The 72,089-nt window shown below is 50.0% G+C and overlaps 1 non-coding gene and 2 pseudogenes across 1 annotated transcript; 1 reads left to right on the top strand and 2 right to left on the bottom strand.

Moving 5' to 3' along the window:
- Positions 1 to 579: 579 nt before the first annotated feature.
- On the bottom strand, positions 580 to 758 carry LOC144674192 (U2 spliceosomal RNA; annotated as a pseudogene).
- Positions 759 to 6,097: 5,339 nt separating this feature from the next.
- LOC144674191 (U2 spliceosomal RNA) lies at positions 6,098 to 6,278 on the bottom strand (annotated as a pseudogene).
- A 25,647-nt stretch (positions 6,279 to 31,925) lies between these two features.
- LOC144674189 (U1 spliceosomal RNA) lies at positions 31,926 to 32,088 on the top strand. The gene has a single exon (XR_013574485.1). It is a non-coding gene; the product is annotated as a U1 spliceosomal RNA (small nuclear RNA).
- The last annotated feature ends 40,001 nt before the right edge of the window (positions 32,089 to 72,089 follow it).

The following is a 72,089-nucleotide window of genomic DNA, read 5'->3' on the forward strand; positions in this document are numbered from 1 at the left end:
GCCTGATAGCGTGGCGGAGGCAGGTTCAATTGAAGAGGGAATGAGATGATTATTTGAAAAGAAAGCATGTGCTGGGTTACGTGGAGAAGGCAGGAGAATGGCACGAAGTGAAATGTTCATTGGGAGAGCTGGTGCAGTCACGACGGGCGGAATGGGCTCCTTGTGCAGTGTAAGGATTGTGTGAACGTGGATGTAGACGTTTCCGAGTAGCTGTGTAAAGTGTGTGAGCTTTGAGGTGTGAGTTTTGACTGTTGCTGTATCAGCAGCAGCAGCAGCAGCGGGCGGGAGCGGCAGCAGAGAGCTGGTTGAAAGTGTTGTGAGGCGAAAGGTGCAGCTGAGAGAGTGTTTGAGAGGTGTATTTGCAAGTGAAAGATGTTTTTGTATGAGTGAGGTAGAGTGTTTGTGAGATGAGAGTGGTGTCTGTGAGCGTTGGGTGAGCGTGCGTGTTTTTTGTGTGTAGATGGTGCGGGTGAGTGAGAAAGAAAGAAAGTTGTGTTTTGAAAGATGTGCATGTTGAAAAGTAAAGAAAGCAGATGTTTGTAAGAAAACTATTTTTAGCATTGAAAATCCCCTGGAAAGGGGTGGTGCACCATTCCCAGAGATACTGCAATACCGGGTCGATGCGTGGAGTGGACGGAGCAAGCCCCTATTCCATCTCCCTGTTCCAAAAATCAATTTAATATATGGTCCCCAGATAAGGGACGTATCAGATATTAAACTGATAAGAACAGATTTTTTTTTTTTTTTTGTAAAAATATACTTTATTCATAAAATATCTTCAATCACATTCCAAACCATTTCAAAAACATTACAAGGGTACAATCCAGGTTAAACTTTTACAAAATGTATCACCAGGTGCATCAGTACAAACAATATTACAATCATTTACAGCCTTTCATTTTGAGCTGTACAGCCCGAGGGGCTCTAAACAGTTCCCAGTCTCTCGGTGCGCTGTGGTAGAAAGGTCTTAGACAGCGACCCTTCCCCATTGCGCCTTTGCGGCAGCTGCCCCAAGCTTTAGTGCGTCCCTCAGCACGTAGTCCTGGACTTTGGATTGTGCCAGTCCGCAACAATCGGTCGGGGACAACTCTTTGTGCTGGAAGACCAACAAGTTTCGGGCAGACCAAAGCGCCTCTTTCACCGAGTTGATGATCCTCCAGCTGCAGTCGATGTTTGTCTCGGTGTGTGTCCCTGGGAACAGCCCGTAGAGCACAGAGTCCTGTGTCACAGAACTGCTCGGGATGAACCTCGACAGCAACCACTGCATCTCTCTCCAGACTTTCTTTGCAAAGGCACAATCCACAAGGAGGTGAACAACGGTCTCTTCCCCACCACAGCCACCTCGAGGGCAACGTGCAGAGGGGGTGAGCCTCCTGGCGTGTAGGAAGGATCTGACGGGGAGGGCCTTTCTCACCACCAGCCAAGCTACGTCTTGGTGCTTGTTGGAAAGTTCTGGCGATGAGGCATTCTGCCAAATGACTTTGACAGTCTGCTCGGGGAACCATCCCACAGGGTCCACCCTCTCCTTATCCCTCAGGGCCTCTAGGACGTTACGTGCTGACCACTGCCTGATGGACTTGTGGTCAAAGGTGTTTTTCTGCATCAATTTTTCCACCAGGGACAGGTGGTACGGCACGGTCCAACTACTTGGAGCGTTCCGCGGCAGCGTGGCCAGACCCATCCTTCGCAACACCGGGGACAGGTAGAACCTCAGCACGTAGTGACACTTGGTGTTTGCGTACTGAGGGTCTACGCACCGCTTGATGCAGCCGCACACAAAGGTGGCCATCAGTATGAGGGCGATGTTGGGCACGTTTTTTCCCCCTTTATCTAGAGGCTTGTACATCGCGTCCCTGCGGACTCGATCCATTTTCGACCTCCAGATAAAGCGGAAGATGGCTCGAGTGATCGCCGTCGCGCAGGAGTCTGGAATGGGCCAGACCTGCGCCACGTACAGCAACAGCGAGAGTACCTCGCACCTGATGACCAGGTTCTTACCCGCAATGGAGAGGGAGCGTCGCTCCCACATGCCCAGTTTCCTTTTCACCATAGCCACTCGCTCCTTCCAGTTTCTAACGCATGCCCCGGTCCCTCCGAACCATATCCCCAGCACCTTCAGGCCGTCAGCCCTGACAGTGAAGGGGACAAAGGATCGGTCAGCCCAGTTCCCAAAGAACATGGCCTCGCTCTTCCCACGATTTACCTTGGCTCCCGAGGCCAGTTCGAACTGGTCGCAGATGTGCATCAGTCTGCGCACCGACAGCGGATCCGAGCAGAAGACGGCGACGTCGTCCATGTACAGGGAGGCTTTTACCTGAGTGCCTCCACTGCCTGGGATCGTCACTCCTCTTATGCCCGGATCCTTCCTGATGGACTCGGCAAAGGGTTCTATGCAGCACACGAAAAGGACAGGCGAGAGAGGACAGCCCTGCCTGACTCCAGATTTAATCGGAAAGCTATCTGTTTCCCACCCATTGATTGAGACTGCGCTACTGATGTTAGTGTAGAGCAGTTGGATCCAATTTCGAATTCCCCCCCAAAGCCCATTTTGGAGAGCAAATCCCCCATGTAGGTGTGCGATATTCTGTCAAAGGCCTTCTCCTGATCCAAGCTGATGAGGCAGGTATCCACACCCCTGTCCTGTACATAGGCAATCGTATCCCTGAGCAGCGCCAGGCTGTCAGAGATCTTCCTGCCTGGCACAGAGCAGGTCTGGTCAGGGTGAATCACCAATTCCAGAGCGGATTTGACCCGATTGGCGATGACCTTGGACAGAATCTTATAGTCCATATTCAACAGTGAAATGGGTCGCCAATTTCTAATTTCCTCCCTTTCCCCCTTGTGCTTGTAGATGAGGGTGATGATGCCTTTCCTCATGGATTCTGACATGCTGCCGGCCAGGAGCATACTCTCGTACACCCCTAGCAGGTCTGGGCCGATCAAGTCCCACAGAGCCGAATACAACTCCGCCGGCAAGCCGTCGCTTCCGGGGGTTTTATTCTTCTCGAAGGACTCGAGGGCCTTAGTCAGTTCGTCAGGAGTTAGCGGTTTGTCCAGGCTCTCCCGCGTACTGTGGTCTAAGACCTCCGTGATAGAGGACAGGAAGGACTGGGAGGCCGTGCTGTCCGTGGGCTTCACGTCAAACAATCCGGCATAAAAGGATTTGCTGATCCTCAGAATGTCGGACCGTGATGACTTTACTGAGCCGTCTTCTTCCTTCAGGCTGCTGATCACAGAGCGCTCTCTGTGTACCTTTTGGAAGAAGAAACGTGAGCACGTCTCATCCTGCTCCACGGAGCGGACCCTGGAACGGAAGATGATCTAGGAGGCCTCCGAGGCAAAGTGCGAGGCTTGCTGGCCCTTCACCTCTTGGAGCTCCTCCTTGACATCGACCCCCATCGACTGCAGCCGGAGCAGATTCTGCATCTTTTTCTGGAGTCGGGACATTTCCCTCTGTTCCTTTCTAGCTTTCTGGGTGCCTTTGCGGATGAAAAACCTCTTGATGCTTCCCTTGATCACTTCCCACCAGTCTGTCAGGGACTCAAAGAGGGGTTTCACGGTTCTCCAACCTTTGTAATCCCTCTTGAGCTCCTCAATGTTCTCTGGGGTCAGCAGTTGCACATTTAGCTTCCATGCCCCCCTGCCCACCCTCAGGTCCTTCTCCAAGTGGCAGTCCGCCAGTAGGAGGCAGTGGTCAGAGAAGAACACCGGCTTGACCTCGGTGGATCTGACTGTGAATGCACGGGACACAAACAGGAAGTCTATCCTGGAACGAATGGACCCGTCTGGCCGTGACCAGGTGTATCTACGCTGCGCTCCGTCTGCAGGGTTGCTGAAGACGTCGTGCAGCTTGGCATCCTTAACTGTTTCCATCAGGGATCTGGACGTAGCGTCCAATCTGCTTCCGGCCCTGCCGGATCGTCCAGCCGCATCGATGATGCAGTTGAAGTCCCCGCCCAGAATGACCGGCCTGGAGGTCGCCAGCAGCAGTGGGAGCTGCTGAAAAACCTCCAGCCGCTCAGCCCCTTGTGCCGGGCCATACACGTTAATTAACCGGAGTGGAGCGTTCTTGTACATTACGTCTGCTACCAGGAGTCGCCCGCCCACCACCTCCTTGACCTCGGAGACGGTGAAGTTGCCTCCCCGCAGCAGAATACCCAGGCCGGAGGAACGAGAGTCGTTTCCGCCCGACCAGATCGATGGCCCGTGGGACCACCATCGTGACCATTGCCTGTAGGAGCTGAGGTGCGGTATCGCACACTCCTGCAGAAACAACAGGTCAGCTTTGACCTTGGCTAGGTAGTCCAAGGTCGCAACACATCGCGTAGTAGATTTAATGCTACGCACATTTATGGATACAATCTTTAAACCCATTTTAAAGCATTTATTCTCCTACCAAACCCACTGTCTCTGAGAGTCCCAGACCTTTAGTCTGCTCCTTCATACCCGTAGTGAGCTCAAATTCCTTCACTTTGGATGGGCTGAGGTAGATCTCCTTGGCCGTGTTCTGCTCCGGTGGCATCTGGAGGTTCACGTAGAGAGCGGGTTTTGAGATGACCTTTGCTGGAGAAGCTTCTCCAAAACTCACCCCCTCTGGGGTGTTGCTGTTCCCGGCTTCCTGGAGCTGGGGTGCGATGATTGCCTCACTGCTCCCAGATTCCAGGGGCTGTGGTGCACTGGCCTCCTCAGGTTGCAGGCAAAGTTGGGGTGCGCTGGTCTCCTTGTTGTCTCCAATTTTCTGGAGCTCGGGTGTCTCGTCCTCCAACGCCCTGGAGCTTTGCCGCCTCTTCTGTCGGTGCCGCTCTGGCACTTCATCATCCGAAGAGCTGCTGCCCTTGTCATCCGTGTCGGATGGGAGACGCCTCTTGCCGCTTCTCTGGGAAACGCCTTTGCTTCTTCTTCGCTCCCTCTTACTTTTCTTGTTCTTCACCGTCCGCCACTCCCCCTGCTGCTTTTCCACTGCTGCCTCCTCCTCCAATGATTCGCTGTCCTGAGGACTGGGAGGTTCAGGGGGTAGTGCTGTTGATTGGCTCTCTGTTGCCTCCATCTCTTTCTCCACCTTGTCTCTCTCTGTGTCCTCCTTTGTCCCGTTGAGCTCCCTGGGGGCCTTGGTGGTTGGAGTGACACGAAACATTTCTTCTGCTTCCCCCTGGTCGGCTTTGGCTGCCTGTGCGTAAGTACGGCAGCGTTTGGGGCAGGTCCTGTAGAGGTGACTTGCCTCGCCACACAGGTTGCAGCACTTGGCCTGTTTGCAGTCTTTTGTCTGGTGCCCTTCCTGTTTGCAGATCTTGCAGAGGGAGGCGCTGCAGTTGGCCGCCACATGACCAGCCTTGCCGCATGAGCGACAATGCTTGGGTTGCCCAGCGTAGACCAGGTAGCCCCGGTTTCCCCCGATAGCGAAACTGGAGGGAGGGTGGAAAATGGCTCCCTTACCGTCGGTCTTTAGCGTGACCTTAAACAGGCGTTTGCCTGTCCAGATCCCCAAGTCGTCTCGAATCTCGGTGCCGCTCCCCACCTTATCGAAGTACCTGGTGAGGAAGGTGACCACGTCGGCGACAGGGACGAAGGGGTTGTACACATGCACCATCACCTCACGTTCCCGTTGCAACGGCAGAGAAAAGTGCGGCTCCGCCGTCAGGATCTTCATCTCCGGCAGGTCTCTCTTCTCCTCGAACACCCTCAGGAGCCGGACGCAGTCTGCCACCCGCTTGAACGTCACGTCAAAATAACCACCTTTGCGGGAGTCGTGCAGGGTGAAGATCTCCGTAGCTTGGAAGCCGCACGCCTTCAACAGGATCCTCCTGGTGAAGAAGCCCCGATCCATAGGTGATCCTCCTTCGCTGTGGTTCACCGTGACTCGGACGGTGATAGGTAACCCACGGTATGGATTTGGATTGCGATTGGTTATCGCCCTTCCATCCCGACCTTGCCTTGGCAGGACCATGGTGTCGCCCCTGCAACTCTTGATGTTAGCCAAAAGGCCGAGAAGCGATGAGAGAGAAAGAAAGTTGTGTTTTGAAAGATGTGCATGTTGAAAAGTAAAGAAAGCAGATGTTTGTAAGAAAACTATTTTTAGCATTGAAAATCCCCTGGAAAGGGGTGGTGCACCATTCCCAGAGATACTGCAATACCGGGTCGATGCGTGGAGTGGACGGAGCAAGCCCCTATTCCATCTCCCTGCTCCAAAAATCAATTTAATATATGGTCCCCAGATAAGGGACGTATCAGATATTAAACTGATAAGAACAGATTTTTTTTATTTTTTTTTGTAAAAATATACTTTATTCATAAAATATCTTCAATCACATTCAAAACCATTTCAAAAACAACATTACAAGGGTACAATCCAGGTTAAACTTTTACAAAATGTATCACCAGGTGCATCAGTACAAACAATATTACAATCATTTACAGCCTTTCATTTTGATCTGTACAGCCCGAGGGGCTCTAAACAGTTCCCAGTCTCTCGGTGCGCTGTGGTAGAAAGGTCTTAGACAGCGACCCTTCCCCATTGCGCCTTTGCGCCAGCTGCCCCAAGCTTTAGTGCGTCCCTCAGCACGTAGTCCTGGACTTTGGATTGTGCCTGTCCGCAACAATCGGTCGGGGACAACTCTTTGTGCTGGAAGACCAACAAGTTTCGGGAAGACCAAAGCGCCTCTTTCACCGAGTTGATGATCCTCCAGCTGCAGTCGATGTTTGTCTCGGTGTGTGTCCCTGGGAACAGCCCGTAGAGCACAGAGTCCTGTGTCACAGAACTGCTCGGGATGAACCTCGACAGCAACCACTGCATCTCTCTCCAGACTTTCTTTGCAAAGGCACAATCCACAAGGAGGTGGACAACGGTCTCTTCCCCACCACAGCCACCTCGAGGGCAACGTGCGGAGGGGGTGAGCTTCCTGGCGTGTAGGAAGGATCTGACGGGGAGGGCCTTTCTCACCACCAGCCAAGCTACGTCTTGGTGCTTGTTGGAAAGTTCTGGCGATGAGGCATTCTGCCAAATGACTTTGACAGTCTGCTCGGGGAACCATCCCACAGGGTCCACCCTCTCCTTATCCCTCAGGGCCTCTAGGACGTTACGTGCTGACCACTGCCTGATGGACTTGTGGTCAAAGGTGTTTCTCTGCATAAATTTTTCCACCAGGGACAGGTGGTACGGCACGGTCCAACTACTTGGAGCGTTCCGCGGCAGCGTGGCCAGACCCATCCTTCGCAACACCGGGGACAGGTAGAACCTCAGCACATAGTGACACTTGGTGTTTGCGTACTGAGGGTCTACGCACCGCTTGATGCAGCCACACACAAAGGTGGCCATCAGTATGAGGGCGATGTTGGGCATGTTTTATTCCCCCTTATCTAGAGGCTTGTACATCGCGTCCCTGCGGATACGATCGCTTTTTGACCTCCAGATAAAGCGGAAGATGGCTCGAGTGATCGCCATCGCGCAGGAGTCTGGAATGGGCCAGACCTGCGCCACGTACAGCAACAGCGAGAGTGCCTCACACCTGATGACCAGGTTCTTACCCGCAATGGAGAGGGAGCGTCGCTCCCAAATGCCCAGTTTCCTTTTCACCATAGCCACTCGCTCCTTCCAGTTTCTAACGCATGCCCTGCTCCCTCCGAACCATATCCCCAGCACCTTCAGGCCGTCAGCCCTGACAGTGAAGGGGACAAAGGATCGGTCAGCTCAGTTCCCAGAGAACATGGCCTCGCTCTTCCCACGATTTACCTTGGCTCCCGAGGCCAGTTCAAACTGGTCGCAGATGTGGATCAGTCTGCGCACCGACAGCGGATCCGAGCAGAAGACGGTGACATCGTCCATGTACAGGGAGGCTTTGGCCTGAGTGCCTCCACTGCCTGGGATTGTCACTCCTCTTATGCCTGAACCCTTCCTGATGGACTCAGTAAAGGGTTCTATGCAACAGACAAACAGGACAGGAGAGAGAGGGCAGCCCTGCCTGACTCCAGATTTAATCGGAAAGCTATCTGATTCCCACCCATTGATTGAGACTGCGCTACTGATGTTAGTGTAGAGCAGTTGGATCCAATTTCGAATTCCCTCCCCAAACCCCATTTTGGAGAGCACTTCCACCATGTAGGTGTGCGGTATTCTGTCAAAGGCCTTCTCCTGATCCAAGCTGATGAGGCAGGTGTCCACACCCGTCATGCACATGATGGGGAGGGCCTTTGTCACTATCAGCCAAGCTACATCCTAATGCTAATTTGAAAGTTTTGGTGATGAGGCATTCTTCCAAATTACTTTGACAGTCAGCTCAGGAAACCACCCGACAGCATTCACTATCTCCTTTTCCCGCAGGACCACATTACAATATGTGCAGCCCACTGCCTGATGGACTTGTGGTCAACAGGTTTTTCTGCATAAACTGTTCCACAAGGGATAGGTGATACAGCAGGTTCCAACTGAATGGAGCGTTCTCTGGTAACATAGCCATATCCATTCTTCCCAACACCGGGAAGAGGTAGAATCTCAGCACGGAGTGACACTTGGGCCTGGATTCTTGGGCCTGAGCATTGGGGCGTCTTAGGTCACTGTGCTAATGACATCATTGCTGCATCACTACCCAGCAGCCAAACTCAATGTACATTGCTCAACATGGGCTGCTGTGTTTAACCGACTTCAGTTTCAGGAAAATGTAACAGGAGCACATTTCACTCTGTGCTATTGGACAGTGGTTTAATAGTTGGAAAAGATCAGTGGTGCTCACCAGGGTTCACACCTGAAGAATTGTCAACCTTTGTGTTGCTGCACAGCACAATCAGATAAAGCATTTCTTACCTTCCGTCACTTCCTGTTCCTTCAGCTGTAGCCTAACCAGTGTATCATAACGGTTTGGCATAACTTCCTTCCCTTTGGACTCCACGCCTCAATTTATAAAGCCGAGGATCCTTATTTGTGTTTACATGAATTCTTGCTGCAACAAACGGAGCTTTGGCGAGATCATACCCAGAGTATTGTGTACCATTGTTTTGGTCTCCTCACCAAATGAAGGATATATTTTCCATAGTAGGGATGCAACAATGGTTCAGTAAAGATTGAATGGAGTGGCCAATATTTTCTGGAGTTTAGAAGAATGAGCCGTGGTCTTGGGTTCGCTAAGGCTGTGCTGAGGAAAGTGGAGGGAAGGAGAGTACAGCACAAAGGATAGGAAGGCTGGCACAGGCAAAAGAAACTGCAGCCAACAGGGTGAAGCGGGGTACAGGTGCTGTCACCCTATTTTCTAACGTGGACAACTGCCTTAGTGTGGTTGTGCCTGCAGTTGCACAGAAATCCAACAGGGGGCAGTGTCTGGCCTAGCTGCACAGGAGAAAAATTGCAAGGCCCTGAGCTGAACTTCAGCGCAAATACCCACATGTAAATGGCACATTGAAGGTGAGAAAAGCAACTCTTAATGAGGAGCAGTTTCAGAAGAAATGTAAAGCATGGTCAGGCAGCTGTAAAAACATTGTTCTGTTGACTGTTACATCTGCTCATCGTAAACAGGGGAGTTGCACCATTCTGCTATACCCTGCAAGACCAGGTTAAAGCATGTAGTGGACATCGGCATGTTTTAAAAGTTTTTGTCGCATCAGAATTGTTTAATTTAATAAGAAACTTACTGATGTGTCCCAATGAAACAATTAAGTGGTTCAGTATAATTTTTTTTCTGCCATTTTAAATCAGCTTACTCAGGGACAACTGGTCACCCAGATTACAAATTCTCATTTTATTACAATAAACCAGTTTCAGATATATCACTGAAACATTATCTGTCACCTACCATTCAAATGCATCAAGGAATACAGAGAAAATAAAGTTACTTTTTATTATTCTGCCTTGTTGCGTTGGTTCAGGGAGATTTTGCATTCATGATTTTCCAAATGAATTGGTGGCCAGAAGCCTAACCTAACCTGCACAATTTCAAGTGTTCTTCCCGTGCAATTTCCCGATTGTACCCAAAGTGAAATTATCTCAGCTCGTTTCTGTGATGTAAACTGCTGCATTGTTGAGTGAGATGGAAACAATGGAAAGAAGCATTGAAGAAATTAAAGACATTAGCAAAACAAAGAACATGTGGATAGGTCAGACATGCAAGGAAGTGAGAAGTGAGACACATTGAAAACAAAGACACCCTGCAGATCAGGTCTGACATTCAAACGGAAAATTGCAGACAACTCATGATTTGATCAGAGAGTAAATGCAAAATACTGCTGATGGATGCTGGATGCAGATAGAAATCTGAAACAAGAACAAAAAATGCTGGAAAAGCTCAGCAGGTCCAGCAGCATCTGTGGAGAGAGAAACACAGCTAACATTTCGAGTCCCTTTGACCCTTTGTTTGGAGAGTACTGTGTTCTGACAAAGAGCCTCATCCCAACAGCTACACAGCTCCCCACACCCCAATAAAAAGCCTGTTTCCAGATTGTGTGTGAAAAGCTTGTGGAGCTGGGCTGCCCACTGCTCATAGATTTAAAGAGATAGTCCATTAAAATAACCAAAAGTAATTTGACTTCCATTAGTAGACCTCTAAACTGCTGTTTTTCTGTGGGAAGAGGGTTGTGTGAGATCTAGTATCACCCCAGAGAATTGAGCAGATATTCCAGCTAACATCATAACTGGATGCAAAATATTCCATGGCACTATTCAAGAAAGAGTGGCCGAATTCTCCCTGGTCTCCTGGCCAATATTTCTCCTTCAACCAACATTACTGAAAACATTATTTGTCATGATGTCATTTCTGTATGTGGGACTTTGCTGTGAGTAAATTAACTGACACATTTCCAGCATCACAACAGATATCAGCACTTCAAAAATATTTAATTGATTGAAGTATTTTGCACCATCCAGTAGCGAGCAGGAATAGAAATGATTGCCTCTTGGTTGAGAAACACAGCAGAAACTGAACCATTAGAATGAAAAACATAAAAGTTCCCACAAGGAAAACCAATCAGATAATGTCACAGAATCACAGAATTGTTAGGGTTCAGAAGGAGACCATTTGGCCCATCATATTTACACCAGCTCTCCGAATGAGCATTATGACTTAGCACCATTCTCCTCCCTTTTCCCCTTACCCTTGCACATTGTTTCTATTCAAATAATCATCTAGTGATAATCCTCTTGAATGCCTCGATTGAACCTGCCTCCACCACACTTCCAGGCAGTGCATTCCATACTCGAACCACTCGCTGTGTGAAAAAGATTTTTCTCACATCACGTTTGCTTCTTTTGTAAATCACTTTAAACCTGTGCTCTCTCGGTCTCGATCCTTTTCAGAGCGGGAACAGATTCTTCCTATCTACTCTATCCAGCCCCCTCATGATTTTGAACACCTCTATCAAATCTCCTCTTAGCCTTCTCTTCTCCAAGGAGAACAGTCCCAACGTTTCCAATCTATCTTCGTAACTGAAGTTTCTTACCCCGGAGACATATTTGTAAACCTCTTCTGCACTCTCTCCAATGTGTTCACATCCGTTCTATAGTGTGGTGCCCAGAGCTGGACACAATACTCCAGCTGAGGGCTAAATAGCATCTTATATGAGCTCAGCATAACCTCTCCACTCTTGTACTCTATGCTCCTCTTAATAAAGCCCAGGATACTGCATGCGTTACTAACTGCTCGCACCACTGTCCTGCCACCTTCAATGACCTATGCACATAAACACCCCGATCCCTCTGCTCCGCCACGTCCTTAAGAATTGTACCCCTTATTTTATATTGTCTCTCCATGTTCTTTGTACCAAAGTGCATCCCCTCACGCTTCTCCGCATTGAGCTTCATCTGCCACCTATCTGCCCACTCTACCAACTTGTCTATGTTCTTTTGAAGTTCTATACTGTCCTCCTCACAGTTTACAATGCTCTGTAATAGATCAGTGCTCTGTACTCTTTTTGTAGTGGCTGCTAAAGGAGAAACATTTGACTCTTTATATCTGAGTAAATTCCAAGTAGAACCTGAAATGCTGCAGTTTTGTCCACTCCCAACCTAGCCTGTACCTGCTGGCACAAATCTTGTATTCAGCTCCTGCTGATCTGAGGTACAGATAAAGGCCTGGAGTGAGAGCAGCCACTGCTGGGAAAATCCTTTGAGCTGGAGCTGGTCAAGCTGCTGTGCACATCCTGTTAAAGAAACATCACCAAAATGCAAAGACCTTTCACAGGAACAAGGATGGTTTGAGGCTTTTCCATACACAGTACACATGAAGGCTACAAAAGGTGTAGTCAGCTAGTCCTTAACATGCAGGTCTAATAATGACACTGGAACCAATTTTTAATGAGTGAGGTAGTTCCAGAATGGAAAGTCTTTAAACTCTACAAGGTTCAGCTGCAGGACCGCAGTGATGCTCGTTATTACTTTATTATTTTGCAATGCCGTTCAAGTGAAAATTTCAAATCAATAGAACTGATCTTTTTGTGCTCAGTCCCAACCATCACCTTCTCCATAAAACACGACCACATCCCACCTCAGCCGCTCTAGAAGAAATACTTCCATATAAATAGTTGCATTTGTGGGTTGACGTGTATTAGATCCCCTGCTTTTTGAGGTATATCTAATAATTTGGATGTAAATGTAGGGGGAATGATCAAGAAGTTTGAAGATTAGTAGAAGCAGAAACACTCATTTAAAAGCGTGTCTGGATATGCACCTTAAAATGCCGGAACCTGCAGGGTTACAGACTAAATGCTGGAAAGTGGGATTAGGCTGGGTGGCTCGTTTTTCAGCCCGAGCAGACACAATGGGCCAAGTGGCCGCTTTGTGCCATAAACTTTCTATGATTCTATTCTGTGTGGAGATGATAATATCCAGCTGCAGATCACTGCTGGCTGGATGACAGGAAACATTGAAAGTGTTTGCTTGGGTTAGACATGCCGTGTCTTTCAATGTACAGTAATCCCTCTGCACTAATTGCTCTCTGGGCTGAAAGCTCTTACTTTACCACTGACAGTGAAAAAGGAGGATGGAAAGGGAAAGTGTTGGGTACCGGTTTATACTCTTGGCTGTCTTTTACTATTAAATCATTCCAAGATATCAGGGCCTATTATAACTCCACCGTTTAATTGCCACCTGTCAATCTAAGACCACGAGTTTTTATACTGACAAAGAGCTTCTCAAAATGCTTTGTTCACTCCCACAATCCTATATTTTGGAGAGGTTCGATCATATTCTTTGCAATGTTTACGTATCGAATAATATAGCAACCTATGAGTATGAAAATGGGCTTATGGAAAAATTTATCTGGAATCTACTGGATTGGCTTTCATCTAGGGTGAAACTAAAAATCAATTCCAACAGCAGTTTAAGAGCTGTTTACTGTAAGGGTGAAACCCTTTTGCATTACTATCAAGTATTGGTACTTGGGATTGAACACATTCACGTCATTAGTTAATGTAAATTGCAAAATATGAAATCATTCATATGTCAAGAGAACCTGAAACTTTTCTAGGAGATCCCCTCCTGCCTCAGTTGGTAATGGTTTGATTGTTTGATCAGTGCTCAGCTAGCCTGAAACCAGTATTAGTGCAGCAGGAAGGATGCTGCAGAGAAACAGAGCAGAAATATACAGCCAACATACCTGTCAGTTTTCAGCACCAGTTTAAAGTTACTGCATTAGAAGTGCTCCAATGAATTAAGAAAGTCACAACAGTATTGTTTTCAGAGATGAATTCAAATAACTCTTGCGTTAATTCAGTGTTGCCTGTTATTTTGGACCCTCCCAATCCCGATATCTTCGTGCTGTAATTGCTCCTGTTAAAATATTACTGCACTGCTGTTAACCCAGCATCTTCCCAGCTGTGTTTCTCCCGCAGCCGGTCATGTGACAGTCCGGACACTACAGCACCTGCATTGTGGTTTGAACCATCATGCAATTTCCTTTAATGATCCTTTTCTTGAAAGTTTTGGAGGGGATGCAAGAAAAATCAAAGTCTGGAATCCAACTCCAGACAATTTCAGCAACATCAAAATTCCAGTTACTCAACCCCCAGACAGACACAAAAGCAAGCTGTGCTTAATTGTCTGTCTTTTTACGCAATTAATGTCTTAATTAATTAATTGCTTAATAACTTCAAGTGCTTTTGAAAACATTAATTGTTAATTGTAGCTGAGTCAGTATGTAATAGCAGGCTCCATAAAAGGTGCAAGTTATGAATTCACATTGCCAGCTCTGAGCTTCCATACAAAAGGTGCACATGCTGGGAACTGAAACTTGTGGGTCAGTTGACATCAAGGTATCTCTGTCTATTACACCCTATAGGACCTATAGGTACGTGTATCAACAATTCTCCCCCATAGACACTATTTGGTCATTTAAGCTTCATGCCGACAGTGTGAATCTGCAAGTTGATTTGCTGCCTGCATCTTCTAAAATGCTCATCTCTGTCCCGGAAAGAAAACCTCCCCGCCAAATTAAAATCGGTGTGAAAGTGCAAAGCTTCAGTCAACATTCTGGTAGTTCTCATTTCACCTCTGGACACGATGAGCAAAATCCAGATCTCTCATGTGATAATTGTACAAAAAAAGTCTGCGAAGTAAAACTTGGAGCTGCCACCTTCAGGCAAGTCCCTTCCTCCTAAAGGATGTAATAAAGTCTGTAAATTGTTGAATTAACAATAAAAACAGTTAAGCTTTAATCTGATTCCACTCTTCCCAGACATTACTTTCAGCAGGTTCACCCACTCAACCAGCTCATTCCCCTTTGCATTTGAAGCTCTCCATCTGCAAGAGGTGCTGTGATTGGAAGAAGGAGCGGAGCTTGTAAAAGCAGATTCACAGAATCTGCCTGGAATTTGTTCCAGGGTCATTATTAGACGTAATCACACAAATTGAAAAAAAGAGTGTTCTTCAAATGCAAGGATTCTGAGTCATTGATAATAATCAAAATGTTTATCAGTATCAGTCACTAATGGCCAGCGACTTCAGACTGGAGAACAAGGGAAATTGCACGCGTGCTATACTTTTGAGTATTACCATCATCCTCTAATGATATTGGTTTATTTAACACACAAAAATTATCAGGGCTGATGCTGACCAAATGGATTATGCAGCAGGTATGTGCCTATGGCCAAGTGTTGCTTAAGCAGCGAGGGTAATATCATGGACTTGGATGCCTCTGGATGAACTTTAGCATATTCAGCGCCATCCAAACAGCAAAATTAGCACTGAGCAGAGGATCAGTCAAGTGTAGCTTACTTTGCAAAGTAAAGCAAAAGTAGTAATCCTGGCAGTAGCAAGCTTGTGAAGTGTGCACAAGAGGTGCACAATACGTATGCTGAGGTGAAACCCCAGGGCAGAAAGTCGCTGGAAATGCTAGAAATCACACAGCAGAAACTGGCCACTAAACATTCTGCCAAGAGTCACTGCTTAGAAGGCCCATGTTACAGCTCCATATCTTACTGTTAAAGAAAAGGGAAAACCAAACCAGAGTAGTGCTCTTTAAAAATTTGGGCTTTTTTTGAGTTTCCAAGGTCATATTCCAGTGTTTGTTTTTAAACTTAATCCTGTATTACACGAACAAACTGCATTAAACACTGGGAAGTTAAAATGATGTTAAAATTGGTGGTGGCACAGCACCCATTTCACCTCCATCTCCACTTCCAATATTCCATCTGACCAGTATCAGCATCTGCCCACCACATCACTTGTGTCCTAATTACCAGAGCTCAGGACTCGCCCTAGCCCATGTTTCCTTTCTTTAAAACAAAAATGAACTCATCACTGCCCTGCCAAATGCAAGTGTTGTAAATGTGATGCACCCATTCAGAACACTTAACATCTAGGTCATGCACTTGTTCAGACTTTACACAGCTCCAGGATTTTAGGGCAAATTGATGCCTGCCTGATCTACTCTAAGGAAGCATTTCACTAAATGAACATTGCCATATGAAGCTTCAGATGACAACTGTAGTTGATGCTGCAACAAATTGTACAGACAGACAATCTTGATTGTCCCAGTTCACAATAGCATTGCCTGCAAGCCTTGCTGAGTAACACACCATCCTGCTTTGGAGTCATCATGGAATGTAACAATGCAAAGGGAGGCCATTTGACCCTCGAGTCTGTGTGAACCCCTTGAGTCACGCGAGGGGACTGCTCTCTCCCCATTCTTCTGTACATTCCACCCCTTCTAGCCCTGCTCACAAAAGGGTGCGCTTCCTGAGGAATTTGAAGGAGGATGGCAAATCCATTTGCTCTGAAAAATTTTCATTCATTCTCAAGCTCACTCAGGAAAAAAAAAGGTACACAAGGTTGATCCTGCAACTGAGAAATTGCTGCATTCAGCTAAGGCTGCAGATTCAAGAATAACATTTCTGCCACCAGGGGTGTAAAGTTGTCACCTTTGTAGAGCAGCTGGGGAAAAGAGAGCACGTTGCCAGATTGTATGCTGAGGCCGTTTACGAAGGCTTCCTGGGAAAAGAAAGAGCCAGGCTATGGAAAACACACCCACAACGCCAAGAAATTTAGTGCTGAGCACAGCATAAGAAAGTGAGACTTAGTGCCAGTTAGCATGGTATGAGTGGGAGGTCTGACTGAGATCAATACTCTGGATATGGAAAGAGCTCTGCAGAGCAGGCCAAAGTCTCAAGAGGGAGGAAGGTGATGTATGAACTGCTTTCTCAAGCACTCAGTCACAGTATAAGGTCAAAGAGACTGCACACAGTTAATATTGAAATAAGGCAAACACATAGCACCTCGACAGGGGCTTGTGAAGGGAACACCATCAGATCATACACAGCTGGGATGATAGACAGGGAAAGCCTAGGATATGGACAGAGTATCTAATATCATTGGTTACAGCACTGGAGGACATTCTACCCATCAGATCAGTGCTGGATCTCTGAAGGAGCACGTTGTCCTATCGAGCTTAAGCTACACTTGTCCACAAACATTCATTCCCTCAACCATCAACACACAGTAGCAACGTGTACCATCTACAAGATGCATTGCAGGAATTCGCCAAGGCTCCTTCGACAGCACCTTCCAAACCCACGACTACTACCATCTAGAAGGACAAGGGCAGCAGATACATGAGAAAACCACCACGTAGAAGTTCCCTTCCAAACCACTCACTATCCTGGCTTGGAAATATATTGCTATTCCTTCACCATAGCTGGGTCAAAATCCTGGAACTCCCTTCCTAACAGCACTATGGGTACACCTTCACCACATGGACTGCAGTGGTTCAAGAAGGTAGCTCACCACCACCACCACCTCCTCCTCCTCCTTCAGGGATGGGCAATAAATGCTGGCCCAGCCAGCGAAGCCCACATCCCATAAATGAATTTTTTAAAAAATGACCTTGTCAATGGAATATCCTGCCCATCCAATGGTATAAAAATTGTTGCAAAAAAATAAATAAATAAAAATAAAAGTGCTTAGCCAAGCAGCCTGGGTCAACTACTAGAAGGAAAGATCAGGGGGTTGACAACTCGCTGTTAATTTCTTGTAACACGTTTGCAACTACCGGCATTATTGCTAATGGGTGTAGGGAATTCTGTGACACCAGTCAGGAGTGTGATGAAATGCTCTCCACTTGGCTGGACGAGTGCAGCTCCAACAACACAAGAAGCTCAACACCTTCTACAACAAGGTAAACTGCGTTCTACCGAGCACTTCAAATGAAGCAGCTCAGGCCTTTTTTTGGCATGATGAATTTGTACTGCATGCGGTAGGTTTCAAATATCCCCATATTCACAAACTAAAGATACTGCAGAGCCTCTACAGGTTAGTGTAGGCAGCAAAAGTGGCCCCTTTAAAATCCCAAAGAATCTGTAAATGACCAATCCTGTTGTAGAGGCACACACAATTTGTCACTGGCACACCTCAGGTAACATTTGGAGCACTCATCTGGAGGTCAGAGCCATGGCAGAGGAGCTAAACTTAGGTCAACCACAAGCCATCCATTGAAATGATTTTGTTTTGAAGATGAGATCAAGAGAAATTTGGAAGGAACACATCATAATTTCCAGCATCCTTCACATTGACCGAAACCTCATGTGTTGTCACGCACAATGTATATTCTGGGTGTAAAAGTCCTTTGGAGGTGCTTTTCTATTTGAGAATGAAACACAACATTGATGGCATTAGTTACGTAGCCTGGACCATAAGTAAGCCAGTGACCTCGTGAGACTGAATGGCCACATCTTGCTACCACTTTGCTGAGGTGACAAATGTGACCAGTTTCCCTGCTCCCCTGTCCCACAGACTCAGGCATTACAGAGATGTCCCAGAGGTCCCCCCCATTTCAGAGTCTGTGCTATAAACGTACTTTGGTCAACACCTTCAAACTGGACAGGTGATAAGCTGCTGGTCTTCATGCAGTAGGTGGCAGAGATGACATATACCCCCTATGTTGAGGTATACAATTCTAATGCACATCTCACCAAGGCCCTTGTGATTTTGTTACCTGTACATTGCATTCTATGCAGGGTAGGGCACGGTGTTGGGACATGTTCACGTCCTATGCTGCCCCTTCTCTTTTGTTGCCCCTCCTTCACCATAAAAAAGGCTTTACAACGATTTGCAATGGCTCTTCTGAAGAAACCATTCATGCACCAAGAGCTGGATGTTTGTTTACAAAGTCTGGAAATTGATTTTTGACACCCTTAAGGGCCATGATTGTAGGTGCCCTGCCAGTGTTGACAGCCAAAATACTAATGGTTTGGAAATCAAGTTGAGCATCTCTGGAAACTGTACCCAAATTGTTTTCACTTCCTAATAAGAGTAGAATATTGGCACCAATTCATTTTAGCTCAATGCAATAGACTGCATTCTTTTAAACAATCCAGAAATCAGATGATGTAATAAAGACATGTACCTTTTTATTATTTAATACCCTCCAGACTTCCCCCAGCTTCTTACTCCCCAACACGTGTCCACTGTACTATCAGAAATCCCCCAAAAGCAAAAGATGTTGAGAGGGGTGCTTTGTTTGCCTATTCAAGTTGATGTTCAGAAAATATAGGGAGATCAATTACACGACAAGGACAGATGAACACTCATTGCTGTCAGTGACAGTCTGCTGAGGGAAAGGGGTCCCACATTTGCTTAAATGAATACAAGAACCACTAAAATCAAATCAAGATTTTAAAGAGAAAATACTTGCATACTCTGATGAAACTTACTACCACAGAGTAGTAGAACAGATTGCAAACATTTAAGGGGAGCCTGAGGGGAATAGAGAAATACAGGCAGGTGGAAACAGTTCAGAGTGGGAGGGAACTCCTGAGGAGTTTAAAATCAGTGAACAGTTTTGCCAAAGGGCCTCCATTTTAGTGTTGACTCTTTACAATAAGTGACAGCACTTAAACAATTCAGCAGTTTGGGGCATCCTTTTATGGGGAGAGCCTGCACAAAAACACAAGCTGTTGATGTTTACACAACTTCTCACCAATGTCCAGAGCATCAGGAAAATATAAATACTCTCTGGAAATGATCAGCAGCTTCTTGAATCAGGGAACTAATTAAATGCTAAATTAATGAGGATTAATGTGATGAATTCTTGCACCAATGCAGATTCCCATTGATTCTTCAGTGTCTAAAATCATACATTAAAAAAGGCAGCTATTCGACCATTGAGGCTGTGCTGGCTCTTTAAAAGATCCAATTGATCCCATTCCTCTGCTCTCCCCCCAACCCCAGCCATTGTTCCTATTCAAGCTGATGTCCAATTCCTTTAGGGAAATCATTGCATGGGCTTCCAGCATCTTTCCAGGCAGTACATTCTACACAATGTCTCACCGCATTGGCCTTGTTTTGTTGCAGCCACATTTGCTTCATCCGGATGGAAAGAGAAGAAAAAGCCTGAATGTCACAAGAAGCTTTGGAAAGAGCGGAGAGAGCCGGACATCGAGTGTTAATGTCAGTGGCCGAGCCCGAGCTCTCCACACAGCCTCATCGGACTAAAGCCCATTCGGCCCGTTTTTCCCTCCCTGAGAGTTTCCCCCCAATGAGAGTTCCCAAAGACATAAATTCCCAAACCCTGCCCGCTGGAGAGACAGGGGCTCCGGCGGCGCCTTAAATACCCATTGTCACGTGATGCCGCTCCGGGGCCCTCTCGCGAGGTTTGAGCCGGGTCACGCGGCCGTTGCCGGGGATCTGGAGGCGGCGGTTGGTTTTGGCGGTAAACTGAATGGCGCGCGCGGCGATGGAGAATCAAACGGGAGAGAAAAGGACCGAGGGCAAAATATAGAAATAGCGGAGGAGCGGAGAGAACTCGGAGGGGGGGGGGGGGGGGGGAGGGGAGAGAACTCGGGGGGGTGGGGGGGGAGGGGAGAGAACTCGGGGGAGTGGGGGGGGAGGGGAGAGAACTCGGGGGGGTGGGGGGGGAGGGGAGAGAACTCGGGGGGGTGGGGGGGGAGGGGAGAGAACTCGGGGGGGTGGGGGGGGAGGGGAGAGAACTCGGGGGGGTGGGGGGGGAGGGGAGAGAACTCGGGGCAGTGGGGGGGGAGGGGAGAGAACTCGGGGCAGTGGGGGGGGAGGGGAGAGAACTCGGGGGAGTGGGGGGGGAGGGGAGAGAACTCGGGGGAGTGGGGGGGGAGGGGAGAGAACTCGGGGCAGTGGGGGGGGAGGGGAGAGAACTCGGGGGGAGGGGGGGGAAGAGAGAGAGAACTCGGGGAGGGGGGGAAGAGTGAGAGAACTCGGGGGGAGGGGGGGAAGAGAGAGAGAACTCGGGGAGGGGGGGAAGAGAGAGAGAACTCGGGGTGGGGGTGGGGGGAGAGAGAGAACTCGGGGTGGGGGTGGGGGGAGAGAGAGAACTCGGGGTGTGGGGGGAAGAGAGCTGGGGGGGGGGAAGAGAGCTGGGGGGGTGAGAGAGGGCTGGGGGGAGCGGAGAGAGAGAGAGCTGGGAGGGAGAGAGAGCTGGGGGGGAGGGAGAAAGCTGGAGAGGAGGGGAGCTGGGGGTGGGGAGAGCTGGTGGGGGAGAAGGGGAGCTCGGGTGGGGGGTACAGCTGGAGGGGGAGGAGGGGAGCTGGGAGGGAGGAGGGGAGCTCGGGGGGGCGTGGCGAAGTGCTGGGGGGGAGGAGGGAGCGGGGGAGGGGAGAGCTCGGGGGAGAGGAGGAGGGGAGGAGGGGGAGCTCAGGGGGTAGGGGGAGGAGGAGAGCTGGGGGGGGAAGGGGAGCTCGGAGGGGGAGAGAGAGCTCTGCGGGGGGAGGAGAGAGAGTGAGCTCGGGGGGAAGGGGGCGGGGGGGTGGAGAGATCGGGGGGTTGTGGGAAGAGGGGAGCTTGTTGGGGGGTGTGGGAGGAGGGGAGCTCGGGTGGAGGGGAGGGGATCTTGGGTGGGGCGGGGGGAAGGGGAGCTCGGGGGGGGTGTGGTTGGCGGGGGGGAGAGAGAGCTCGGCGCGGGGGGGGAGGAGAACTCTGGGGGGTGGAGGGAGAGAGGGAGCGCAGGGGGCTGGGAAGGGGAGCTCGGGGTTGGGGGAAGAGAGCTCGGAGGGGAAGACGGGGGTGTGGTGGGGGGGGAGAGAGAACTCCGGGGCGGGAGACTGGGGGGTGGGGGAGGGGGGGGAGCAAGTTGGTGGGCGGCGGCGGCGGGGAGGGGGCTGGAGTCACAAGCTATTGGGGAATGAAAGGAAAACCGTCATTAGGAAAATTAGAGTTTGTGGGAGCTGGAAAAAGGCTGGGTGGGCGGAAAGAAACGAGTGGAGGAAAATCCGGGTCCAGCTCAGTGTTCAGAAGCTCATCTTGGGGTCAAGATTTCTTGTCAATAAAGGAGCTCAGATTTCGACAGATGCCAGGGATGGAAACAGTGGTCAGGAAACGGAGTTTCTCCCATGACCCAGGACAGTGGCTCCAACAGGGGGACAAACATCGATGGATGTCCCGCTCATTGTTTCTCTGATCACCATCAGAAAGATCCATTATTATTAGTCGGATCTGCAAGGCTTTCGGACAAAGTAAAATCCCATCGATTTGAACAAAATGTCGACGGCCAGTGGATTAATTTAAAAATGAGGAAGTTAGTGGGAAGGTAAGAAGTCAGCCACGTCTATTTTGCCGGGTAGTAGCTGTTGAGCGGGTTCCACGAGAAGCCTGTTAAAGTGGACAGTACGAATAAGCATGTCCGGAGAAAGAGGTCAGCCAAGGCCATTCTCCAATGTCAGCAGCACATTGCATAAAGCAGTTTATCTGTAAAGTGATAGAAGGTAAGAAATAGTTCCAATTTATATCAACCTTACTATAAAGCATTTTGTCTCAATGTGATATGCGATGACACAAAGGCCAACAATTCAAGTATGAACACCGAGCCTGAGGATATCATTGATCCTTTCAGCTTTTCTCTCACTGCCGAGTGACGCAGATTGAAATATATTCATGGGCTGAATCTTCCCCCCTGTCGGGGGTGGGGGGGGGAGTTGTGCAGGGGCCGGCGTGAACCCAATTGACGCCCCCAATCGAGGGCGAGTTGCCATTTTATGTGGGTGGGCCAATTAAGGCCCGGGCAGCGTGATGCTCGCTCGCAATCGCTGAGAGCTACCTGTGTGGTGGGGGGGGGGGATTCCCTGAGCCATTCCCTGAGTGGGTGGGGGGACATTCCCCTTGATCTCTCAAGTGCTCTTCCGTATCATTGATTAGCCTTTTAAACACCGCCTGTAACACGTAATGCTGATTCCTCACCTTTCGTAAGTCACCTTCAAACTTTGTCAGACTTTTGGGAAGGTGGGGAATTGGGGCCTGCTTAGGTTCGTCATAGTGTTCCAGGGTATGGTGGAGTGTGTCGGAGGCGTTGACTGAGACCTGACCCCTTTGTTGGACGTACATTATTCACGCTGTGTCTGATAGTAACTGGGAGCCGGGGTTCCCTTGTATCCTGAGCGGGTGTGATGGTTTCCTCTGTGGGTAATTTCTAATATACAACCCTCCGTTCGGTTGTACCCACATTTGTCCAGCACCACCCCCGTTCCAACTGGATGGGAGCAAATTGAGGCTACCTTTCCTCCTGCACCCGCTCAGTGATACCCTGTGTATGCCCTCATTCTTGCGTATGGCATGCATATCTATGGGGTAGTACCGGAGGGAGTCATTGTCTCGGATTAACCCAATGTTCTCCACTTGGTACTGAGGGTGTGGGCCCGTGTCTGCTGTGACTGAGGGGATTGCCCATACCTATCACGTTCATTTGGTTTGAGGTGCACTTCTGAATCACCGCATACACCCTGGTCACTCCTTTCAATGTACATGCGTCGATGATGCCTGGGTTCTTGGCCATCCCCCACAACCGGGCACTGTTGATCCAGCCCGGTACCTCCCCCCTTTGGATCTGGCCCAGATTGTGTCTTAATTGCCCGATCAGCCACTGGCCGTAAGCTGGCTTTTTTAGGTGCTGCCCTCTTGTCGTTCCTCCCTTTCTGTTAATTGGCTGGTGGCTTTAGCATGGGTCTCTATAACGTGTACGCTTTCCAATACAGATGCCACACTCTTGCCCCCTAGGGCCGCTGCCGTTTCACCACCCCTCGCTACTCTTATGAGCAAGCTGCCTCATGATCCCTTTAAGATTCGTGACCTCGGAGTTGATTCCTTGAATGTCGAGAGAGTTTACCAGGGAAGTCCCTGTGTTCACCCCTGTCAGTACATTGTTAACTAACTGTCGCGGAAATCGGAGTGAACACTCAGACCCAGGAGGTTTGTCTCGGAAGCCTTTATTAATCGTGATATCACGGAGAGCCCAGTAACATACAAGCACACTCTGAGGAAGCATCAGAGCACACACATATTTATAGTAGAGGTTGTACATATCAAAGAGCTTGAAGGTGATAAGACTGTCTAACTTTCAATGATCAATTACATTGAGAATCATTGTCACACAATTAGTCTATTCTAAGTTTATGACTATACAGGATATTAGGGGAAGCTCACGTACTAATAAAAAGTGAGACAGAGAATAGATAACCATGCTTGACCTTATCTTTAGTGCTAGGCAGTGTACACTCTAGAGAACAGATGACCATTGCTTGATCCTGTCTCCTTGTGTTGGGGGCAGACATCCCAGCCCCGTCTTAATGACTCCAGGAAGCCTGCCCATGACACTCCCTTTCTCCCCTCCTGCTCAATTAGCTGGCAGCTGCAGGTGTACCTGCTAGAACAAAAGAGGGAACAGTGCTGTAGTATTCCACGATGGTGCTAACGAGAGAGGGAACAGTGCTGTAGTATTCCACGATGGTGCTAACGAGAGAGGGAACAGTGCTGTAGTATTCCACGATGGTGCTAACGAGAGAGGGAACAGTGCTGTAGTATTCCACGATGGTGCTAACTGTTTAACCCTTAGTTGACCTGTAGATGTATTTTATTCTTCCACACTAACTCTCTCTTCTGGCGGTGGAAAGCAGGATGTCCCCTGAATCTAGTGGCACCCGTGGCGTCGGCCGCCTGATTAATCACAGCCTTACTCAGTAATTTGTATAGTTTTCGTAGAGGTGCTTGGTTACTGCAATACTCAGGCAGTCGCATACCTGCCAGGTTCACAATTACTTGTACAATTTCATGTTTAAAATTATCATACAAGAGTTCACCGTCCGTATACAGTAGCAGTCCATTCTGTGGCCCAGGGGTCATGTCTGGGCAAGATAGTCTCTTTGGTGTCGTCGCGTCCTGTGATAGCGGGGTGGTGTCGGTCCGGGGATCCGCCGTTGCAGTCAACTCTCCGTGTTTGGCCCTCAAGATCCAATGCCAGGTATCTGTCATTCCCAAGTCCTCCTTGTGAAGGTAAATTGCGAAAAATCTCTCACACACTGTATCTGGACCTGTGCCCCCTTCGCACATGTCCAGGGTCCGTCCGAACCATCGCTGATCTGGAAGCATAGTGGACCCTCATTTTTCCATCGGAGTTCCGTTCCCGAATGCGAGCTCTGCCCTAGGCTCTCACCATCGCTCGTTCCAATGGATAGTTGCGTAAGCCCGGTGCCACACTTGAAGAGCATTGACCTTTCCGTTGTGACATTCACACCTTTCACGCAATATCCGTCGCTGACATTCTTGTAGTATAAGCCCATACCGGCCACTGCTTCACGGTTTACATTCTGTATGCCGGTGGCTGCGATAGCCAGGGCCCTGGTAATGATCATGGACACCCAGCTTTTTTCCATCTTGGCGTGGAGGTTACCCAATTATTGTTATTTCTGTAATGAAGCACACTGCTGGTGATCACCAGGGTTTAGGTTGGATATAAGAGGCAGCTTTCTCCTTTACGTCCCTCCTTGTGCACAGCCCACGGTGACCCTGCCCGTAGTTGAGGATTCCCCCTTTTGTCTTTCAGATGGCCAGTCCTCCAGATCGGGAATGAATCCTAAACCACTTGGCTAACACAGTACGGACTGCTCGTTGCCCGTTTTCCCCCCGCTGCCTGGTAATTTAGTCTTTCTTACTTACATCATACCTTTTCAGTTGCGACCAGTGTTTCCACCTAGCTTTTCCCTTCATACCGACGCAGGCACGTGAATAATTCCGTACGGTCCAGTCCATTTTGGGGCAAAACCTGGTTGGCTAGGGGTGATTTGAACAAACACCATGTCTCCGACCTCAGCCGGTGGTGACGGGGGTCCCCCTTTTGTCCTCTCTTCTAAATCCCTGATAGCCTGTTGGTCCTTCACTTCCTGTTGTAATTCCTTTAGCTGTCCATCCAATTGCTTAATATCGTTTTTAATTTTATCTCTGATGGGTCCCATATCCTCACTTCCGGTGGCTCTGCCCTCTGGCAAGCGCATTGCCCTCCCGGTCATCCACTCATAAGGGGTTAAACCAGTTGTCCTGTTGGGGGTAGCCCTCAGTCGCATCAATATGCAGGGGAGCACATCCACCCATCCCCTACTAGTTGCTGTGTTTGCCATTGCAATAGCATTTTTTAACGTGCGGTTCATACATTCTTCCATTCCTGAGCTTTGTGGATGGTAAGGTACGTGAAATTTCTGTTTTACTCCGAGCAGCTCACACGTCCTTTTCATAATACTGTCCGTAAAATGCGCTCCTTGATCCGAATCTATCTGTAAAGGGATTCCCCACCTTGGTACTACTTCAAAAGCGAGGATCTTTGTGGCCGTGGTGGCGTTGCAGTCCCTGGTGGGGAAAGCTCTAGTGAACCTCCAGTGCACCTACACCCCCGTAGTTACAATATGCCTCAAACTTCCAATTGCCATATTCATGGGCACTCTCGCCCTTTTCTTGTTTTACTCCAGTCACTGTATTCCAATTAACTGGGGCTTGCCCTAAGACTTGTGCCATTTCTGCTCTAAAGGCTCGGAAATCAGCTTGCTGCTGTGCCTGGTCTGCAGCGATATCATTACACCAGGTTCCGTCCTGATACGCTCGCCGCAGCCGTCCCCAAAACGCCTCAGGTAGTTTTATCCGGACTAACCCGCGAACGTCCCTGTTATGGAGACGGTGGCATTGCCTTATTTCCCTCAATTTTTGCCAAAACGACTCATTCCGTGTCTAGGTTTTAGTTGGGGTAATTTATTTCCAATAGCTTCATAGTGTCGCTAGGTGACAGGGACACATACGTGGTTCTCAGTTGCGCCAGGAACCCCCCGTTATAGCTCTCTGTCCGTGTATTGGCGCCTGGGCCGGCTGCCCATTTTGTGCCGGTACGGCCGCTTGAGCTGGTCTGCCTGGTTGTCCGGACACCGGGGGCACATGCTCTATCTTAATTGGGGCCACGGGTTATGGGGGTGGTGATTCCCAACCTGCTTCCCGTTGTTCCTCATATCCTGCTGCCTGTTGCACCAGCCCGTTCCAATCTATATTATCTGCGTATTGTGCAGCTACTGGTGGCTGTGGTAAAGCTGCCGAAACTGACATGAGATTTTTTGCCGGTACCAGCTCTTCATTTTGGGATTTGTTGGCCAACATTCGATTGACTCGGCCTTTTGGCTAAGATAAAGTGTAGTCGTGAAGCGATGGCTATAACCAGTCGAGCCCCATATGATGGGGTACGTAACACTGTTCGGGTGACGGTGAAGGGCAGCGAAGGAGGAGCACCCATGGATCGGGCCTTCTTCATCAAGCGGATCCTGTTGAAGGCATGTGGATTTGAAGCGGAGGAGATCTACTCCCTGCAAGACTTCCCAAGCGCTGGACATTTCGATGTGACTTTCAAGCGAGTGGCAGCTTGCGTCACGTTCCTGAAGGTGTTCGAGGAGAACAGAGACCAGCCGGAGATGAAGATCCTGACGGTGGAGCCGCTCTTTGCTCCGCCGTTGCAACGGGACCATGTGGTGACAGTGCGTCTCTGTAACCCCTACGACCCTGTCGCCGACGTGTTCACCTTCCTCGCCAGGTACGTCAACAAAGTTGGGAGCTCCAGCGAGGATAGAGACGCCTTCAGGATTTGGACATGCAAACGCCAGGTTAAGGTCACGCTCAAGACCCCGACGGTAAGGGAACCATCTTCCACCCTCCTTCCAGCTTCGCTATCGGGAGAAGCCATGGCTACTTTGTTTACGCTGGGCAACCCAAACTTTGTTGCTCATGCGGCAAGTCTGGTCATGTGGCGGCCAACTGCATCGGCGCCCTCTGCAAGAACTGCAAACAGGAAGGGCACCAGACAAAGGATTGCAAACAGACTAAGAGCTGCAACCTGTGTGGCGAGGCAGCTCACCTCTACAGGACCTGCCCCAAACGCTGCCTCAATTATGCACAGGCAGCCAAAGCCAAAGAGGGGGAAGCAGCAGAAATGCTTCGAGTCACCACTACCAAGGACACTTGCAACACTCCAACCACCATGGCCCCCAGTGAAAACAAGGGGACAAAGGAGGACACAGGGAGAGACAAGGTGGAGGAAAAGATTGAGGCAGCAGACAACCGATCAACAGCACTGCCCCCTGAACCTCCCACTCCTCAGGAGAGCGAATCAATGGAGGAGGAGGAAGCAGCGGAAAATCAGCAGGGGGAGTGGCAGCTGGTGAAGAGAGCCAAAAGGAAGAAGGGACCAAGCCACTTCCCAGACAAGAGGCAAGAGGCGTCTCCCATCCGACACGGATAACAAGGGCAGCTGCTCTTCGGACGAAGAAGTGCCTGGGCGACACCTGCAGAAGAAGCGGCAAAGCTCTAGGGAGTTGGAGGACGAGACACCTGAGCTCCAGAACATTGGAGACAATGAGGAGACCAGCGCACCCCAACTTTGCCCACAACCCGAAGAGGCCAGCGCATCCCAGCCCCAGGAATCTGGGAGCAGTGAGGCGCTCAGCGCACCCCAGCTCCGGGAAGCCGGGAGTAGCAACGCCCCAGAGAGGGAGAGGATTGGAGAAGCTTCTCCAACAGAGGACATTTCAAATCCCATTCTCTGCTCGAACCCCAGATGCCACCTGAGCAGAACATTGCCAATGGGGATGTTCAGGACAGTTTCCTCAGCCCATCCAAAGTGAGGCAATTTGTAAACACTATGGGTATGCAGGAGCAGACCAAAGGCCTGGGACTCTCAGAGGCAACAGGTTTGGTAAGAGACTAAATGCTTTAAAATGGGTGTAAAGATGGTATCCATAAATGTGCATAGCATTAAATCAACTACGCGATGTGTAGCGACCTTGGATTACCTTGCCAAGGTCAAAGCTGACCTGTTGTTTCTGCAGGAGTGTGCGATACCGCACCTCAGCTACTACAGACAATGGTCACGGTGGTGGTCATACGGGCCATCGATCTGATCGGACGGATACGACTCTCGTTCCTCCGGCCTTGGTATTCTGCTGCGGGGAGGCAACTTCACTGTCTCCGAGGTTAAGGAGGTCATGGGTGGGTGCCTCCTCGTAGCAAAAGTAATGTACAAGAATGCTCCACTCCGGTTAATTAACGTGTATGCCCCGGCACAAAAGACCGCCCGGCTGGCGGTTTTTCAGCAGCTCCCACTGCTGTTGGTGACGTCCAGGCCGGTCATTGTGGGCGGTGACTTCAACTGCAACATCGATGCGGCTGGACGATCCGGCAGGGCCGACAGAAGGTTGGACGCTACGTCCAGACCCCCGATGGAAACAGTTAAGGATGCCAAGCTGCACGACGTCTTCAGCAACCCTGCAGACTGAGCACAGCATAGATACACCCGGTCGCGACCAGACGGGTCCATCCGTTTCAGGATAGACTAACTGTTTGTGTCCCGCGCATTCGCAGTCAGATCCACCGATGTCAAGCCGGTGTTCTCTGACCACTGCCTCCTACTGGTTGACTGTCACTTAGAGGAAGACCAGAGGGTGGGCAGGGGGGCATGGAAGCTAAACGTGCAACTGCTGACCCCAGAGAACATTGAGGAGCTCAAGAGGGATTACAAAGGTTGGAGAACCATGAAACCCCTCTTTGAGTCCCTGACACATTGGTGGGAAGCGATCAAGGGAAACATCAAGAGGTTTTTCATCGTCAAAGGCACCCAGAAAGCTAGAAAGGAACAGAGGGAAATGTCCCGACTCCTGAAATACATGCAGAATCTGCTCCGGCTGCAGTCGGTGGGGGTCGATGTCAAGGAGGAACTCTAAGAGGTGAAGAGCCAGCAAGCCTAGCCCTTTGCCTCCAAGAACATCTTCCATTCCGGAGCGCGCTCCGTGGAGCAGGATGAGACGTGCTCACGTTTCTTCTTCGAAAAGGTACAGAGAGAGAGCTCTGTGATCAGCAGCCTGAAGGAAGAAGACGGCTCAGTAAAGTCAGCGCAGTCCGACATTTTGAGGATCAGCAAATCGTTTTATGCCGGATTGTATGACGTGAAGCCCACGGGCAGCACGGCCTCCCAGTCCTTCTTGTCCTCTATCACGGAGGTCTTAGTCGACAGTACACGGGAGAGGCTTGACAAACCGCGAACTCCTGACGAACTGACTTAGGCCCTTGAGTCCTTCGAGAAGAGTAAATCTCCCCAGAAGCGACGGCTTGCCGGTGGAGTTGTATTCGGCTCTGTGGGACTGGAAGGGCCCAGACCTACTAGAAGTGTACGAGAGTATGCTCCTGGCCGGCAGCATGTCAGAATCCATGAGGAAAGGCATCATCACCCTCATCTACAAGCACAAGGAAGAAAGGGAGGAAATTAGAATTTGGCGACCCATTTCACTGTTGAATGTGGACTATAAGATTCTGTCCAAGGTCATCGCCAATCGGGTCGAATCCGCTCTGGAATTGGTGATACACCATGACCAGACCTGCACTGTGCCAGGCAGGAAGATCTCTGACAGCCTGGCGCTGCTCAGGGATACGATTGCCTATGTGCAGGATAGGGGTGTGGACATTTGCCTCATCAGCCTGGATCAGGAGAAGGCCTTTGACAGAATATCGCACACCTACGTGGTGGATGTGCTTTCCAAAATGGGGTTTGGGGAGGGAATTCGATATTGGATCCAACTGCTCTACACTAACATCAGTAGCGCAGTCTCAATCAATGGGTGGGAAACAGATAGCTTTCCGATTAAATCTGGAGTCAGGCAGGGCTGACCTCTCTCGCCTGTCCTTTTCGTGTGTTGCATAGAACCCTTGGCCGAGTCCATCAGGAAGGATCCGGGCATAAGAGGAGTGACGATCCCAGGCAGTGGAGGCACTCAGGTAAAAGCCTCCCTGTACATGGACGATGTCGTCGTCTTCTGCTCGGATCCGCTGTCGGTGCGCAGACTGATCCACATTTGCGACCAGTTCGAACTGGCCTCGGGAGCCAAGGTAAATCGTGGGAAGAGCGAGGCCATGTTCTTTGGGAACTGGGCTGACCGATCCTTTGTCCCCTTCACTGTCAGGGCTGACGGCCTGAAGGTGCTGGGGATATGGTTCGGAGGGACCAGGGCATGCGTTAGAAACTGGAAGGAGCGAGTGTCTATGGTGAAAAGGAAACTGGGCATGTGGGAGCGACGCTCCCTCTCCATTGCGGGTAAGAACCTGGTCATCAGGTGTGAGGCACTCTCGCTGTTGCTGTACGTGGCGCAGGTCTGGCCCATTCCACACTCCTGCGTGGTGGCGATCACTCGAGCCATCTTCCGCTTTATCTGGAGGTCGAAAATGGATCGTGTCCGCAGAGACGCGATGTACAAGCCTCTAGATAAAGGGGAAAAAAACGTGCCCAACATCGCCCTCATACTGATGGCCACCTTTGTGTGTGGCTGCATCAAGCGGTGCGTAGACCCTCAGTACGCAAACACCAAGTGTCACTACGTGCTGAGGTTCTACCTGTCCCCGGTGTTGCGAAGGATGGGTCTGGCCACGCTGCCGCGGAACGCTCCAAGTAGTTGGACCGTGCCGTACCACCTGTCCCTGGTGGAAAAATTGATGCAGAAAAACACCTTTGACCACAAGTCCATCAGGCAGTGGTCAGCACGTAACGTCTTAGAGGCCCTGAGGGAAAAGGAGAGGGTGGACCCTGTGGGATGGTTCCCCGAGCAGACTGTCAAAGTCAGGAGTCTCACCCCCTTGGCATGTTGCCCTCGAGGTGGCTGTGGTCGGTATGAGACCGTTGTTCACATCCTTGTAGTTGGTGCCTTTGCAAAGAAGATCTGGAGAGAGATGCAGTGGTTGCTGTCGAGGTTCATCCCGAGCAGTTCTGTGACACAGGACTCTGTGCTCTACGGGCTGTTCCCAGCGACACACACCGAGACAAACATCAACTGCAGCTGGAGGATCATCAACTCGGTGAAAGACGCGCTTTGGTCTGCCCGAAACTTGTTGGTCTTCCAGCGCAAAGAGTTGTCCCCGACCGAGTGTTGCGGACTGGCACATTCCAAGGCCGAGGACTACGTGCTGAGGGACGCACTAAAGCTTGGGGCAGCTGCTGCAAAAGCGCAATGGGGAAGGGCCGCTGTCTAAGACCTTTCTACCACAGCGCACCGAGAGACTGGGAACTGTTTAGAGCCCCTCGGGCTGTACAGATCAAAGTGAAAGCCTGTAAATGATTGTAATATTGTTTGTACTGATGCACCTGGTGATACATTTTGTTAAAGTTGAACCGGATTGTACCCTTGTAATGGTGTTTTTGAAATGGTTTGGAATGTGGTTGAAGATATTTTATGAATAAAGTATATTTTTGCAAAAAAAAAAGGTTCTCCCAGGACGATGCTAGCCCATTGCACTTCGGGTGTGCTGACGCCTGCGATGTCCCCAAATGCGGGATACTCGACTGTAAAATTTGTGGTAGTGGGGGACTGCGTTTGCGCTCTCCCCGATTCACAATTCAAAAAATAGATTTCATCATATCTTTCATTTTCTCTTCTATTTCCTGTCAGCAACCTTTTCTGAAAAAAGAAATATATAACCCCCAATGTGTGCTCTTCAAAATCTATACTGGACTGGTTATTTAGCTTTTTCTTTCCTCCTCGCAAATATTATCCAACCCCCATTCTTTTCCTCCCTGTCATTATCAGCCGACAATTATTCCATCTATGCATCATTTTCGCCAGACCGTTTGTTTCGTGGCCGCCAAATTACTCGCGCCATTTTTAACCCCGCGTTTGCCTACTCAAAAATCTCTCTCAAACAACCCCCATCTAACACCCAACCCACCATCACAACAGTCCCCGCACTCCCAGCACCGCCCCACCCCCTATCTATCTGGACGTCTGTATAAATACAAACTCATATCAGCTATTAACTCATATGCATTCACCATTTTAAACATGTAGCAGCGACCCCTCACTATTTCAAACATGAACAAGCACCCTGTCCCCATGTTCATTCAAATTACCCCCCTCCGAAACGAACACCAGCCTCCCACCTCCTCTGTATAATCTCCCCCTTAATCAGCCCCCTGTGTGACTCCTACCTTCTGAAACTCCTGCCCCCTCTCCTCATGTGTAAAAGTCTTTCCCTGCCCCTTCTGCAGCTCACTTGCCCTGCTGTAGGCCCATCAATTCACCTGTGATTATTCCTTGAAGGCTTAAATAGCGCAAAGCGAAGAAATAAACAGAAAGAAAACTGGAGAAAGGCAGATAGAAATCTAAACCCTCAGTAAAATGACCACCGGGAATCCCGTTTAACCGTCAGAATGATCGCACAGCCCAAAATACACGCATTGTCCCTGAATTATAACAAGATTTTAGGCAGCTTCACTTTAGGACTTTTCATTTCCTCTTGTGGGGCTCCTGTTCCTCACACACTGGAGGCTAACATGTAAGTTTTGGATTGCAAGGCCGGGCTACTTTAACCCCAGGATTTTCTTTTTGAAACTCCAGGCCCGCAGTCCAACAGGAACTGGTTAACCGGAGCCACCGAAAACCAGGGTCCCGGAGAGGAAATTAAATCTCAGGGTAAGAAACGGACACAAACTCACGTGGGCCCATGGGGCACGGCCTTGGAGAAGGTCTCAGGAAACTCCTGAAGAAGAAGAGTCCTTGTCCCAGTCTGGATCTTCAGATTGCAGGTTTCAAAATAAAAATTCTTTGAGGGGTGGGGGAGAAAATTAATTCCATTAAAACAGAGAGCAAAGAACATTTTCAAACAAAATAACGCAAGAGCCAATGATTCACTCTCAGTTACAACTCAGCAACATCCAAATACAAACAAGTCAAAGAGTTATAAAGCAGATTGAGACAGAGGGAACACACACGCACATTAAACCAGAGTGGGGACTAGCTCCGCACTCTGGAGGCGGTTTTCGGATTGGGTTCCTAGCCAGGTATATCCTGAATGAGCAGTTTGCAGACTCCACCCCTGGCATGTTGGGATGTCTCTCAATCTGCTCCCCAGGAGGCCTGTCCATTGATATGTTAATCCCAGGGCAGGACAACTTTCTGATTCTTCCTGTCCTTTGACGTGTTCATCCCAGGAAAACAATGTTTCAGCCATTTTCTGGTTAAGGTTAAAACTTTAACTCATCTTGTCGGGAATGTCACTGCAGTTCGAAATATCAAACACTAAACCCCCAACACAAGACTGTGCAAAGCATGTGGATTGTTACTGAGATTCCGTCTGTGATTTTTAGTGATGTCAGTGTGGATTGTGTAATCTGTGTGTGTGTGAGTGTTGCTGGTCCCATAATGTAACGCAAATGTCTCCTCGCAGCCTCTCAGTACGCCACTCATGGTCTCCTGGTACTTTTTGGATTGTCTGGAGAAGACATTGAAAGAATTAGAGTTAAACAATGCTAACACTAGCTGCACTGCGACGAGTATATGAGAGCTTATTCTTATCCAGGGGTGTATGTCCGCATTCAGCCCCCATTCCCACACTTGCTCCCACCATGTCGGATCTCTCAAGTGCTCTTCCATATCATTGATTAGCCTTTTAAACACCGCCTGTAACACGTAATGCTGATTCCTCACCTTTCGTAAGACACCTTTCAACTTTGTCAGACTTTCGGGAAGGTTGGGAATTGGGGCCTGCTTAGGTTCGTCATAGTGTTCCAGGGCATGGTGGAGTGTGTCGGAGGGGTTGACTGAGACCTGACCCCTTTGTTGGACGTACATCATTCACGCGTGTCTGATAGTAACTGGGAGCCGGGGTTCCCTTGTATCCTGAGCGGGTGTGATGGTTTTCTCTGTGGGTAATTTCTAATATACAACCCTCCGTTCGGTTGTACCCGCATTTGTCCAGCACCCCCCCCCGTTCCAACTGGATGGGAGCTAATTGTGAGGCTACCTTTCCTCCTGCACCCGCTCAGTGATTCCCCGTGTATGCCCTCATTCTTGCATATGGCATGCATATCTATGGGGTAGTACCGGAGGGAGTCATTGTCTCAGATTAACCCAATGTTCTCCACTTGGTACTGAGGGTGTGGGCCCGTGTCTGCTGTGACTGAGGGGATTGCCCATACCTATCACGTTCATTTGGTTTGAGGTGCACTTCTGAATCACCGCATACACCCTGGTCACTCCTTTCAATGTACATGCGTCGATGACGCCTGGGTTCTTGTCCATCCCCCACAACCGGGCACTGTTGATCCAGCCCGGTACCTCCCCACTTTGGATCTGGCCCAGATTGTGTCTTAATTGCCCGATCATCCACCGGCCGTAAGCTGGCTTTTTTGGGTGCTGTCCTCTTGTCGTTCCTCCCTTTCTGTTAATTGGCTGGTGGCTTTAGCATGGGTCTCTATAACGTGTACGCTTTCCAATACAGATGCCACACTCTTGCCCCCTAGGGCCGCTGCCGTTTCACCACCCCTCGCTACTCTTATGAGCAAGCTGCCTCATGATCCCTTTAAGATTCGTGACCTCGGAGTTGATTCCTTGAATGTCGAGAGAGTTTACCAGGGAAGTCCCTGTGTTCACCCTTGTCAGTACATTGTTAACTAACTCTCTCTTCTGGTGGTGCCCTGAATCTAGTGGCTCCCGTGGCGTCGGCCGCCTGATTAATCACAGCCTTACTCAGTAATTTGTACAGTTTTCGTAGGGGCGCTTGGTTTCTGCAATACTCTGGCAGTCGCATACCTGCCAGGTTCACAATTACCTGTACAATTTCATGTTTAACATTATCATACAAGAGTTCACCGTCCGTATACAGTACCAGTCCATTCTGTGGCCCAGGGGTCATGTCTGGGCAAGATAGTCTCTGTGGTGTCGTCGTGTCCTGTGATAGCAGGGTGGTGTCGGTCCGGGGGTCCGCCGTTGCAGTCAACTCTCCGTGTTTGGCCCTCAAGATCCAATGCCAGGTATCTGTCATTCCCAAGTCTTCCTCCCCGGGACAGTGACCCCAGTTGTTGTTCTCCTGGGGTGTGAAGGTAAATTGCGAAAAATCTCTCACACACTGTAGCTTTCTCCTTTACGTCCCTCCTTGTGCACAGCCCACGGTGACCCTCCCCGTAGTTGAGGATTCCCCCTTTTGTCTTTCAGATGGCCGGTCCTCCAGATCGGGAATGAATCCTAAACCACTTGGCCTACACAGTACGGACTGCTCGTTGCCCGTTTTCCCCCCGCTGCCTGGTAATTTAGTCTTTCTTACTTACATCATACCTTTTCAGTTGCGACCAGTGTTTCCACCTAGCTTTTCCCTTCATATCGGCGCAGGCACGTGAATAATTCCGTACGGTCCAGTCCATTTTGGGGCAAAACCTGGTTGGCTAGGGGTGATTTGAACAAACACCATGTCTCCGACCTCAGCCGGTGGTGACGCGGGTCCCCCTTTTGTCCTCTCTTCTAAATCCCTGATAGCCTGTTGGTCCTTCACTTCCTGTTGTAATTCCTTTAGCTGTCCATCCAATTGCTTAATATCGTTTTTAATTTTATCTCTGATGGGTCCCATATCCTCACTTCCGGTGGCTCTGCCCTCTGGCAAGCGCATCGCCCTCCCGGTCAGCAACTCATAAAGGGGTTTATCTTAAATCCAGCATTTTTCAGTGTCCTTATGACTATCAGAGGAGAGCTCCGATGTGGCCCCTTTCCGATTCTGACGCTATTAGGATATCATCTGCATATTATAAGATTGTACTGTTGTTAGACTCTACGTCGCACGGACTCAGCTTCTCACTCGTGACCCGATGGAAGATGTTGGGGCTGTTGTGGAATCCCTGTGGGAGCCTCGCCCATGTTCACCGTCTCCCTCCCACTGTGAAAGCGAATTTATCTTGGGATTCCTGGTCCAGTGGTATCGACCAAAATCCATTGGCTACATCTAACACTGTAAATATTTTATGTTCGGGTTTTTACAATTAAAGCACACCTCGGGTTTAGGAACGGCTGCTGCAGTGGCCACCATTTCAGTGGGGTCTGTAACCTCACTGCCGACACCTTTATCTTAGTTTTCCCTATGTGGTTATCTACCCCGGTGGCCCATCTTCCTCGATCATATGTGTTCTTGTCTACTAGCCCGGGCCCGGTGTCTAGGATCGCCTGGTGGGCCCGGTGTCTAGGATCGCCTGGTGGGCCCGGTGTTTAGGATCGCCTGGTGGGCCCAGGCCTGGTGTTTAGGATTGCCTGGTGGGCCAGGCTAAGGCCATCCTTGTACAATTGCATAATCTGTACATCGTCTCGGTTCAGCGCAGCACCTACAACCCTGTAGTTACAATATGCCTCAAACCTCCGATTGCCATATTCATGGGCACTCTCGCCCTTTTCTTGTTTTACTCCAGTCACTGTATTCCAATTAACTGGGGCTTGCCCTAAGTCTTGTGCCATTTCTGCTCTAAAGGCTCGGAAATCAGCTTGCTGCTGTGCCTGGTCTGCCTGGTTGTCCGGGCACCAGGGGCACATGCTCTATCTTAATTGGGGCCACGGGTTACGGGGGTGGTGATTCCCAACCCGCTTCCCGTTGTTCCTCATATCCTGCTGCTTGTTCCACCAGCCCGTTCCAATCTACATTATCTGCGTATTGTGCAGCTACTGGTGGCTGTGGTAAAGCTGCCGAAACTGACATGAGATTTTTTGCCTGGACCAGCTCTTCATTTTGGGATTTGTTGGCCAACATTCGATTTACTTTCTTACTTAACTCTACGTGTTGTCTTAACATTAGGATCCAGGCTTCATCATCTTTGTCTTTTTTCTGATTATCCCACCATTTTCTCTGATCAGCGGGTGAGTCAAATGGGTTCCAATTGTTCTTTATCATTTTGCCTATCGATTTCTTATTTTTGTCAGCTCAATGCTGTGTCAAGGATCCCTCTGGTCCCCACTCGAGTTTGTCACCACTGGCCATCTCTGGGTAAGACGGTCGGGGTATAGTTGTTGTCAGCGGTATGGTTCTTACCCTGGGTCCTTTCTGACCGAACTCGTTACTTGCGGCTAATACCGGATGTAATTATAACAATCTATAAGACAAGCGAACTACCCCACCCTTACCACCCCTTGAACTATTGCCTGGAGCCCAGGTTTCTGATACGTGGGGCGCCTGACGGTTCCTGGATCGGGACGGAGTCGGATTTAGTATGAATAAAAATGAATTCACACTGACTCATCCCATTTCCCCGTCGGTGTCCTGCATCCTTCGGGCCCTGCTCGCAGCACCAATTGAAAGGTCCGAGGAATACTCTGGGACAAAATTTCAACACTCGGAGTCCAGATGCAATATTCAAGTGGTTCCTTTATTACACATGCAGGGAGAAAATGCTGGGAAATTCGGGCGCTTCTCCACCGAGGTTGAAATGAGCACAGTTTATATATCTTTTACTATCAGTTACAACTTAATGGTATTCGTTAGACAAAGGCCACAGCACAATGACCCCCCCGGTGGGCTGATAATTGTGTTCTTGTACAGTAATTGCAGTGCAGGGACTGGGCATTGTCCTTTTGAAGATTGCTATCAGACGGTGCGAAATGGGCTTCCCCATCTCTTGATTGAGTTATCCCGTGTCCCCGCCCGTGTGTCTCCCATTTCCTAACTGCAAATTTACAGCTGAGCCCTTTGTACAAGTTTATAGCTTTCATGTAAGGCTGCGACTGTTTGTGTATGCTTTGGTGCCTTAGCTGCTGGTCCTGGCGAGGACTTTAAAATAAATCCAAATTTTCTGCATCTTCAACGTCGATGTCCTTTTGAAGTTCAAGACTATGCTCATCACAGTTGACAACATTTTGAATCTTTGTTTCAACTGCAAATGTTGAAGTCGTGCCCTGCAAACCACAGTCTAGAGCATTAATATATATCAGAAAGAGCAAGGGCCCCACAACTGACCCCTGAGGAACCCCACTACAAACCTTCCTCCAATCTGGAAAACAACCATTTATCACTACTGTTTCCTGTCACTCAACCAATTTCTTATCCAAGTGCCTACTTTCCCTTTTATTCCAGGAGCTAGAATTTTGCTCACAAGTCTGTTGTGTGGCACTGTCTCAAATGCCTTTTGAAAATCCATATACACCACATCAACAGCATTTCCTTCATCAGCCTTCTCTGTTACCTCCGCAAAACTCCAAGTTAGTTCAACATGATTTTCCCTTGATGAAGCCATGCTGACTTTCCTTAATTATCCTGCACTTGTCTAGGTGATTATTGATTTTATCCGGTACTATAGTTTCCAGAAGTTTCCCTACCACTGAGGTCAAACTGACTGGTCTGTAGTTGCCAGCTTTATCCTTGCAACCCTTTTTGAACAAGGGTGTAACATTCACAATTCTCCAGTCCTCTGGCACCTCGCTGGTGTCTAAGGAAGACTGGAAGACTCGGATGCATCTCATCCGGTCCTGGTACCTTATCTGTTTTAAGTAAAGATAGCCTTTCCAACACCACCTTCCTATCAATTGTAAATTCTTCTACTGTACCAGTTACCTCCTCTCTCACCTCGGCCTGGGTAGCATCGTCTTCCTTTGTAAAGACAGACGTTACTTGTTCAATACCTCCACTATTTCTCCAGCCTCCACGTGCAAGTCCCGTTTGTTGTCCCTAATCCGCCCTACCCTTTCTTTTACCAACCTTTCTTTTTATATACATGTTGATAGAAGACCTTGAAATTCCCTTTTATGTTCGCTGGAAGCTTCTTTTCAGGCTCTCTCCTTGCTTTTCTTATTAGTTTCTTCACTTCCCTTTTGGTCTTTCTATATTTAGCCTGATTGTCGATTGTAGTTTCCACCTGACATATGTGCACTCCTTCCATTTCAACCTCACCTCCATCTCTCATCATCCAGGGGCGTTCTGGATTTATTTGTCCGACCTTTCCCTGCAAGGGAATATACCTTGACATTGTCTACAATACTTTCTCTCTGAACATGGTCCATTGTTCAGCCACTGTCTTTTCCGCCAACATTCGATTCCAACTCACTTGACTCAGGTGCATTGTCATCTCATCGAAGTTGTCTTTCCCCCAATTAATTATCCCTGCTCTGGATTGTTCTCTGTCCTTTTCCATGGGCAATCTAAACCTTATGATACAATGATCACCGTCCCCTCGAGGCTCTCCCAGTGATATTTGACCACTTGGGCCAACTCATTGCCCAGAAGCAGGTCCAGCAGTGCCTGCCCTCTGGTTGGATTGGAAAGATGCTGCCGCCGAAAATGATCTTAAGCACATTCCAGGAACTCTGGCCCCTCTTGTCCCTTTGCACTATTCCTATCCCAGTGTGAATTTGAATAGTTGAAGTCCCCCATTACGATTACTCTATAATTCTTGCACCTCTATGAAATTACTTTGCAAATTTATCTCTCCACATCCCTTCCACTAGTTGGCGATCTATATACTACACTGATCAATGTCATTGCAACTTTTTCATTCCTTAGCTCTAGCCAGAGAGATCCTGTCCTTGACCCCTCTGGGACATCCTCTCTTTCCAGTACTGTAAAGCCACCTTTAACCAATATCGCCGCTCCCATCCACCCCCGGCCGTTTCCCCCCTTTCCTGTCTCTCCCAAACACCGAGAATATTTAATGCCCAGTCCTGCCCTTCTTTGAGCCAAACCTGTCGCATCGTGGCCCTGCCTGCTGTTTTGGGAACTCTGGCCATCATGTCAGGGTTAGGTTCCCCTCTGGAACTGGTGCTTTCCCCTCTGGATAGCTAGCTGTGTGCCTGCCGTCAGCATTGCTGACCTGGGCTTGTGGATTACTGGATGTCAGCTTTGCCTCAGCTCCTACATCTGGTTCATCTGCTGCTTATGCCTTTGTCACCAGAATCCTTTTCGACACATGGAGAATTTGTGCCACACAGTACTGCTTCTGGCAGCTGGAGATTCGCACGGTTTCCCTTCTCGGCAATGACAGTGTACAGCTTGGGGTAAAATGGTGTATCCGTTCTCCCTCAGATTCTTTTGTCTCAGCAGTATTTGATCAGACTGTCTCGTGCCCCCCCACCGCCCGCCTTCAGTGGTCTCCATAAAGCTTTGCAGCAGCCTCTGCATTTTTTCAGCATCATGATCTCAGACCTCCTGATCTACACTGATCTCCCTCAGCTCTGGCATCTTGCTGTTGCTTTGTATCCAAGTAGCAGCTCAGCTGGTCTCTTCCTGTTGTGTGTGTCTGTGTGGAGTTGTTCAGTACATGGCCACTAAGTTTTTTCAGGGTTTTAACCTCCAAATCCACTCACCCAATATTAGTTTGTTCTTTTGAGACTTTAACCATTCAGGCAACAGAACACAATCTAGTAATGTAACTCAGGAACGTTTATTAAGCACCAAAAATAAGAATTAACCAATTAGGCAGTGAATTTACTGACTTAATACAGTTTTTACTTCTCCATTCAAGCTAGGCTCACTTGCTCTCTCTCTCTCCCGTCTCTCTCCCCCTCCCCCCTCTCTTTCTCCCTCTCTCTCCCCCTCCCCCCTCTCTCTCTCCCCCTCCTTCCCCCTTTCCCTCTCTCTCCCCCTCCTTCCCCCTTTCCCTCTCTCTCCCCCTCCCCCCCTCTCTCTCTCTCTTTCTCCCTCTCTCTCCCCCTCCCCCCTCTCTCCCCCTCCTTCCCCCTTTCCCTCTCTCTCCCCCTCCCCCCTCTCTCTCTCTCTTTCTCCCTCTCTCTCCCCCTCCCCCCTCTCTCTCTCCCTCTCTCTCCCCCTCCTTCCCCCTCTCCCTCTCTCTCCCCCTCCCCCCTCTCTCTCTCTCCCGTCTCTCTCCCCCTCCCCCCTCTCTCCCTCTCTCTCTCTCTCCCCCTCCACCCCTCTCTCTCACTCCCCCTCCCCCCCTCTCTCTCTCTCCCCCTCCCCCCACCTTTTCTCTATCAGTTCTGTGGTCTACTGCTCCCAGTTCAATCTTCAAATTCATAGTGCCTGACAGCTTAAAGCTGGTGCTTTTAACTCTTTCCAAAGTACAACCCATGTGCATGATGAGTTCTATTTTTGGATTATGTTAGGAGAGTGTGGTGCCCAACACTACTGATTAACATTTAGACTCATTCACCTAAATGTTACAAATTAATTTTTAAAATAGTGAAAGTGCAAATTGGTACATAGCGTCATAGAAATTACAAAGTTACAGAAAGTACAAACAGTCTACACAAATGCATATATCAGTGCATAGAGATTACTGCTGTATTAAACTTAAGGTAACAAGGTTACCTTGAGGTCACCCCACCAGCCTCTGCATTCGAAGGATCATCCTGCGCCATTTCCGCCAACTCCAGCATGATGCCACCACCAAACACATCTTCCCTTCACCCCCCCGGTGGCATTCCGCAGGGATCGTTCCCTCCGAGACACCCTGATCCACTCCTCCATCAGCCCCAACACCTCAACCCCCTCCCACAGCACCTTCCCATGCATCCGCAGAAGGTGCAACACCTGTCCCTTTACTTCCCCTCTCCTCACCGTCCAAGGGCCCATACACTCCTTTCAAGTGAAGCAGCATTTCACTTGCACTTCCCTCAATTTAGTCTACTGCATTCACTTCTCCCAATGGGAGAGACCAAACGCAGACTGGGTGACAGCTTGGAGGAACACCTCCGGCCTGTCTGCAAGTATGACCCAGACCTCCCTGTCGCTTGCCATTTCAACACTCCACCCTGCTCTCATGCCCGTCCTTGGCTTGCTGCATTGTTCCAGTGAAGCTCAACGCAAACTGGAGGAACAGCACCTCATCTTCCGACCAGGTACTTTACAGCCTTCCGGACTGAATATTGAGTTCAACAACTTTAGATCATGAACTCTCTCCTCCATCCCCACCCCCTTTCCGATTCCCCTTTTTCCAGTAATTTATATGTATTTTTCTTTTCCCACCTATTTCTATTATTTTTCAATGTATTTCCATCCATTGTTTTATCTCTACCTTTTAGCCTATTTCGATCCCTTCCCCCCACCCCACCCCCACTAGGGCTATCTGTACCTTGCTCGTCCTGCTTTCTACCCTTAATGTCACCATTAGCACATTTCTTAGCTAATATCACCACCGTGAACACCTCTTTGGCCTTTTGTCTATGACATCTTTTGGCAATCTCCACCTATCACTGGTCCTTTATCCAGCTCTACCTGTCCCACCTCCCCTTAAACCAGCTTATATTTCACTTCTTTTCTATTTTTTCTTAGTTCTGGTGAAGAGTCATACAGACTTGAAACGTTAACTGTGCTCCTCTCCGCAGATGCTGTCAGACCTGCTGAGTTCCTCCAGGTATTTTTGTTTTTGTTTTGGATTTCCAGCATCTGCAATTTTTTGCTTTTATCTTAAGGTAACAAGGTACAGGTACAAGATATAGACTAATATATCACAGGTTCATAAAGAATAAAAGTCACAGGAACTACACAGCTACAAAAACCGATTACAGAACTTCACTAAATTTACAGAGACGAGGATGGTTATATATTTACAACACTCCCAGTTTAAAAAGACTAAGCTGGTTCTGATTAATTGTTTAGAACCTTGCAGTTGTTTTACTTCACACAATAAACCTTTTAAATTTCTTCATTTAAATTTTGAAATGCAATCTGAATTTCAATTGCTAGGAAGCACAATGACGCTACATTCTAATCGAATCAACATTGACTGACTTCAGAGCACTGGCTTGGGGCCGTGTGGTGTGTCCACTCGATCAAGTGTGGATCTGACTTTTAACAAGGGCCTAGTCATGTGATGCACTAATGTCCTGTATTGACTACAATTCAGCAAAGTCATGTTGGGTTAATTGATGAACATACTTCGATTGGTTGATCACTAAACATAACTGAACTACAAGCTAATTATTAAAGCTAAACTTTCTACAAATCCCCACCCTGAGGATAAAAGGCTTCAGCATTTGATGGCTCACATAACAATTCTGTCCCTGCTTTTTGGAGCAGCCCAGCTCAAATCAGTTGTGCCTCTCTGAAGTCTCCGGGTGAGGTGTTTGTTTTTTTAATTGATGGGATGTGGGTGTCGCTGGCTCGGCCAACATTTATTGCCCATCCCTAATCGCGTTTAGCTGGACTTTTCACAAACCTTCACTCCCTCCACCACCGATGCACAGTAGCAGCAGTGTGTACCATCCCCAAGATGCACTGCAAAAATTCACCAAGGCTCCTTGTACTGCACCTTCCAAACCCACCACCGCTACCACCTAGAAGGAGAAGGGTAGCAGACACATGGAATCACCACCACCTGGAAGCTCCCATTCAAGCCCCTCACCATCCTGACTGGGAAATATATCACCTTTCCTTCACTGTCACTGGGTCAAAACCCTGGAACTCCCTCCCTAACAGTGCTATGGATGCACCTACACCACATAGACTGAAGCAGTTCAAGAAGGCAGCTCACCATCACCTTCTCAAGGGTAACTAGGGATGGGCAATAGATGCTGGTCTAGGCAGTGATGTCCACACCCACGAATAAGTCTTCACCCCTTTGTAGTGCCAGGTTAGGCCGCATTCACTGAGCTACGATGATCTGTGAGACCCTCTGGGGATTGGACTGGAGCGTTCTGCCAGATCTGTCGAGGCTTCAGAATCGCATCTTCAAGATGCCAATATTCTCCTCTACCAACGTGCAGGTAGCGGTATGAGGCTCACTAACTTAACTGTTTAATTGATGTCTAGATGTCTTCTAGAATTCTTATCTGCCTGTGCTTGGTACAAGTTAATTTTAAAAAATGGTGAAAGTACAGAGTGACACGTTGCCTTACAGAAATTACAAAGTTACAGAAGGTACATACAGTCTACAGAAATACATATAGGCCAGACTTTTCACCTGGGCGGGCGTGCGCCCGACTTGAACAAGTGTAAAATGACGGGCGATGGCGGCGGGCGAGTGTCCTGGTGTCATCGCGCACTCGTGCGATATTTCGCTCGGCGGACCCACGCAGAAGTCGGAGCCGCGCCTGCCATTGATAAAGAGGCCAGTTAAGGCCCTTAGCAACTCAGCTGATGCTGATTGAATGTTCCCCGTGCGACTTGTCAGTCCTTGCACAGGCAGGTGGGCAGCCCACAATTCGCTAAACCTCATCCACGTGCGGCATAAGAAGGGTCAGCAGCATTGTCGATGTGAGTAGTGAGGAGTTTTGGAGATAACTTGCTGCTGGTGGCTTATTGGTACTTGTCAGCTGAATCTCTGATCGGGGCTTCATTCAGAGCATTTCCACACGTCATTCCAGGACTCGTTGGTGTCTTCCAGGCCCCCTGAGGATTCGGATCGTGTGGACCCTTCCAGGTATCAGACAGCCTTGTGGTCTCTGCTGGAGGCACCTCCTCTGAGGAGGGAGGGGCAGAAGGGGGAGGAGGCCAAGTGTCCCAATGCAGGTCCAGGGGAGTGACCTGCGGGAGGAGAGTTGCAGGCACAAGGGGCGCAGGGCCAGCAGGTAGTCCAAGGCACAAGGGGCCGCAGAAGATGCCACTATCCTGCTGCCAGGGTTTACAGGCAGTGATGTAGCTACTTCAATATGTCTGAGGTGCAATGCTGAAGGTGGCTCCATCGTTCCAGCGAGACTGTGACCTCCATTTGTCAGATGATCGGGCCTGAGATGACCTCCGACTGCGTGGATGGACACTTCATGCCAGTGGCTCTGAAGGTCACTGTGGCCTTCAATGTCTATGCCTCTGGCTCTTTCCAGGGCTCAGTGGAGCATCTGTGTGGAGCCTCCCAATCAGCTGTCCACAGTTGTGTCAAGCTGGTGACAGAAGCTCTGTTCAGGCGGGTATTGACTTCACTCATTTCCGTAAGACGAGGCCAGCCAGGCTGAGCGAGCCAGAGGCTTTGCAGCGATTACTGGGATGCCCTCCCATCCTGGGTGCAAGTGGGTAAGCCGGATGCCTTCGTCAACAGGAAGGGATTCCCCTCCATGAGCGTGCAGATAGTGTGTGACCATAGGATGCAGATTCTGCAAGTCTATGCAAGGTACCCAGGCAGACCCCATGTCACTTACATCCTGAGACACTCCCAGGCGTCAAGGCTATTCAGTGCTACAGCCCATCTGGATTGATGGCTCCTGGGAGACTAGTGCTATCCCCTGAAAAGGTGGCTCATGATGCCTCTCCGTCATCCAAGAGCAGCAATACAACAGGAGCCAAGCCTCCAAAGGGGGGTGGTAAGAGAGGACCAAAAGACTTCAGAAGATGCGCTTCCGATGCCTGGACCGTTCGGGGGAGCACTACAATAACCCCCCAGAGCGGGTGTCACTGATAGTGCTTGCATGCTACGCTCTCCACAATCTGGCAATGGCAAAGGGGGACCCACTGGAGGAAGAGGATCTTGACACAGCTCCATAGGCCACAGATGATGAATCCCGGAGTGAGTCCGAAGAGGAGCACAGTGAGGAAAATGCTGAGGGTGTGGAGGGAGACTCAGTAACGTCTATGGAGGCAGGGATGCCTTGATCCAACGCTCCTTCAGCTAGGCTGCCAAATAAGAACTACCACCTCATGCCAGGGCTGCCACCTCCATCCTGGATCACAGAAATCACCCTTTCCTTGGGCCCCAAGATAGACGCAGTGCCTGTGCAATAAAGTTTTGAGCCACCCACATCCAGCATTACATACCGGCGTACCCTGCACCTACAAAATAAATGAAACAGACACACGCCAATAACACAAAAGCAAATATAATTTAATGTTGGAAGTCACATAGTATTGAAGGGAACAATATCCGCTGTTGGTGGTCACACCATTAAAACAAGATAAACAAAACAGGGAACAATAGATGACCGGTGACCAGTCCCTCTTGTTCTTAAGGTGCTTTAAACTTGCGTTTACGGGTGCTCTCCCCTCACTGGCACCGACATTGGAGACAGCCTGCTGACTCTGCTGTCCTGTTGGCCTTGATGATCTTGGTGTCATCCTCTGGCCAGTGGAGCCTGTGCTGGCCCCGCCTGGGAGGGAGCGGCCAGTGCCACGGCTGGCATCGTCCCAGTCATCGCAGCCTCATCAAATGTGACAGTCACTGGCAGAGGGATGGAGGAGCTGCTGCCATCATCCAGAGCGCCCTGAGAGGAGCCCGCAGAGACAACAAGAAGGTCGTGATCCAACGTGAGGTCGCTGTGCACCTCCCTGCTTGCTGCTGATGGATGGGCAGCTAGCTGGGATACTGGGTGCCCCATCCACTTCCCACACTGACACTGACCACTTGAGGTTAGCGTCTGTGTGAGGGCTTGCAGGCCTGAGCGCAACCCCAGGAACCCCTGATTCTGTCCCTGGAGCAGCCTCTCCATGAGACTCACCACTCTCCTCATGGAGGCGGCAGTGCGCTCAACCATGAGGGTCAACGCAGTGCCGCTGCTGCACCGGAACTCTTCCACAATGGAGACCACGGCACACATTCCCTCATTTATCCCCGCCAGATCCTTCCGCATATCCCACTCTCTGCCTCTGCCTGCACCTCAAGCGAGTGTGAAGCACAGTCACCACATGGTCCCATTGCGGAGTCCGAGTAAAGAGTGGCTCCACCGTGAGGATTCTCAACTGTGGCTGGTCTCCCTTCTCCTCAAACACCTTCAGGAACTGGGCACAGGCAGCAACATTCTTGAAGGTCACATTGAAGTATCCAGCGCTGGGCAAGTCCTGCAGACAGTAGGTCTCAGCAGCTTCAATTCCACAGGATTCCAAAAGGACTCTTTTAATGAAGAAGGCTCAGCCAATGGGTGTCCCTCCTTCGCTGTCCTTCACTGCCTCCCTAACGCTGGTTTGGGGCTTGACTGGTTGCAGCCATCACTCCTGTTCGGCACTGAAGCCTCTTCAAAGGAGGACAAACAACCACAGAAGAGCCTCCAATACCAAAGGGCAAAAAGGCCAAAAGCTTTGCTGAAAAGAAATGATACCCACAAAAACTACATTTGCACATATGCAGAAGCAACATGATCATGGTCTCTCCCTGCCAGGTATCAGCCCGAAGGACTTGCTCAGTTTCTCCAGCATTTTCATTTTTTACTCCCAATCATTTTATGATCGGCTGCCCATCTGGGCTTGAATGTGACATATTAAAGTGATAAGGACAGTGGGTGAAGGGGAGGTTACATCGCGCTGCCCAGTAACAGGAGGTGGTGGGTGGGTGTTGCTCGGGGTTGACTCTGGGGCTCCTGTTAGACTGAAACTTTATTAAACCAAACAATATCTTTTATATTCCAATTCAAACCAGTTAAAGTTAACAAAAGGCCAAAGTCTGTTCCCACTGGTGGACAATCATAGATTTGGAAATTAAAATGCATGTTGTTTATTTCACATCACTGTTCACTGTGTTTTGAATATCACCTCAAATCTTGTTTCTAACAACACTAATAATAATTTTGGAGATAAAAAGTAAAGATATTTGCCTTTTACCAAAAGAATCACCATGATCTTTCCAATCACTGGTGAGAAACGAACATTGGAATTACTGGATGGAAAGAAGACTTGGGGCAGAATTTTTTGCACCGGCGTTCGGGCGCATGCCCAACACGCTCGAGCGTAAGGTGACGCGCGAAGACCTTGGGCGAGCGTCCCAACGTCATCGCACACTCACGGATAGTTCAGTCAGCGGGCACGCATGGGAGTCAGAGCCGCTCCCGCCATTAATTAAGAGGCCAGTTAAGGCCCTTAAGCCAAGTGACACCGATTTAACGTTGCCAGTGCAAGTTTGCGCTCATCGCTCGGGCAGCCGACCATTCGCAAACCTCATCCACGGGCGGGATAATAAGGGTCAGCAGCATTTCCAGTGTGAGTAATGAGGGGTTTTGGCAATAGTTTGTTGCTGGTTGCTTATCGGTACTTGGCAGCTTCATCTCTGTTCAGGGCTTCATTTCAGGACTCACTGGTGTCTCCCAGGCCCCCTGACGATTTTGATCGTGTGGCCCCTTCTAGGTATCAGACAGCCTCCTGTTACCTTGGTCATGGGGATTGTGGTCTCCGCTGGGCAGCATCTCCTCTGAGGAGGAAGAGAGGGGCAGAAGGGGGAGGAGGCCAGGTGTCCCAATGCAGCTTCCAGGGGAGTGACCTGCGGGAGGAGAGTTGCAGGCACAAGGGGCGCAGGGCCAGCAGGTAGTCCAAGGCAGAAGGGGCTGCAGGTGCCGCCACTATCCTGCTGCCAGGGTTTACAGGCTGCGATGCAGCTACCTCAATATATCCAAGGTGCAATGCTGAAGGACCTGCAGATCTGACTGTGGGTGGACACCCCATGCCAGTGTCTCTGAAGGTCACTGTGGCCCTCAACTTCTATCCATTGGCTCTTTCCAGGGCTCAGTGGGAGATCTATGTGGAGCCTCCCAATCAGCTGTCCACAGTTGTGTCAAGCTAGTGACAGAAGCTCTGTTCAGGCGGGTATTGACTGTCATTCATTTCTGTATGGATGAGGGTAGCCAGGCTGAGTGAGGCAGAGGCTTCGCAGTGATTGGTGGATGCCCCCATGTCCAGGGTGCCATCCACTGACACACATGTGGCCATCAAGGTGCCAGTGGGTAAGCCGGGAGCCTTCGTCAACAGGAAGGGATCTCACTCCATGAACGTGCAGATAGTGTGTGACCATAAGATGCAGATTCTGCAAGTCTGTGCAAGGTACCCAGGCAGCTCCCGTGACCCGTACACCCTGAGACTCTCCCAGGCGCCGCGGCTTTTCAGTGCTCCAGCCCGGCTGGATAGATGGCTGCTGGGTGACAAGGGCTATCCGTTGAAAAGGTGGCTCATGACTCCTCTCCGTCACCCAAGAACAGAGGCCGAACAGCATTACAACAGGAGCCACACTTCCACAAGGGTGGAGGGGATAGAGAAGACCATATCTTCAGAAGATGCGCTTCCAATGCCTGGACTGTTCAGGGGGAGTACCACAATAACCCCACTAGAGCGGGTGTCACTGATAGTGCTTGCACGCTGCACCCTCCACAATCTGGCAATGGCAAGGCGGGACCCACTGGAGGAAGAGGATCTTGAGGGAGCTCCACAGGCCACATATGATGAATCCCGTAGTGAGTCAGAATAGGAGCGCAGTGAGGAGAACGCTGAGGGTGTGGAGGGAGACCTCTCTAATCTCCGGTGTGGCAGGCACACCAGGGATGCCTTGATCCAACGCTCCTTCAGCTAGGCTGCCAAATAAGAACTACCACCACATGCCAGGGCTGCCACCTCCATCCTGGATCACAGAAATCACCCTTTCCCTGGTCCCCAAGATACACTCAGTGCCTGTGCAATAAAGTTTCGAGCCACCCACATCCAGCATTACATACCGGCGTACCCTGCACCTACAAAATAAATGAAACAGACTCACGCCAATAACACAAAAGCAAATCTAGTCTGATGTTGGAACTCACATGGCTTTGAAGGGAACAATATCCGCTGTTGGTGGTCACACCATTAAGTAAAGAAAAACAAAAAGAGAAACAAAAGATCACCCATGACCAGTCCCTCTTGTGCTTAAGGTGCTTTAAACTAATGTTTACAGCTGCTATGCCTAGGTGCTCCCCACTCGCTGGCACCGACATTGGAGACAGCCTGCTGACTCTGCTGTCCTGTTGGCCTTGATGATCTTGGTGTCATCCTCTGGCCAGTGGAGCCTGTGCTGGCCCCGCCTGGGAGGGAGCGGCCAGTGCCACGGCTGGCATCGTCCCAGTCATCGCAGCCTCATCAAATGTGACAGTCACTGGCAGAGGGATGGAGGAGCTGCTGCCATCATCCAGAGCGCCCTGAGAGGAGCCCGCAGAGACAACAAGAAGGTCGTGATCCAACGTGAGGTCGCTGTGCACCTCCCTGCTTGCTGCTGATGGATGGGCAGCTAGCTGGGATACTGGGTGCCTCATCCACTTCCCACACTGACACTGACCACTTGAGGTTAGCGTCTGTGTGAGGGCTTGCAGGCCTGAGCGCAACCCCAGGAACCCCTGATTCTGTCCCTGGAGCAGCCTCTCCATGAGAGTCGCCACTCTCTCAATGGAGGAGGAAGTGCGTTCGGCCATGAGGGTCAACACAGTGCTGATGCTCCACAGGGACTCCTCCATACTGGAGACCATGGCACGAATACCCTCGTGTATCTCCGCCAGATCCTCCCGCACATCCCGTTGGACATCCAGCATCTGTCGCCTAATGGACAACTCCAGAGACTCATCATCAGCCCTGAGCACTCTCTGCCTCTGCCTACACCTCAAGCGAGTGTGAAGTGCCTTCACCAATGTGCACTGAGATACTATCTGCCGAACTGATGCCCACCGAGGTGCTGGTATCTGCGCTGGTGTCTGGTTCAGAGAGTGGGTGTGGCGGATGTGCTTGGGGAGCATGGTGGTCCTCTGGGGTCAGGTATAGCTCCTGGGGGTTGTGTGCTTCGCTGCTTGGTGGCAGACCTAGGGGAGAATGAGGACAAGTCATTAGTTTAATGCATGCCAGGCACCCTGGTGAGACAATGGCGATGTGCATCATGGTGCCATCATCATTCAGTGGCCTATGGAGACTCCAGTCTGGAGGCTACCATGAATAATGAGACTACATGTTTGCACCATCCGACACTCTCACCTCAGTGCACTGCACTCTTACCTTCACCTGGCACTCCCAGCCTCTCCATGGCTGGTTAATTGAGATGCGTGGCACCTCTCAAGCTCCAAGTCCTCCTGCTCATTGTGGGAGAGGCTGAGAAGGTGTGGGGGTCCTCCGCCTGTCCGTGACCTCTCAATATTGTTATAGGATATCTTTTCCTGAAAGGACAGAGGAGCATTGATTGGTCCACTCTCTCCCTGCAGCACCATTGCAGCCTGGCCAACCCCACCTGAGGAGCACCTCACAGGGCTCATCCGAGTTGGGGGCCTCATGCCGCAAGGCACTCAGTCCAAGCAGCCAGGACTCAGCCCCTGGGACAGCTCCGGTGTCGTAGACAGTTGGCAGTCACACTGTAAAACCCCTGAGCTCCACGAGGAGACGGCCAGCCCTTAACATTTCACCACACTGACCCATGCCAACATAGTACTCGCCCTTCCTGAGCGCAGCAGGTCATTAAACCACATCGTGGCTGCTCACCCGGGCTGCCACCTCCTCCCATGCCCTCTTGCTGAGGTGCAGTGGCCTCCTCCTCCTATCTCTGGGGATAAGGGTGTCCCTCCTGGCAGCCACCCCCTCCAGGAGGACGACGAGGCACTCGTCCGAAAAACAGGGTACCGAGTGACCAGCCGACCTCCTCTCCCGCCTGGTCTCTGCATCCTCGTTTGCAGCCATGTCCTTGCAGCAACTCTGACCCGGGCAGCCTCCCTGGCGCTGCCTGCGTCGTTCTTGAACTGGCTGCCGGGTCGCCATTGGACCCAGCGGCCAACAGGCCCCCGCCTGCCCCTTCTCAAACATTTCTGCAGCTGGCGTTCACGCTGGGGGGACAGTTAAGGCCTTAATTGGTCCGCACAGTGTGAAATCGTGGCCACAGCCCGCTCGTGGGCAGTGGTCCATTTCCCAGCCGCTCCCGCTCACCCTGCAAATCCTGCCCAACGTGGGCAAAATTCTGCCCTTAAGGTTCATCCAGTTCACCACCTGTGGTAGTTGCATGATAGGATGTTGATGGAGTTGTTCACTAATCACAGCGATCAAACTCTTATCAATTTGTCTCCAACAGGCCCAGGTATAAGGTGAGCAAAACTCCCAGGCCAGAATTTTGAGCTCGGTGTGCAGGCGCCCGCCCGACATGCCCGACTGTGATATAAAGCGAGTTGACCTCAGCCGAGCGCACTCTCAGCATATTTTGCTAGGTGGGTGCACGATGGGGTTGGAGGCGCACCGTCCATTAATTAACTGGCCAGTTAAGGCCCTTGAGACACTGAGTGTCCCGGACTTTACGTAGCCCGTGCGATTTTCAGGCTACCGCATGGGCTAAATGTGCTGGCGTGCAGGCCACATTGACAAAAACCTCATCCACGAGTGGGGTAAGAGGGGTCAGAGAGCTTGTAAATGTGAGTAGTTTGTAGTTTAGGATATAACTTGCTGCTGGTTGCTTGTGTGAATAAGGCATCTTCATTTCGCTTCAGAAGTGCTTTGACAGAAATAAGAGGCTTCAGTTCAGGACTCAGTTTTGTTTTCCAGGCTCCCGGAGGATTCATAACATTTGAGGCCTTCCAGGTATCAGACAGCCTTGGCTTACCCTGCGAAAAGGGATTGTGATCTCCGCTGGAGGCCCCTATTCTGAAGAGGAAGAGAGGGGTAGAAGAGGGAGGAGACCAAGTGTCCCTATTCAGCCTCCAGGCTGACCTGTGGGAGGAGAGGCACAGGCACATGGGTGCGGGGCCAACAGGACGTCCGAGGCAGAAGGGACCGCAGAAGATGCCACTAACCTGCTGCCAGGGTTTAAAGACGGCGATGCAGCTACTCAATATGCCTGAGGTGCAATGCCAAAGGAGGCTCCGTGTCTCAAGGGAGACAGTGACCTCCACCTGTCAGATGATCGGCCCTGAGATCCGTTCCAACTGTGTGGGTGGACACCCCATGCCAGTGGCACTGAAGGTCACTGTGGCCCTCAACTTCTATGCCCTCCGGTATAGAAGGGGTCAGTGGGTGATCTATGTGGAGTCCCCCAGTCAGCTGTCCACAGTTGTGTCAAGCTGGTGGATGCTCTGTTCAGGCGGGTACTGTACTTTATTCACTACCGTACGGACGAGGCCAGTCAGGCAGAGCGAGCCAGAGGCTTTGCAGTGATTGTTGAGTTCCCCCACGTCCAGGGTGCAATCGACTGCACACGAGTGGCCATCAAGGCACCAGCGGGTGAGCCGGGAGCCTTCGTCAACAGGAAGGGATTCCACTCCATGAACGTGCAGATAGTGTGTGACCATAGGATGCAGATTCTGCAAGTCTGTGCAAGGTACCCAGGAGGCTCCCATGACCCGTACACCCCGAGACTCTCCCAGGCGCCGCAGCTCTTCAGTGCTCCAGCCCGGCTGGATGGATGGCTGCTGGGTGACAAGGGCTATCCCCTCAGAAGGTGGCTCATGACGCCTCTCCGCCATCCAGGAAGAGAGGCTGAGCAGCAGTACAATAGGAGTCATGGCACCACAAGGGCGGTGATAGAGACAACCATCGGTCTTCTCAAGATGCACTTCCGATGCCTGGACCGTCCAGGGGGCACACTCCAGTACCCCCCAGATCGTGTGTCACTGATAGTGGTTGCATGCTGGACTCTCCACAACCTGGCATCGGAAAGGGGGGAATCAGTGGAGGATGATGTTGCCACAGCTGCTCTGGCAGCAGACAGTGAGTCCAGTCGTGAGTCCGAGGACGAACACGGTCAGGAGAACGCTGAAGAGATAGATGCCGACCTGGGCAACCTCCAGGGAAGCAGGGACACTCGGGAGGCTTTGATCTACTGTTCCTTCAGCTCGCCTACCACACATGAACCACCACCACATGGCAGGGCTGGAGGCTCCATACTCAATACCTGAGAGCAATAGTTGCTTGGTCAGCAACATGCACTATGTGCCATTTCAATAAAGCTCAGTGACAAACAGTCACTCATAACATCATGGATTCCCCTTCACCTGCAGAACTAATGAAGCACCCAGAGGCTTGTTGAGAACCAACCCATTTAATGCTTTACAGCTTGGCATACAGAAATTAAACTAAATGAAAATGTGTTCCACACCAGCACCAACTTAACAGGAACTTAAAAGCGGGACAAAAGAAAACGACTAGTGTTAAGCCCGTGTTGTGCATAAAGTGCTTTACATTTACACTGGCGGGTGCTACGTCTTGGTGCTCCCCCCTCGTTGACACTGGCATTGCAGACAGCCTGCTCACTCTGCTGTCCTGTTGGCCTTGATGACCTTGGTGGGCATCCTCTGGCCATGGAGCCTATGCTGTCCCTGCCTGGGAGGGAGTGGCCAGTGCCATGGCTGGCATCTCCCCAGTTGCCGTAGCCTCACCAGACGCCACGGTCACTGGCAGAGGGGTAGAGGAGCTGCTGCTCACGGAGCCTCCCAGAGCGGCCTGAGAGGAGCTCGCAGAGACGACAGGCAGTTGGTGCGCCACCGTCAGGTCACTTTGGACCTCCCTGCTCACCACTGATGGATAGTCGCCTAGCTGGGATACTGGGTACCAATCCATCTCCCACACTGACGGTGACCACCTGAGGTCATTGCCGGTCATTGAGGGCTTGCAGGTCTGAGCGCATCCCCAGGAAGCCCTGGTTGTTCTCCTGGAGGAGCCTCTCCATGAGAGCTGCCACTCTCTCTATGGAGGAGGCAGCGCACTCGGCCATGAGGGTCGTTGCATTGCTCATGCTCCGTATGGACTCCTCCACAACGTAGACCATGGCACGCATTCCCTCATGTATCTCCGTCAGATCCTCCCACACAACCTGCTGGACTTCCAGCATCTGCTGTCTCAGGGACGACACCAGAGGCTCATCAGCAGCCACTGACTGAGCATGTTTCTGGTCCCCAGCCGTCCTCCAACTGCCAGCACCCTGGACGTGCTCTGCCTCCGCCTACACCTCAAGCAAGTATGAAGTGCCCTCACCGCTGTGCACCGAGTTTCTAGCTGACAATCTTATTCTCACTGAGGTGCTGGTATCTGCGCTGGTGCCTGCCTGGCTGAGAGGGTGTGGCGCTGGTGCCTGCCTGGCTGAGAGGGTGTGGCACTGGTGCCTGCCTGGCTGAGAGGGTGTGGCGCTGGTGCCTGCCTGGCTGAGAGGGTGTGGCGCTGGTGCCTGCCTGGCTGAGAGGGTGTGGCACTGGTGCCTGCCTGGCTGAGAGGGTGTGGCGCTGGTGCCTGCCTGGCTGAGAGGGTGTGGCGCTGGTGCCTGCCTGGCTGAGAGGGTGTGGCGCTGGTACGTTCATATCATCTGTGTCTCAGGGGTCAGCGGCGGTCCCTCAGGCTCCTGAGACCGGGCGTGCTCTGGTGAGGCTGAAAGGGAAAACCAGGACATTTGATTAGTTGAAGTAGTTACACTGTTAATGTGCATGCCTGGCACCCAGATCAGGATGCGCTCGTCTTTCCATTATCAATGGGAATCCCATGTTGGAGGCTGAAATCAATACATAGCAGATGACCGAACTCAGTGGCTGCCTGCACCGTTTTTGAATAGGCCGCCGGGTCGCCATTGGACCCGGCAGTCATTGGCCTCCTGCCGCTGCCCGCCCCTTGCTGCAGATATCAGGAGGCACGAATTACGCTGGGCGGGCTGTAATTGGCCCGCCCACGTAAAATCGCGGTGTGCAACCGATGGTTTTAGGGTTCCTGCTTCGATACCAATCTGGGCTACAAATTCCAAATGCCCACCACCCTCTGGGTGACACAGTTATTCCTAATATCCCTTCGAACCCTTCTTCCAAGCATCTTAAATCTGTGCCTCCTGCTAATTGACCTCTCCACTGGGGTAAACAGGGCATCTTGTCCTCTCTATCTCGGCCCCTCATAATTTTGTACACCTCAATTAGGTCACCCCTTAGCCTCCTCTGTTCTAAGGAAAACAACCCCAGCCTACCCGGTCTCTCTTCATAGCTGCAATTTTCATGCCCGGGCAGCATTCTTGTAAATCACCTCTGCACTTTCTCCAGAGCAATTATGTCCTTCCTGTAATCTGGTGACCAGAACTGTGCACAAAATTCCAGCTGTGGCCTAACCAGCGCTATATACAGTTCCCTCATTACATCCCTGCTTTTATATTCAATACCTTGTCAAATAAAAGACAGCATTCCATATGCTTTCTTGAGCACCTTATCCACCTGTCCTGCCACCTTCAGGGACCTCTGGACATGCATTCCAAGGACTCTCAATTCCTCAACCCCTCTCAATATCCTCCCATTTATTGAGTATTCCCTTGCTTTGTTTGCTCTCCCCAAATGCATTACCTCAGACATTTCCGATCGAACCCCATTTGCTACTTTTCTGCGCACTCGGCCAAACCATTGATATCTTCACAAATCATGACATGGACAATTTTTGTGACATGGGCAAATTTCCCAACTATGCCTCCCACATTTAAGTCCAAATCATTAATACACACCACAAACAGCAAGGGGCCCAATACTGAGCCCTGTGGAACACCGCTGGAAAGAGCTTTCCTTTCGCTAAAACATTTGTCGACCATTACCATTCGTTTCTTGTCATTGAGCCAATTTTGGATCCAACCCACCACATTCCCCTGTGTCCCCTGTGGCTTTGACTTTTCTGACCAGTCTGCCATATGGAACTTTGTCAGATACCTTACTAAAATCCATGTAGACAACATTCACTGCACTACCCTCATCAATCCTCGTTATTTACTCAAAAAATTCAGTTAAGTTAATAAGGCACAGCTTTCCCTTAAGAAAACCAGGCTGACTGTCCCCGATTAATCTGTGCCTTTCTAATTGACAGTTTTCTCTGTGTCTGAGAATTGATTCTAATAATCTGAATACTACCTAAGTAAGACTGACTGGTCTATAATTATTTGGCCTATCTGTACAATGGCACAACATTCACAGACCTCCAGTGCTCTGGTACCTCGCCTGTATCCAGTGAGGAGTGAAAAATGATTTTTTTGTGCAAAACTGTACTTTCAGAATATTTTATGAACATAGAAGATGACAAGACATTTCAAAATGGCCTTCACAAAAAGAGTAATAATATTCAGCTTTTCCTTGCAGATCATGTTGCACTCTGAGGTGCTTCAGTACAATTGTGATACATGTAATATTCACTGCATACATTCAATGTGAGTCACACAGCCTGAAGGGTCAATACGATTCCCAGCACCTCGGTGCACTACGGCTGAAAGGTCTTAGACAGCGACCTTTCCCCTGTGCAGCGGCTGCCCCAAGCTTTAGTGCGTCCCTCAGCACATAGTCCTGGGCGTTGGAATGTGCCAGTCTGCAACACTTGGTCAGGGACAACTCTTTGCGCTGGAAGACCAACAAGTTTCGGGCAGACCAAAGAGCGTCTTTCACTGAGTAGATGATCCTCCAGCTGCAGCTGATGTTTGTCTCGATGTGCGTCCCTGTCCCTGGGATCAGCCCGTAGAGCACAGAGTCCTGTGTCACAGAACTGCTCGGGATGAACCACGGCATAAACCACTGCATCTCTCTCCAGACCTTCTTTGCAAAGGCACAATCTACAAGGAGGTGAACAATGGTCTCTTCCCTACCACAGCCACCTCGAGGGCAACGTGCAGAGAGGGTGAGACTCCTGGTGTGTAGGAAGGAACTGACGGGGAGGACCTTTCTCACCACCCGTTAAGCTATGTCTTTGTGCTTGTTGGAAAGTTCTGGTGATGAGGTATTCTGCCAAATGACTTTGACAGTCTGCTCGGGGAACCATCCCACAGGATCCACCCTCTCCTTTTCCCTCAGGGCCTCTTGGACGTTACTGCCTGGTGGACTTGTGGTCAAAGTTGTTTCTCTGCATAAATCTTTCCACGAGGGACAGGTGGTACGGCACGGTCCAACTACCTGGAACGTTCTGCGGCAGCGTGGCCAGACCCATCCTTCGCAACACCGGGCACAGGTAGAACCTCAGCACATAGTGACACTTGGTGTTTGCGTACCGAGGGTCTACAGACAGCTTGATGCAGCCACACACAAAGGTGGCCATCAGGATGAGGGTGATGTTAAGCACATTTCTTCTAGAGGCTTGTACATCGCGTCCCTGCGAACACAATCCATTTTTGACCTCCAGATAAAGCGGAAGATGGCTCGAGTGATCGCCACCACGCAGGAGTGAGGAATGGGCCAGACCTGCGCCACGTACAGCAACAGCGAGAGTGCCTCACACCTGATGACCAGGTTCTTACCCGCAATGGAGAGGGAGCGTCGCTCCCACATGCCCAGTTTTCTTTCCACCATAGCCACTCGCTCCTTCCAGTTTCTAACGCATGCCCTGGTCCCTCCAAACCATATCCCCAACACCTTCAGGCAGTCTCACCTGGTGACGAACGGGACAAAGGATCGGTCAGCCTAGTTCCCAAAGAACATGGCCTCGCACTTGTCATGATTTACCTTGGCTCCCGAGGCCAGTTTGAACTGATCGCAGATGCTGATTAGTCTGCGCACCGACAGCGGATCCGAGCAGAAGATGGCGACATCGTCCATCTACAGGGAGGCTTTGACCTGAGTGCCTCCACTGCCTGGGATCGTCACTCCTCTTATGCCCTAATTCTTCCTGATGGACTCAGCAAAGGGTTCAGTGTAACATCCGAACAGGACAGGGGAGAGAGAGCAGCCCTGCCTGGCTCCAGATTTAATGGGAAAGCTATCTGATTCCCACCCATTGATTGAAACTGCGCTACTGATGTTAGTGTTGAGCAGTTGGATCCAATTGCAGATTCCCTCCCCAAACCCCATTTTGGAGATCACATCCACCATGTAGGTGTGCGATATTCTGTCAAAGGCCTTCTCCTGATCCAGGCTGATGAGGGAGGTGTCCACACCCCTGTCCTGCACATAGGCAATCGTATCCCTGAGCAGCGCGAGGCTGTCAGAGATCTTCCTGCCCGGCACAGTGCAGGTCTGGTCAGGGTGGATCACCAACGCTAGAGCAGACTTCACCCAATTGTCATTGACGTTGGACAGAATCTTATAATCCATATTCAACAGTGAGATGGGTCGCCAATTTCTAATTTCCTCCCCTTTCCACTTCCACTTGTAGATGAGGGTGTTGCCTTTCCTCATGGATTCTGACATGCTGCCGGCCAGGAGCATACTCTCGTACACTTCCAGCAGGTCTGGGCCCATCCAGTCCCACAGAGCCGAATACAACTCCAACGGCAAGGCGTCGCTTCCGGGAGTTTTACTCTTCTCGAAGGACTCAAGGGCCTTAGTCAGTTCGTCATGAGTTAGCGGTTTGTCCAGGCTCTCCCGTGTACTGTCGTCTAATACCTCTGTGATAGAGGACAGGAAGGACTGGGAGACCGTGCTGTCTGTGGGCTTCATCTCTTGGAGTTCCTCCTTGACATCAACCCCATCGACTGCAGCCGGAGCAGATTCTGCATGTTTCGCTGGAGTCAGGACATTTCCCTCTGTTCCTTTCTCGCTTTCTGGATGAGTACCTTCTTGATATCCTCCTCGATCGCTTCCCACCAGTGTGTCAGGGAATCAAAGAGTGTTTCACAGTTCCCCAGCCTTTGTAATCCTTCTTGAGTTCTCTGGGGTCAGCAGTTTCACGTTCAGCTTCCATGTCCCCCGGCCAAGCCTCTGGTCTTCCTGTAAGTGACATTTGACCGGTAGGAGGCAGTGGTCAGAGAAGAACACTGGCTTGATGTCCGTGGACCTGACTGTGAACGCTCGGGACACAAACAGGAAGTCTATCCTTGAGTGGGTGGACCACTCTGGCCGCGACCAGGTGTATCTCTGCTGCGCTTCATCTGCAGGGTTGCTGAAGACGTTGTGCAGCTTGCCATCCTTTACTATTTCCATCAGGGATCTGGACGTGGTGTCCAGTCTGCTGTCGGCCCTGCCAGATTGTCCAGCTCCATCGATGATGCGGCTGAAGTCACCGCCCAGAATGGCCAGCCTGGAAGTCGCCAGCAGAAGTGGGAGCTGCTGAAGGACAACCAGCCACTCGCTGTTTTGATCCGGGGCATACATGTTAATTAACTAGAGTGGCGCATTCTTGTACAATAATGTCCGCTACGAGGAGGGGCCCGCCCACCACCTCCTCAACCTCGGACATGGTGACATTGCCTCCCTGCAGCTGAATACCCAGGCCGGAGGAACGAGAGTCGTTTCCTCCCGACCAGAGTGATGCCCCTTGGGACCACCATCGTGCCCATTGCCTGTAGGAGCTGAGGTGCAGTATTGCACACTCCTGCAGAAACAACAGGTCAGCTTTGACCTTGGCAAGGTAATCCAAGGTTGCAACACATCGCGTAGCAGATTTAACGCTACACACTTTGATGGACTCAATCTTGATCCCCATTTTAATGCATTTTCTCACTTACCAGTCCTGTTGTTTTTGTCAGTTCCAGTCCTTTGGTTTGCTCCTACAAACCCATAGTGTTTGCAAATTGTCTCGCTTTTGACGGGCTGAGGAAACAGCCCAGAACCGCCCCGTTGGAAATGTTCCGCTCAGGTGACAACGGGGGGTTCGTGCAAGGAGCGAGGTTTGGATTGTTCTCTGCTGGAGAAATCTCTCTGATCCATTCCCCCTCAGGGGCGTTGCTGCTTCCCAGAGATGGGGTGCACTGACAGAACACTGACATCGGGAACACGGTAAATGATTTGCTGCAGGACCGATTAGTTTGTGGAGTTCAAGACGATGCCACAGAGCGCCTTTCACTCACCGAGGTAAACATCGTCTTTAAGCGTACCCAAGGAATCTCCCTCGCCATGGAAAGTGCAGTGAGAGACTGGCAGGCTTTGTACACATACAACATGGCGCTGTTCTTCATGTGGGGCAGGAACCTGCTGCTGAGTGTGGCGTGGAAACCAGACCCACAGCATCGAGGGGAGATGCAATGTCTGCTGTTAAAACCATGAAAAGTCCTTTATCAAAAGAAAGAATTCATCAGCGGCTCCAAGATTAAGTTGTTATAGATGTGGAGGTGACCATGGGCCAGACAGCTGTAAATTCAAGGAGGCAGAATGTCATTATTGCCATAAGAAGGGTCGAAACAGCCCACAAAGCATCAAACCAAGAAGATTGAATTAAAGAATACAGCAGAACCTGAAGCTGCTGACACCGACATCTATTCACTGTATAAAGTAACAGCTGTAAAAACCGAACCTGTATAATGTAACAGCTGTAAAAACCGAACCTGTGTAATGTAACAGCTGTAAAAACCAAGCCTGTATAATGTAACAGCTGTAAAAACCAAGCCTGTGTAATGTAACAGCTGTAAAAACCAAGCCTGTGTAATGTAACAGCTGTAAAAACCGAGCCTGTATAAAGTAACAGCTGTAAAAACCAAGCCTGTGTAATGTAACAGCTGTAAAAACCGAGCCTGTGTAATGTAACAGCTGTAAAAACCGAACCTGTGTAATGTAACAGCTGTAAAAACCAAGCCTGTGTAATGTAACAGCTGTAAAAACCGAGCCTGTGTAATGTAACAGCTGTAAAAACCGAGCCTGTGTAATGTAACAGCTGTAAAAACCGAGCCTGTGTAATGTAACAGCTGTAAAAACCGAGCCTGTGTAATGTAACAGCTGTAAAAACCGAGCCTGTGTAATGTAACAGCTGTAAAAACCGAGCCTGTGTAATGTAACAGCTGTAAAAACCGAGCCTGTGTAATGTAACAGCTGTAAAAACCGAGCCTGTGTAATGTAACAGCTGTAAAAACCGAGCCTGTGTAATGTAACAGCTGTAAAAACCGAGCCTGTGTAATGTAACAGCTGTAAAAACCGAGCCTGTATAAAGTAACAGCTGTAAAAACCGAGCCTGTATAATGTAACAGCTGTAAAAACCAAGCCTGTGTAATGTAACAGCTGTAAAAACCGAGCCTGTGTAATGTAACAGCTGTAAAAACCGAGCCTGTGTAATGTAACAGCTGTAAAAACCGAGCCTGTGTAATGTAACAGCTGTAAAAACCGAGCCTGTATAATGTAACAGCTGTAAAAACCGAGCCTGTGTAATGTAACAGCTGTAAAAACCAAGCCTGTGTAATGTAACAGCTGTAAAAACCGAGCCTGTATAATGTAACAGCTGTAAAAACCAAGCCTGTGTAATGTAACAGCTGTAAAAACCAAGCCTGTGTAATGTAACAGCTGTAAAAACCGAGCCTGTGTAATGTAACAGCTGTAAAAACCGAGCCTGTATAATGTAACAGCTGTAAAAACCGAGCCTGTGTAATGAAACAGCTGTAAAAACCAAGCCTGTATAATGTAACAGCTGTAAAAACCGAGCCTGTGTAATGTAACAGCTGTAAAAACCGAGCCTGTGTAATGTAACAGCTGTAAAAACCGAGCCTGTGTAATGTAACAGCTGTAAAAACCGAGCCTGTGTAATGTAACAGCTGTAAAAACCGAGCCTGTGTAATGTAACAGCTGTAAAAACCGAGCCTGTGTAATGTAACAGCTGTAAAAACCGAGCCTGTGTAATGTAACAGCTGTAAAAACCGAGCCTGTGTAATGTAACAGCTGTAAAAACCGAGCCTGTGTAATGAAACAGCTGTAAAAACCGAGCCTGTGTAATGTAACAGCTGTAAAAACCGAGCCTGTGTAATGTAACAGCTGTAAAAACCGAGCCTGTGTAATGTAACAGCTGTAAAAACCGAGCCTGTGTAATGAAACAGCTGTAAAAACCGAGCCTGTGTAATGTAACAGCTGTAAAAACCGAATCCATCACTGTCACAATCCAAGTTAATGAGAAGCCATTAATAATGGAGGTGGATATGGAGGCCTCAACTACAGTGGTGGGAGAGCACACTTTCAGATCCCTGACTAAAGGTAGAAAGTTAGTAAACCTGGAGCAGAGAACCGCTAAATTAAAGATATTGCACTGGAGAATCTATTCAGGTAAAGGGGATCGCCACAGCACCAGTGTCTTACAGGCAACAGACAGCCCAGCTGCCTGTGATAATAGTGACTGGAGAAGGACCCAGTCTGTTAGGCCGAGACTGGTTACAGAAGATCAAGCTTGACTGGTCTGAGATATTTCACCTGAAAACAGGAGTTCCTGAACTGCTAAGGAAATACGCCATGGTATTTTGGGATTAATCAGGGAAGTTAAAAGCCCACGATATATGTGGATCCACAGGTGACACCACGTTTCTTTAAGACCGGACCTGTGCCTTATGCATTGAAGGAGAAGGCGGATGCAGAACTGTGCCAGTTAGAAAAACTGGGCATCGCCCAAGCTGTCCAATTCTCAGAGTGGGCAGCACTCATAGTTCCAGTGGTTAAGCCTGACCAAACCATAGGAATTGGTGGGAAGTATAAGTTGACAGTGAATAAGGCAGCAAAACCAGACAACTGCCCCATTCCAAGGATAGACCAATTGTATGCAAAGCTGGCTGGAGGCAAGTCCTATACAATAGTGGATATGAGCCAACCATCCAACAATTAGAACTGGATAAATCATCGAGAGAATACATGAGTATTAACACACACACAGGTCTTTATCAAAGAACAAAGAAAAGTACAGCACAGGAACAGGCCCTTTGGCCCTCCAAGCCTGTGCCAATCATATTGCCCGTCAGCTAAAACATTTTGCACTTCCGGGGTCCGTATCCCTCTATTCCCATCCTATTCATGTATTTGTCAAGCTGCCTCTTAAACACCACTATCGTACCTGCTTCCACCACCTCCTCTGGCAGCGAATTCCAGACACTCACTACCCTTTGCGTAGAAAACTTGCCCCACACATCTCCTCTATAGTTTCCTCCTCTCACCTTAAATCTATGTCCCCTAGTAATTGACTCTTTCACCCAGGGAAAAAGCTTCTGACTATCTCCTCTGTCCATGCCACTCATAATTTTGTAAACTTCGATCAAGTCGCCCCTCAATCTCCGTCGCTCTAGTGAGAACAATCCGAGTTTCTCCAACCTCTCCTCATAGCTAATAACCTCCAGACCAGGCAGCATCCTGGTAAACCTCCTCTGCACCCTCTCCAACGCCTCCATATCCTTCTGGTAATGTGGTGACCAGAATTGCACGCAATATTCCAAGTGTGGCCTAACCAAGGTTCTATACAGCTGCAGCATGACTTTCCAGCTTTTATACTCAATACCCCTGCCGATGAAGGCAAGCATGCCATATGCCTTCCTGACTACCTTATCCACCTGCGTTGCCACTTTCAGTGACCTGTACACCCAGATCCCTCTGCCCGTTGATGCACTAATGGTTCTGCCATTTACTGTGTAATTCCTGCCTGTATTAGACCTTCCAAAATGCATTACCTCGCATTTGTCCGGATTAAACTCCATCTGCCATTTCTCCGCCCAAGTCTCCAACCGATCTATGTCCCGTTGTATCCTTTGACAATCCTCTTCACTATCTGCAACTCCTCCAACCTTGGTCTCGTCTGCAAACTTACTAATTAGTCCAGTTACATTTTCCTCCAAATCATTTATGTATACTACAAACAGCAATGGTCCCAGCACTGATCCCTGTGGAACTCCACTAGTCACAGCTCTCCATTCAGAAAAGCACCCTTCCACTGCTACCCTCTGTCTTCTATGTATATCAGTACAGGTCTTTATCAGCCCTGACAATATTCCGGCAATGCTACTGAAGACTTGTGCTTTAGTAATTGCCACGCCCCTAGCCAAGCTGTTCCAGTACAGCTACAACACTGACATCTACCCGGCTATGTGGAAAATTGCCCGGATTTGTCCTGTACACAAAAAGCAGGAAAAATCCCATCTGGCCAATTACCGCCCCATCAGCCTACTCTTGGTCATCAGTAAAGTGATGGAAGGGGTCATCAACAGTGTTGCCAAGCAGCACTTGCTTAGCAATAACCTGCTCACTGATGCCCAGTTTGGACTCCGCCAGGGTCACTCAGCTCCTGACCTCATTACAGCCTTGGTTCAAACACGGATAAAAGAGCTGAACTCCAGAGGTGAGGTGAGATTGACTGCCCTTGACATCAAGGCTGTTTTTGACTGAGTGTGGCATCAAGGAGCCCTAGCAAAACTGGAGTTAATGGGAATCGGGAGAAAACCTTCCACTGGTTGGAGGCGTACCTAGCACAAAGGAAAATGGTTGTGGTTGTTGGAGGTCAGTCATCTTGGTTCAGGACATCAGTGCAGGAGTTCCTCAGCGTCGTGTCCTCGGCACAACCATCTTCAGCTGCTTCATCAATGACCTTCCTTCCATCATAAGGTCAGAAGTGGGGATGTTTGCTGATGGTTGAAGATACTGAAGCAGTCCATGTCCAAATGCAGCAAGACCTGGACAATATCCAGGCTTGGGCTGACAAGTGGCAAGTAACATTGGTGCCAGACAAGTGTCAGGCAATGACCATCTCCAACAAGAGAGAATCCAACCATCGCCCCTTGACATTCAATGGCATTGCCATCACTGAATCCCCCACTATTAACATCCTGAGGGTGCCATTGACCAGAAACTGAACTGGACTAGCTGTATAAATACTGTGGCTACAAGAGCTGACCACAGGCTAGGAATCCTGTGGAGAGTAACTCACCACCTGACTCCCCGAAGCCTGTCCACCACCTACAAGGCACAAGTCAGGAATGTGATGGAATACTCCCCACTTGCCTGGATGAGTGCAGCTGCCACAACACTCAAAAAGCTCAACACCATCCAGGACAGAGCAGCGCGCTGATTGGTACCCCATCCACAAACATTCGCTCCCTCCACCACCAACGCTCAGTAACAGCAGTGTGTATCATTTACAAGATACACTGCGGGAACTCACCAAGGCTCCTTAGACAGCACCTTCCAAACCCATGACCACTACCATCTAGAAGGACAAGGGCAGCAGATACATGGGAACACCAGCGCCTGGAAGTCCCCCTCCAAATCACGCACCATCCTGATTTGGAAACATATCACCTTTCCTTCGCTGTCGCTGGGTCAAAATCCTGAAACTCCCACTCTAAAAACACTGTGGGTGTACCTACACTACATGGACTGCAGTGGTTCAAGAAGACCAGAGGCTTGGCCGAGGGGCATGGAAGCTGAACCTGCAACTGCTGACCCCAGAGAACATTGAGGAGCTCAAGAGGGATTACAAAGGTTGGAGAACCGTGAAACCCCTCTTTGAGTCCCTGATACACTGGTGGGAAGCGATCAAGGGAAACATCAAGAGGTTTTTCATCCTCAAAGGCACCCAGAAAGCTAGAAAGGAACAGAGGGAAATGTCCCGACTCCAGAAAAACATGCAGGATCTGCTCCGGCTGCAGTCGATGGGGGTCGATGTCAAGGAGGAACTCCAAGAGGTGAAGAGCCAGCAAGCCTCGCCCTTTGCCTCGGAGGCCTCCAAGATCATCTTCCGGTCCAGAGTCCGTTACATGGAGCAGGATGAGACGTGCTCACGTTTCTTCTTCCAAAAGGTACACTCTGTGATCAGCAGCCCGAAGGAAGAAGACGGCTCAGTAAAGTCATCGCCCTCCGACATTTTGAGGATCAGCAAATCCTTTTATTCCGGATTGTATGACGTGAAGCCCACGGACAGCACGGCCTCCCAGTCCTTCCTGTCCTCTATCACGGAGGTCTTAGACGACAGTACACGGGAGAGCCTGGACAAACCGCTAATTCCTGATGAACTGACTAAGGCCCTTGAGTCCTTGGAGAAGAGTAAAACCCCCGGAAGCGACGGCTTGCCGGCGGAGTAGTATTCGGCTCTGTGGGACTTGATCGGCCCAGACCTGCTAGGAGTGTACGAGAGTATGCTCCTGGCCGGTAGTATGTCAGAATCCATGAGGAAAGGCATCATCACCCTCATCTACAAGCACAAGGGGGGAAGGGGAGGAAATTAGAAATTGGCGACCCATTTCACTGTTGAATGTGGACTATAAGATTCTGTCCAAGGTCATCGCCAATCGGGTCAAATCCGCTCTGGAATTGGTGATCCACCCTGACCAGACCTGCACTGTGCCGGGCAGGAAGATCTCTGACTGCCTCGCGCTGCTCAGGGATACGATTGCCTATGTGCAGGACAGGGGTGTGGACACCTGCCTCATCAGCTTGGATCAGGAGAAGGCCTTTGACAGATTATCGCACACCTACATGGTGGATGTGCTCTCCAAAATGGGGTTTGGGGAAGGAATTTGCAATTGGATCCAACTGCTCTACACTAACATTACTAGCGCACTCTCAATCAATGGGTGGGAATCTGATAGCTTTCCGATTAAATCTGGAGTCAGGCAGGGCTGTCCTCTCTCCCCTGTCCTGTTCGTGTGTTGCATAGTACCCTTTTCTGAGTCCATCAGGAAGGATCCGGGCATAAGAGGAGTGACGATCCCAGGCAGTGGAGGCACTCAGGTCAAAGCCTCCCTGTACATGGACGACGTCGCCGTCTTCTGCTCGGATCCGCTGTCGGTGCGCAGACTGATCCACATCTGCGACCAGTTCGAACTGGCCTCGGGTACCAAGGTAAATCGTGGCAAGAGTGAGGCCATGTTCTTTGGGAACTGGGCTGACCGATCCTTTGTCCCCTTCACTGTCAGGGCTGACGGCCTGAAGGTGCTGGGGATATGGTTCGGAGGGACCAGGGCATGCGTTAGAAACTGGAAGGAGCGAGTGTCTATGGTGAAAAGGAAACTGGGCATGTGGGAGCGAAGCTCCCTCTCCAGTGCGGGTAAGAACCTGGTCATCAGGTGTGAGGCACTCTCGCTGTTGCTGTACGTGGCGCAGGTCTAGCCCATTCCACTCTCCTGCGTGGTGGCGATCACTCGAGCCATCTTCCGCTTTATCTGGAGGTCAAAAATGGATCGTGTCCGCATGGACGCGATGTACAAGCCTCTAGATAAAGGGGGAAAAAACGTGCCCAACATCGCCCTCATACCGATGGCCACCTTTGTGTGGCTGCATCAAGCGGTGTGTAGTCCCTCAGTATACAAACACCAAGTGTCACTATGTGCTGAGGTTCTACCTGTCCCCGGTGTTGCGAAGGATGGGTCTGGCCACGCTGCCGCTGAACGCTCCAAGTAGTTGGACCGTGCCCTACCACCTGTCCCTGGTGGAAAAATTGATGCAGAAAAACACCTTTGACCACAAGTCCATCAGGCAGTGGTCAGCACGTAACGTCTTAGAGGCCCTGAGGGAAAAGGAGAGGGTGGATCCTGTGGGATGGTTCCCCGAGCAGACTGTCAAAGTCATTTGGCAGAATGCCTCATCGCCAGAACTTTCCAACAAGCACCAAGACGTAGCTTGGCTGGTGGTGAGAAAGGCCCTCCCCGTCAGATCCTTCCTACACGTCAGGAGTCTCACCCCCTCTGCACGTTGCCCTCGAGGTGGCTGTGGTGGGGAAGAGACCGTTTATTCACCTCCTTGTGGATTGTGCCTTTGCAAAGAAGGTCTAGAGAGAGATGCAGTGGTTTCTGTCGAGGTTCATCCCGAGCAGTTCTGTGACACAGGACTCTGTGCTCTACGGGCTGTTCCCAGGGACACACACCGAGACAAACATCAACTGCAGCTGGAGGATCATCAACTCGGTGAAAGAGGCGCTTTGGTCTGCCCGAAACTTGTTGGTCTTCCAGCGCAAAGAGTTGTCCCCGACCGAGTGTTGCGGACTGGCACAATCCAAAGTCCAGGACTACGTGCTGAGGGACGCACTAAAGCTTGGGGCAGTTGCCGCAAAGGCGCAATGGGGAAGGGCCGCTGTCTAAGACCTTTCTACCACAGCGCACCGAGGGGCTGGGAACTGTTTAAATCCCCTCGGGCTGTACAGCTCAAAATGAAAGGCTGTAAATGATTGTAATATTGTTTGTACTGATGCACCTGGTGATACATTTTGTAAAAGTTGAACCGGATTGTACCCTTGTAATGGTGTTTTTGAAATGGTTTGGAATGTGGTTGAAGATATTTTATGAATAAAGTTTATTTTTGCAAAAAAAAAAGTGTAGTAAAGGAACCACTTGAATATTGTATCTGGACTCCGAGTGTTGAAATTTTGTCCCAGAGTATTCCTCGGACCTTTCAATTGGTGCTGCGAGCAGGGCCCGAAGGATGCAGGACACCGACGGGGAAATGGGATGAGTCACAGTGTGAATTCATTTTTATTCATACTAAATCCGACTCCGTCCCGATCCAGGAAGTGTCAGGCACCCCGCGTATCAGAAACCTGGGCTCCAGGCAATAGTTCAAGGGGTGGTAAGGGTGGGGTAGTTTGCTTGTCTTATAGATTGTTATAATTACATCCGGTATTAGCCGCAAGTAACGAGTTCGGTCAGAAAGGATCCAGGGTAAGAACCGTACCGCTGACAACAACTATACCCCGACCGTCTTACCCAGAGATGGCCAGTGGTGACAAACTCGAGTGGGGACCAGAGGGATCCTTGACACAGCATTGAGCTGACAAAAATAAGAAATCGATAGGCAAAATGAGAAAGAACAATTGGAACCCATTTGACTCACCCGCTGATCAGAGAAAATGGTGGGATAATCAGAAAAAAGACAAAGATGATGAAGCCTGGATCCTAATGTTAAGACAACACATAGAGTTCAGTAAGAAAGTAAATCGAATGTTGGCCAACAAATCCCAAAATGAAGAGCTGGTCCAGGCAAAAAATCTCATGTCAGTTTCGGCAGCTTTACCACAGCCACCAGTAGCTGCACAATACGCAGATAATATAGATTGGAACGGGCTGGTGGAACAGGCGGCAGGATATGAGGAACAACGGGAAGCGGGTTGGGAATCACCACCACCATAACCCGTGGCCCCAATTAAGATAGAGCTTGTGCCCCCGGTGCCCGGACAACCAGGCAGACCAGGCACAGCAGCAAGCTGATTTCCGAGCCTTTAGAGCAGAAATGGCACAAGACTTAGGGCAAGCCCCATAAAACAAGAAAAGGGCGAGAGTGCCCATGAATATGGCAATCGGAAGTTTGAGGCATATTGTAACTACGGGGGTGTAGGTGCTGCGCTGAACCGAGACGATGTACAGTTTATGCAATTGTACAAGGATGGCCTTAGCCTGGCCCACCAGGCAATCCTAGACACCGGGCCCGGGCCCACCAGGCAATCCTAGACACCGGGCCCGGGCCCACCAGGCGATCCTAGACACCGGGCCCGGGCCCACCAGGCCATCCTAGACACTGGGCCCACCAGGCCATCCTAGACACCGGGCCCGGGCCCACCAGGCCATCCTAGACACCAGGCCCGGGCCCACCAGGCCATCCTAGACACCGGGCCCGGGCCCACCAGTCAATCCTAGACACCGGGCTAGTAGACAAGAACACATATGATCGAGGAAGATGGGCCACCGGGGTAGATAACCACATAGGGAAAACTAAGATAAAGGTGTCGGCAGTGAGGTTACAGACCCCACTGAAATGGTGGCCACTGCAGCAGCCGTTCCTAAACCCGAGGTGTGCTTTAATTGTAAAAACCCGAACATAAAATATTTACAGTGTTAGATGTAGCCAATGGATTTTGGTCGATACCACTGGACCAGGAATCCCAAGATAAATTCGCTTTCACAGTGGGAGGGAGACGGTGTACATGGGCGAGGCTCCCACAGGGATTCCACAACAGCCCCAACATCCTCCATCGGGTCACGAGTGAGAAGCTGAGTCCGTGCGACGTAGAGTCTAACAACAGTACAATCTTATAATATGCAGATGATATCCTAATAGCGTCAGAATCGGAAAGGGGCCACATCGGAGCTCTCCTGATAGTCATAAGGACACTGAAAAATGCTGGATTTAAGATAAACCCCTTTATGAGTTGCTGACCGGGAGGGCAATGCGCTTGCCAGAGGGCAGAGCCACCGGAAGTGAGGATATGGGACCCATCAGAGATAAAATTAAAAATGATATTAAGCAATTGGATGGACAGCTAAAGGAATTACAACAGGAAGTGAAGGACCAACAGGCTATCAGGGATTTAGAAGAGAGGACAAAAGGGGGACCCCCGTCACCACCGGCTGAGGTCGGAGACATGGTGTTTGTTCAAATCACCCCTAGCCAACCAGGTTTTGCCCCAAAATGGACTGGACCGTACGGAATTATTCACGTGCCTGCGCCGATATGAAGGGAAAAGCTAGGTGGAAACACTGGTCACAACTGAAAAGGTATGATGTAAGTAAGAAAGACTAAATTACCAGGCAGTGGGAGGAAAACGGGCAACGAGCAGTCCGTACTGTGTTAGCCAAGTGGTTTAGGATTCATTCCCGATCTGGAGGACTGGCCATCTGAAAGAGAAAAGGGGGAATCCTCAACTACGGGGAGGGTCACCGTGGGCTGTGCACAAGGAGGGACGTAAAGGAGAAAGCTACAGTGTGTGAGAGATACAGTGTGTGAGAGATTTTTCGCAATTTACCTTCACACCCCAGGAGAACAACAACTGGGGTCACTGTCCCGGGGAGGAAGACTTGGGAATGACAGATACCTGGCATTGGATCTTGAGGGCCAAACAAGGAGAGTTGACTGCAACGGCGGACCCCCGGACCGACACCACCCTGCTATCACAGGACACGACGACACCACAGAGACTATCTTGCCCAGACATGACCCCTGGGCCACAGAATGGACTGGTACTGTATACGGACGGTGAACTCTTGTATGATAATGTTAAACATGAAATTGTACAGGTAATTGTGAACCTGGCAGGTATGCAACTGCCTGAGTATTGCAGTAACCAAGCGCCCCTACGAAAACTGTACAAATTACTGAGTAAGGCTGTGATTAATCAGCCGGCCGACGCCACGGGTGCCACTAGATTCAGGGGACATCCTGCTTTCCACCGCCAGAAGAGAGAGTTAGTTAACAATGTACTGACAGGGGTGAACACAGGGACTTCCCTGGTAAACTCTCTCGACATTCAAGGAATCAACTCCGAGGTCACGTATCTTAAAGGGATCATGAGGCAGCTTGCTCATAAGAGTAGCGAGGGGTGGTGAAACGGCAGCGGCCCTAGGGGGCAAGAGTGTGGCATCTGTATTGGAAAGCGTACACGTTATAGAGACCCATGCTAAAGCCACCAGCCAATTAATAGAAAGGGAGGAACGACAAGAGGGCAGCACCTAAAAAAGCCAGCTTAC

Source organism: Cetorhinus maximus, unplaced genomic scaffold (assembly GCF_964194155.1).
Source record: "Cetorhinus maximus unplaced genomic scaffold, sCetMax3.hap1.1 HAP1_SCAFFOLD_584, whole genome shotgun sequence".
NCBI classification, from domain to species: domain Eukaryota; kingdom Metazoa; phylum Chordata; class Chondrichthyes; order Lamniformes; family Cetorhinidae; genus Cetorhinus; species Cetorhinus maximus.